At 39.9% G+C, this 72,089-nt stretch overlaps 4 protein-coding genes and 1 long non-coding RNA gene across 5 annotated transcripts; 4 read left to right on the top strand and 1 right to left on the bottom strand.

The window, feature by feature from the left end:
• The first annotated feature begins 2,293 nt into the window (after nt 1-2,293).
• On the top strand, nt 2,294-3,416 carry LOC112194865 (NDR1/HIN1-like protein 10). The gene has a single exon (XM_024335110.2). The coding sequence runs from the start codon at nt 2,394-2,396 to the stop codon at nt 3,075-3,077; it is 684 nt and encodes a 227-aa protein (XP_024190878.1). The 5' UTR covers nt 2,294-2,393; the 3' UTR covers nt 3,078-3,416.
• An 11,231-nt stretch (nt 3,417-14,647) lies between these two features.
• Nucleotides 14,648-15,704, top strand: LOC112192613 (NDR1/HIN1-like protein 10). Its single transcript, XM_024332414.2, has one exon. It carries the CDS (start codon nt 14,745-14,747, stop codon nt 15,426-15,428), a length of 684 nt encoding a protein of 227 aa, XP_024188182.1. The 5' UTR covers nt 14,648-14,744; the 3' UTR covers nt 15,429-15,704.
• An 8,520-nt stretch (nt 15,705-24,224) lies between these two features.
• LOC112192713 (NDR1/HIN1-like protein 10) lies at nt 24,225-25,331 on the top strand. The gene has a single exon (XM_024332569.2). It carries the CDS (start codon nt 24,400-24,402, stop codon nt 25,087-25,089), a length of 690 nt encoding a protein of 229 aa, XP_024188337.1. The 5' UTR covers nt 24,225-24,399; the 3' UTR covers nt 25,090-25,331.
• Nucleotides 25,332-48,656: 23,325 nt separating this feature from the next.
• On the top strand, nt 48,657-49,694 carry LOC112193160 (NDR1/HIN1-like protein 10). The gene has a single exon (XM_024333222.2). The coding sequence runs from the start codon at nt 48,787-48,789 to the stop codon at nt 49,468-49,470; it is 684 nt and encodes a 227-aa protein (XP_024188990.1). The 5' UTR covers nt 48,657-48,786; the 3' UTR covers nt 49,471-49,694.
• A 19,132-nt stretch (nt 49,695-68,826) lies between these two features.
• Nucleotides 68,827-70,880, bottom strand: LOC112191446. Its single transcript, XR_002932949.2, has 4 exons — nt 70,641-70,880; nt 70,364-70,552; nt 69,643-69,722; nt 68,827-69,094 (listed from the first exon to the last, which is right to left on the bottom strand). It is a non-coding gene; the product is annotated as an uncharacterized LOC112191446 (long non-coding RNA).
• Nucleotides 70,881-72,089: the final 1,209 nt, after the last annotated feature.

The raw sequence follows: 72,089 nt of genomic DNA, 5'->3' as shown, positions 1-72,089 counted from the left end.
ATAAGCTCTTATCATGCGATAGCAAGAGGCTCGATCAATATCATGTTGATTGTTTGTTGGAGAACAATATCACTTATATGACACTCATGCTGTCACAAATTTTGACATTTAACACCAAAATGTCAGGGTGTATATGAAAACTTTTTAAGGTAAGAAAAAGAAGAGAGAGAGAGAGAGAGAGAGAGAGAGAGAGAGAGAGAGAGAGATATATATATATATATATATATATATATATATATATAGAGTTAAATACTGCTTACTCCCTATACTTATAGGGTTTCATCGTTTCAGTCCCTAACCTTCGAATTTCACCTAAAAACTCCTTAAACTCTCAATTTCCTCCCAATTGGTCCCTGCAGTCAAGCTTCCGTCAAAGATTCAGTTATCTTGCTGACATGGAGGTCATTTTACGCTGAAATGTCTATTTTACCCTCACTTTAAAAAAAAAAAATTCTATATATTTTTTTTCCTTCCCTTTTTACCTCTTCTTCTTCCATAGCTCTCCTCTCCTCTGTTTATCTCCATCTATTTTTCGGAAGCTCTCATCCTCTTCTCACTGGACCGAGAATATGCATACCCATGACCAGAATCATCCGAAAACATATGCTAACCACCTTATTTACCATGACCTTCATAAAATAATCAGACAAAAAGGTAAGAGAAACATAAAAAAATCAATAAAAACTTATCCAAACTATTTTTCAAAGAATCACAAGAAACCGATTGATGGTGCAAAGTGCCCGGCTCAATTCGAAATCCGGCAGATCCATAAATCGACATGTTGTGTGTCGAATTAATAAAATTTTACCCTACATTCCAAACCAACAGCAAAAAAAAAAGTACTAATCTCAACAAACGTAATTCAATTTGCCTGAAACTTATCTTCCCAAATTCACCAGTCCAATTAAGCGCAGCAACATTGCACAATCCATCACCCCAAAGTAAAAAAGCAATCAATTTCGGCACAAATCATCACCTGCAACAGCAACAAAGCCGACAAATATCCTGTCGAAAGCTGAGGTGGAGGGCCAAACATCGGCAACGACGACAAAATCCTTGTGCGTTCTGGGCAACAATTTCTAGTAGGACTGAATGTAGAGGAACAACCAGATCATGCACATCGACTCCAACCTCATCCATGATGTTGGGCTTGGCCTGGACGAGTGGGTCAGACTCTAAATGAAGAACCGACACTAAGGTATCGAGGACGAGCCTCACGAGATCAATGGAGATCTGCAATGAATAGGAGATCGCTGCGGCATTGACCCGATGACTGAGGGCGAAGAGGGCGGATCAAGTGCAGAGGATGACGACATGGTGACGGTGGCGAATTTGGGGATGCGGGTTTTGGGGAAAGAGAGGAGGTGGTTGTGGTGTTTGGGAGGTGAGAGAGAGCGAGAGAATGGAAGAGGGAGTGGCCTTGAGACACAGAGTCGCTGTCATGTCCAGAGAGAGAAATGAAATTGGGGGTTTTGAGTAGGTAAGGAAGAACATAAATGAAATCTGGGTTTACTGATAGTGATGGAGGGAAGCTCTGGTACTAGATTGGGGCTCCGTTGGAAGAGGAAGTAAAGAGAAAAAAGAAAAATTTTATTTTTTATTTTTTAATTTTTTTAATTTTTAAAAGTGAGGGTAAAATAGACATTTTAGAGTGAAACGACTGCCACATCAGCAAGATAACAGAATCTTTGACGGAGGCTTGACGACAGGGAACAATTGGGAGGAAATTGAGAGTTCGAGAAGTTTTTAGGTGAAATTCGAAGGTCAGGGACTGAAACGACGAAACCCTGTAAGTATAGAGAGTAACTAATATTTATATATATATATTGTTTGAGGTATTGTACCTACCATGGTTGGTATTTGTGGGAAGTAGGTACATGATAAAAGGCTATATCACTTCTGAATGTTCATCACAAAAAAATGACCGCCCTAAATGGCGGTGAACGTTTAGAACTGTGAGTTTAATTATTGAACTGTGAGTTTAATTAGCACACTTCCTACGCTTCTCATAATCCTTGTACACGTGGAAACGTGTGATTAATCTTTGTTCCCACAACTAGCATTGCCAAAGAGAAATAAGAAATTATTCAATTGAAAAAAAAAAAGAGAGAGAAATGAGAAATTAAAGTGAAGCAAATAATGACTCGACGGGGGACAGGGAATCTACCGGGAAAGAAAGAACCCATCCACACGCTGCCTCGATTTCTAACGCGTCAGTTTGCGTTACTCACCGTATTTCGCAGCACAATTATTCCTCGTTTCCCACTCTCTCCCTCTCTACCCCTCTATAAAAGCCTCACTTCATCTCCTTCAAATTTCATTCTTCTTCACCCGATTCAATTCATTCAGCTGTACGTATTAGTCTATATTCTCTTTCCTTCACTTCAGCTTTCATGTCAGAGAAACAAGCCCACTTGAATGGAGCCTATTATGGCCCATCAATCCCGCCGAGAGAGAACTACCACCGCCCCGGCCGCGGCGGAGGTCCCCTCAGCTGCTGCTGTAGCTGCATCTTCGGTCTCGTCTTCAAGCTCATCTTCGCCGCAGTTGTCTTTATGGGGTTAGCCTTCCTCGTCTTCTGGCTCATAGTCCGCCCCACCAGAGTCAAGTTCCACGTAACAGATGCCACTCTCACACAATTCAACTTCTCCACCGATAGCAACCTGCACTACAATCTCGCTCTCAACCTCACCATCCGAAACCCCAACAAGAAAATCGGCGTTTACTATGATCGCATCGAAGCCAGAGCTCTTTACGAGGACCAGAGGTTTAGTACGGTCACTCTGACCCCATTTTACCAAGGCCACCAAACCACAAACGTTTTGAACCCGGTGTTTCAGGGACAGCAATTGATTGTTGGATCCAACTTTCTTGAGGAGTTTAATCAACAGAAGAGTGCTGGGGTTTACGAGATCGAGATGAAGCTTTATCTGAGGATTCGGTTCAAGTTGGGTAGAATCAAGACCGGAAAGTTCAAGCCTAGAATTGAATGTGACTTGAAGGTTCCTTTGAGTCAGAATGGAAATTCAATTAGTACTTTTCAGACTGAGAAATGCTCAATTGATTACTTCAATTGATAATTTCTGGTCATATATGATTCTATGGTGGAGCAGGGGACTTCATTTCTTGTTTATTCAGATGCATTGAGAGGCCAGGGTATCTGTCTTTAGGAGAGTCCTATTAGGTAGTCTTGATTCTTTTATTTATTCTACGTTGTATTTGATTCTCTAGTTTCAGTTTTTCTTGTTTCACTAGGAAGATGGCCGACTTCGGTTTCTTAATTTTATGCACAGGACAACCCGGATTACATGATATTCATACTTTTAATTATCTTTTGGTCGGAATATTGATGATCGTTTTATTTAGATAATATTATTGATGTACCTAATCTTATTTAAACATCACACCCAATTAATTTACAATAGGTGAAGAATTACAAACCCCTATAAGCTCTCTCTTGCAACGTCTCAGTATTTCCAATGTGAGAAGATACTCCAAATTCTCAACATTGCATTTAGTGATATTTAAAGTTGGAGTTGAATATTAATAAATTTGATATTTTCAGTTATATTTAAGAGAATATGAAACTGACAAAAACAAAATGTTGCTCAAAATTGGAAGGATTATGATCCAATACCTTTGGTCTAGTGGTATAAGACACCCCTTTATAAGCGGGAGGTCGTAAGTTCGGCTCACAATAAACTAGTTATTGTATATGAGTTGTTTATTTGATAATAAAAAAAAAAATTGAAAGGATTGAGCTCCTGAAGTGCAACAATGTGTAGTTACTGTGAACTGAGACATACAATTGTACAAGGCTTTATAGGTTATTTCCAATCGAAATTATGGATCAAATGACAAAAATTGCCAATCTAAAAGTGTTCATACCACAAGTGTATCGAGCGCAAATATCGAAAATACATAGCTCAATAGCCACCGAAGACCGCCTCATAGTTTTCCGGAGATACGCCGGAGCTCCCAATAAGGATTGTGACAGATCGCCGGCATCCATGTCGACTAGAGCCACCTCTAGTGGTTAGCAAGACATGGGCGCAAAACAGTCCGTAGGTCGGCTACAAGACCTTCATAGTGCATGTGAGTAGAGGTGGCAAACGGGCCGGCCCGGCCCATTTTAAGCAGGCCTAGTCGTGCTTCGTGCCGTGCTTGGGGCGGCCCATTTATTATCGTGCCGGCCTATTTACTTAAACATTAAGCCCGGTCCGGCCCATGGCTCGAGTCCATATCTTGTCGGGCCGTGCTCGTGCCTACCTACTATAAAGCACGATTTAAAAATTTTAATTTGAATAAATAAAAATTAATTTTATTTAACTATTTAGAAAATTAAAATAAATTAAGTTCTACAATATTTTTCTTAATCTTAGCTTTTTAAGATTAGTTTTCTAATATTTTTTATATTCCACTACAAGAAAGAAAGAAAAAAAAAAGTCAAAATATATTGCTTGTAGTATATTATTGTGAGATTAATCTTTATTAATATAATGAAGATTTAGTATCATATTATTCTTTCCTTCATTCTATAGTTGTATTATTATGAGATTAGAAAAAATACTTTATGTCAAAACAAGGATATAATGTTTTATTTCACTATTTTGACAATATAAAGAAATAGCATTGGTGGAATTGTCATGAGATTTTAAATAAAGAGGTCTAATATTCAAATCTAATCGTTGTGGATTTTAAATATTTTTAAAAATTTCATTTTGTGTTTGTAACGGGCCGGCCCACAATATGTCGTGCTCGGGCAGTGCCGGGCCCATTAAGGGCTCGGGCTGGGCCGGACCAATGGGCCAATATTCCTAGGCCCAACCCAGCCCGTTATTCTAACGTGCTAGGGTCGTGCCGGGCCACTAACGGGTTTGGGCCGTGTCGGGCCTCTTTTAAGCGTGCTGGGCCCGTGCCGTGCTCGTGCTTAACGACCTGTTTGCCACCTCTACATGTGAGGAGGACACACACTCCCACCAATGATTCTCTAGGTAGAGGCTCCCGATACTGACAGAAACAAAAAGCAAATTAAAGATGAAATGAAATCCAAGTAAACCTTACGCGGTTCATAAACATATAAGCATAAGGTTTTTGCGATATCACCAACAAGTGATGATTTTTTTATATTTTTTATGAGTTGATCAGTTTGTCCCCCTTGAGATTTGGAGGTAGCTTCATGTGAGTCCATGTCCTCTCAATTTAATCATTTTACACCCCCCCCCCTCCCCCCGGAGCTCTTCAATTTTCCTCAACCGTGTCCAATGTCTCATGTTAGGTCTGACAAATGAGCCCACTTTAGGGGCTACAATTGTCATTTCCAGAAGGGAAAAAAAAAACACCACGACAAAAATTGACCACATCTTCTTCTTTTTCGACCCGATCTTCTTTTTCTTCTTCTTTGATCTCCAGCTACCAAAATCACCGCCTCCCTCAAATCCAACTTTTCTCCTCGCCTCCACAAACCCATACCTGCTCACCATCTTCTCTCCTCTCCACAGACATTGAACAAAATCAGAACCCAAAAGGCTTTTTTTTTCTTTTTTTCTTTCATGGATCAAAATCAACACAAGAAACACACATACCAACTGTTCTGTGTCACAGATTAGACAAACAACCTGAAACAGCATCACAATCCCCACAATGAGAACATAAAACCATAAATTACAAAACAAAGAGCTCAAGTCATGAAATGAGTTCACATACTTGTTTAACATCGTGGTGAACAAGCTCATGCGGATCAAAGGGGTTGCACAACATGCTCTAAAGAAATCAAATATAACCCAGATAAGAAAACAAAAATTACCAAAAAGCTAAGAATTGAAACAATGGTTCAGTAAATATATCAATTACCATGGCTTCATTGTGACAATGGCGACATGGGTAGATCTCGTTGCAACACGAAGATCAAATCGGGCATCTCCTTCACAGAAAATGTGGACGATGTTACTAGGTAACACCCCACTCACTCATAGAAGCTCTTGAAAAGGGTGAAACGATGACATACCGAGTTCAGGGGCTTCAATCCGAAGTAGGAAATGCCCAAATCCCAATCCCTATTGAGATTCTCAAAGTGGAAGTTGTGGGAACGAGTCGAGCTCCGTGGACATATCTGAGCCGTTGCTAGTGGACGATTCAAGCAAAATCAAGGCCATTGAGGACGACCAAGTGTCGAAATGGAAGAAGCAGATCACGGTCAAAAGGTTAGTGGTCAGCGTCGAGCTGGGGTCCTTATTCTGCATCATCACCCACAAGCTGAATCTGACGGTGGGATCATCCCGTCCTTAAATGTCGTCGCCAATCTGCTCAGCTTGAAGGGGTATTAATTTTAAATCTAAAGTTGGAGACTGGGCTTAGTGTTTAAGTGTTGATTTTGGATTAATGAGGTTATCTGAAGAAGAAGAAGAAGAAGAAGAGGGAGAGGAGAGAGAGAGTCCAATCTAGTTGTGGTTTTTTTTTTTGGGTCTTAAAATGACCATTTTAGCCTTTGAAGTGGGCCCTATTATCGGACTTAACATCTAAATTGGACGAAGAATGAAACATTGGACACGGTTGAGGAAAATTGAAGAGCTCAGGGGGGGGGGGGTAAACTGATTAAATTGAGAGGACATGGACTAACATGAAGTTACCCCTAAACCTCAGGGAGGTAAACTGAATTTAATCCTTTTTTTAAAGGACTGCTGTCAGTCTATTAATATAACGAAAGTGTAGGTAACAACATGAACACGACCCGCCTTCTCGGGCTATGTCAGAAGTGAGTCATGTAAGGCTATCCTAAAATAACCTAAATGTAGGTACCCTACAATGAAACTCCAGTAACCAAGACAATGTTAGGGGTATGGATCAAAGTTCGCCCTAACATATTTGTAAAAATCCAGGATCACCCTACGCAGAGGGGGTATCCCCGGGTTCAAATAAAAGTACAATAAAAACAAAAATAGGAATGACCCAAAACTTGTTAAAAAGCCATAGGCCCAAAGAGAGCAGCTGAAACCCTAAGATCCAACCCTACTCCACATGATGAGTAGGGCTGGGCACGGGCTGGTTACTGACTGATATCGAGCCCGGTACCGAAAATTTTATTCGGGACGGGACAACGTTTTTTCAAAGTTGGTACCGAAGGTACCGAAACCGATCGGGATCGGGTCGGGCCCGGGCCCAATTCGGGATACCCGATTCCTTTTTTTTTTTGTCTCACACTTAAGTACTTTAACAGCTATCCAAAATTTCCAGATTTCAATCATTCTAGGATGCAGTTGTCCTCTTAGCACTACAACTTATAAATCTACACAATCAATTTTGCCTTAAACAGTTAAAGCAAATCAAACAATGTAAAATACTAAAATGAATTGAAGAATTCTTGAAAAGAAGAAATGAACTAGTGAAGATGGACAATAATACAATATGTGCAAAACTGCCTTCTTCGCTCTAGGACAAAAATACAATATGTGCAAAACTGCCTTCTTTACTGGAGGACGAGCTATTTCCCGAGGAGCAGAAGGTGAAGTTGCGGTTGAAGAGTCTTCAAGCCCTGAAGCGGTTGGATGAGGCCGAGCAGCTACCTTCTTCGCTCTTGCCATCGAACGATTTGAATCAAATAACTGTCCTGGAGATGAAGTATGATTCAGCATATATGGTTAGTATTTTTGTTTCATAATAGTTGGAGAAACAAACTAAGAGATTGAGAGCAAAAAGAAAAAAAAGTATGAATCATAGGTCAATATTTCATTAGCTAGTTAGCTACTGCTACATGCTAGACAGTAGACAGCCCAAGTGCCCAACAAGTACTTTTCTCTATATTAGTTACCAATTTAGATCCATATCACAGCAACACGGCCAATCCATTGTCTCATATCAACAATAATATAATTGATAAACATCAAAGTTGATAAATAATATATAGTTCAATCAACAAAGAAAAATATAATTGATAAACATCCATCATAACAAAGAGCACTCGAACCAACCAGTTTTTAAATTTACTAGGCAATTCAACACCATTCAGTAAAATTGTACCCAATATTATTCGATTGTAAACAAAGAGATGAGTAGAACACTATACCAGACTACCAGTGATGCGAACAAGAGTTTCCCTCCCAGACAAATCAGTCACATGCTGCAATTAGAATACACAAAACTCATTTACAACTCCAAACTCTGCAAATTACGAATGATAGTTCAATTCAAGTAGATGCATAACTTACAATGAAGGTATCATTGAATGAGGCAAATATGTGAGCGACACCAAAAACATGCTCTCCATCACGAACAGCAGGTCCAACTGTCCAAGAGTGACATGCTCCTCCTTCAGCTCTCTGACCTTCCTCTTCGGCTATAAACACAATCCAATCAACGGATACATAAGCAAGGGTAATTTACGCAACACCCAAACGATTAAAATACTGAATATATAAGCAGTAAATTCCTCTCAAATTTGGCAAAAGAACATATAAACTACCAAATCTTATTGCACTACCAGTTTGGCGAAGAATCTAAGTGTGTATAAATCCAATTTACCACACAGCACTACCAGTTGGCGAAAAATCTAAGAGTGTATAAATCTGGAACCAACAACCATCGCTCCTACCATTTACATGATATAATAGCAACAACCATCACTCCTACCATATGATTCAAAATAAAATTCGACATAAACAGATGATTAAGAACAGGAAATTTCCGATCTTTTTTTGTGAATTTCAATTTCCAGTAAACCCAACAAGAAACACAACAAAGAAAGGTTGAGGCTACTTACTAAGAGAGTTAGAGTCTTGGATGGTGCTTGAACAAGCTTAAGCTGAAAATAATCCTCACAATAAACTGAATAAAGTAAGGTTGAGGGCTTGAGGCTACTTCCACTCTCATCTCATCATGCTTGTTGTATGAAGGGAAATTGGAAAGAAATTCGAGATCGGGGATTTAGATGAAGAACATAAGAAGATCTGGAGAGTGGAGAAGACTCAAAGAGAGCTTAGAACTAGGGTTAGTGAATTGGGGATCGACTGATCGAGGGGGATCGGGGATTTAGATGATCGAGAACGAGAAGAACTGAAGAAGTTCTGGAGAGTGGAGAAGCAGAAGACTCGAAGAGAGCTTGGGGGTCTTCGTTAGTTAGGCCGTTTAGGACTTAAGGTCAAATTGTTTTGATCAGCTGTGGTCATAAATATGTGTTCTCACATATTTGACTAAACTAACCAATCAAAATCAACCAAGTAATATAAAAAATTAAAGATTTAATTTAATTAATTTAAACGGGACGGGACGGGATCAACCGGGATCAACTAAGCTAGTACCGGTACCGGGCCCGTTTCTACCGGACGGGACGGGACGGGCCCAAATAGTAATTTTCAGATTTTGATCCCGGCCCGTACCGGTGGATTTCGGAACGGTACCGGGATTTCGGTTTTGGATGCCCAGCCCTAATGATGAGCCCTTGATCCAACCTAGCTCAAAAATAGAACCCTTGAACCATGCAATTGCGGCCGCACGAGCATACTTCAGTCCTAGTGAGATATCACCAGCATCACTGCCGCCAACACCTAGCCCCGCCGCACGTGAAGTCCAGAGCCACACAAGCCAGCGTCATGCTACAGAAACACCATGGCCTCCGCCACCATAACCAAACTAGGAAGGCTAGAATAGTGAGCCTCTAACAATACCAGAAGGCATCTCCATCGCAGCTGGAGACTCGCAGTCCTGACTGTGAAGCTGCAAACTAGACCATTATCCTCGCCTCTAAAGACAAGAGAAAAATGAACCAGAAGACCACCAAGTGCAAGAGGACGACCAGAGGCACCTACAGGGACGAATGAGAGATAATGTACACGTTGATGAAATAGACCACATACAGGGAAACCCTAACAGCGGCTTGTGCGACATAGCAAGAGCGAAAACATTTTAATTAATCGAGTACTTAAGAATAAGTCATATCAGTGAGCTATAAGATGATTCCATAATATTGTAGATAACTATTTAAAATTAATCTATGGAGTAATAACATTTAAATATTAGCAATATTATTTTTTGGAATATTAGCAATATTATTAACAACGTGTTAATTATTTTTAATATTATTATTTTTCTTTTTTTAACTTCACAAATTTTTTTTTTTCTGAATGAAAAACTTTTCTGGATAAAAATGAGAATTGTTGGTAATTCTGCATTCACGTGATTGGTATTTTGAGAATAATTTGTTTTTCCACTGTTTTTTTTTTTTTTTTGCAATCCACTTTTTTGAATGAGGATTGGTGCGGCTACCCTTAAGTCTTGATTAATGAAATTGCAGAATATAAGGGGGGACGTGAAGTCTGAACCCCAAATTATAATGAGCAACTAGATAACATCCTGCAATAATACCAAGATTCTCTACAAAATCTATGTATTCTAACAAGCACAAATAGCAAAGAGTGCACGAAAGGGTACTCTATTTACTTTGACATAGCGGTGACATACCGGAAAGATAACTCTATAACGAATAAACATTATTACAAATAGCACAGCTTTACCACTATAATGCCGCACGAAAATGTATCCGGCAACACTTCGTTTCATCCTGCCACTAGAATGTTGCGTCCATTAAATCATGTAAACAGCTTGCCGCCTTGCAAGGTCAGATAAGGCACACTGAGTGCGCAATCTGAGACAAAGCCCATGTTGCCCTACCAAAATATGGTAGAGACTTATTGCCGGCATAAAGCCACGTCCTACTAAATATAAAAAACAACAAAGCAAAAACGAAAAATAATATGGGCCCGAAACTGAAGCCCAGGCCCAAACACCATTGCGCCCAAGCCAAACCTCAAATTTGCAGGAGGCACGACGCCACCATCTTACCGACACCCTTGCCTTCCAACCCCGAAAGCAGCACTGCAACCAGCTTGTCATCGAGAGATCGCATTCCGTCCATGTTCCCCATTACGTCGGCTAGAAAAATCGTTGCATCCAAGATCGATCACCAACCGCCCAAAACAAATAAGATCCAATAGATCCTAGCTCTGCCGCCGCCCAGTTGTCACCGCCAGGTGACTGTGGAACTCACAATACCAACTCGGATCATTTGCGCTCCTCTTTCAGGCAAGGCAACATCGCCTCTAACCGCCGCAATCCTTCCCCATAAGAACCTCCACTCGATCGTGACAATGCCACCATCCCCCCACAGCCCTCACTCCGACTATGCCACTCTCTACTAGATACAAGGTTCCCTCGGGCCCATCCAACGACTATGCCGCGAGGGCAAGCCATCGGACAGAGCATCACTCTTCCAAATGCGATCTAGGTTTTCTGCTTTTTTTTTTTTAGAATGATATTTCAATCTTTTTGACTTTTTTTTTCTTCAAGTTTTTGTGTTATTACTTTATGTTAATTTTTGCAATCCACTTAGGTGTGTTAAGTGTATGGGATTGGAAACTAAGCACAATCCTAATTTAGGATTGAAAATTGATATCAGCATACCAGCAATCCTAGCAAACATACAAGCAATGTAGTGGACCATCAGACAAGATACTCTACCATATCTGAAGCATCAAAACAAACTGAAGCCTGAAGCAATTCTGCATTCTGCTAACAAGCATGCCAATGTTTATCCTTATGCTACGAGCCAAGACAAATCTGGAGCAAATACATCAAGACAAAAATCTTGTCTCCCACGCCTTGTTTGGCATCTCTATGCTAGTAGTAGTTTAAATATATATGTGTTCTCCTTTGTAATAAATAATCCAGTTCAATCAAGCAAATTTCGTTTCTCTTCAATGTATCAGAGCCATTTGCTTAACAACTCTTGATCTTTTGATCTCTAAAACACTCCCTAGGTGTATGGAGAAAACTTCTCATCTCCATACACCCACGGGTCTAAAACCAATTGCAACATCCCTGTATCCTTCCTCTTAGTTCAATTTTCATTTCTACTTTGTTAAGTTTCTTCTTAAATTTCTGTTATGTTCTCAAGCTAAAATCTTTCCTTTTTTCACATTAGTTTTTCATTCTCAATTATCATGGTAGAAGCACCATGTTTCAATTCGATCCCCTCAAATCCCAATATTCCATCTCCTCCATAGCTTCCTTCCATCACGCTTAGATTGTTGTTTGGAGAATGGTAACCACATTCTTCTGTTCATTTGCTCTCTCACTCCCTCTGCTCCTACAAGAAAATTTTCATTTATCTACAAAGAAGAAGAAGGTCATATTCATTTAGAACTCTTACTTAACGGCTGTTTGATTCTCTTCATGGCACCGATTTGGAGCCCTCCCCTTGTGAAACTCTCTCCTCTCAACTCAATCTTCTCTCTCATGGAGCCCTCCCCTTTTGAGGGTCAAGTTCTTCTTTTTCGCGTTTAGGTATACGAGCTTTTCTTCCAGTTTTATACTTCATCTCATGTTGCACAACCGCAACAGCAAGCTTCTTTCACATTTTGATTGCACAGTCTTCTCTTTTAATGTTGCTGCGTCCTTTCCACTTAGTTTTGAGTTTCCTTTATCAGTCCTTGTTCAACAATCTCATATAAATTTTCTTATATTTTAAAATCTTCTTCTCATTCTCCTTTATTCATACTCTCTCTCTCTCTCTCTCTCTCTCTCTCTCTCTCTCTCTCTCTCTCTCTCTCTCTCTCTCTCTCTCTCACTACCTCTTTTTCATTTCTCTGTAAAAGAAAATCATGTTCCTTTGGAGCCTTTGCCTATCGGCTCTGATCCACGGCTAGTTCATTTACCCTCTTACCTTCTCTTCCTCACTCTTTACCCTCCTTTTAAATTCACAAAGTTTCAAACCCTTTTATTCACCTTTTCAATCTTCTTCGTTTTGACCCAGCAATCATTCTTTCGTTTCTTCTCATCAATCTTCATTTTTCATCTCTCTCATGATTGATACACAACTCTATTAATCCCTAAACAACACCCTACCCAATATTTTCTCTCTTTCCCTTCATTTACATTTTCCTCTCCATATGGTTGCAAACCCTCTCTTTCTTACGTGACAGCACCATGCATCATGTTCTCTCTTGTGTTTACTTGTTTAAGTCTCTCTTCTTTGTTTTTGCTTTTTGCTTGAGCTTTGTTTAAATCTCTATCTCTTTTTGTCAGTCTCTTATGGTTTTCTTTGCTAAATATCTATTTCTTCCTCATTTTGTATGTGACTATTGCCTTTTCCTTTCTTTTATTGGTAAACAAACCCAAAACTCCCTCTTTCTCTATTCTTCCGTTTTTCAGTTCGTGTTTTGTACACAAATTAAGTTTCTTTCCAACTTGGGAGAAATGTTTCTCCTCTTCTCGGGAACAGGCAACCATCTCCTCCCCCGGCATCAATCAAGAACCGGTCTCATCCTCTTCTAACAACAGTCTATTTATCTTAGTTTTTGTTTCGAGCTGAGCACTTGTGTACCCAGTGTCGGCTTGCGGGGGGATGTTAAGTGTATGAGATTGAAAACGAAGCACAATCCTAATTTGGGATTGAAAATTGATATCAGCATACCATCAATCCTAGCAAACATACAAGCAATGCAGTGGACCATCAGACAAGATACTCTATCATATCTGAAGTAGGGCCGGCCCTGAGAATTGCCGCCTGAGGCAGCCGCCTCAGTCCATCGGCTCTCGGGGCCTCCGGAGTTTATGTTTATATGTTATAGATAGTGTGTGTGTTTATATATATATATTGATTGTTTGCGTACATAAATAAGAAATGGCAAGTTGCTCCAGCGATAGTGAAATCAGTGCGTGTTCTCCCCACCAGGGTTCACCTTCCTGTTTCAATTCTATATTTCAATTTTTTAATTAGTTAAGTGATTGAGGTGCGCCCTTCGAATCTTGCTTCACCAGTTCACCCTTTCAGGTTATTTTTTTGCTTTTTGTTAATTTTTTCGTGGCCCAGCCGACCTTTTTTATGTTTTTCCTTTTCCTTTTCCATTTGACCTCTTCCTTTCCTTATTCCATTTGAAGAACTTCTCTTTCTTTCTCCAAATGGAACACCTACTCAAAATATATATATATATATATATATATATACACCTACTCAAAATATATATATATATATATATATATATATGGCCACATTTTAATTCTTCGTCTCAGGCCGTTAGAATCTCAAGACCGATCTTGATCTGAAGCACCAAAACAGACTGAAGCTTGGAGCAATTCTGCACTCTGCTCACAAGCATGCCATTGTCTATTCTTATGCTACTAGCCAAGACAAATCTAGAGCAAATACATCAAGACAAAAATCTTGTCTCCCACACCTTATTCAGTTGTTTGGCATCTCTATGCTTCTAGTAGTTTAAATATGTGTTCTCCTTTGTAATAAATTATCCACTTCAATCAAGCAAATTTCATTTATATTCGAGGTGCACTACAATTTGGCTAATTATCAGCAGCAGTGCAGCACCGTGTAATTTCTTCCTAATTGGGACACTTCCTACTCCGTGTGATTAATCCTGCCAAAATTTAAGCATGCAGAAGCTAGTCATTAAAAGTATGACTCGATGGCGCCATGGAAACTGCGAGGAACGAACACTTCTCTTAAAAACACAAACTAACGCGTTAACCCGCCCCACGCGTACGTCCTCGAAGTATTTCCTTATTGTACCAAAATTCACGCGTTCCACCAAATTCTTCATTTCCCACTCCCTCTCTACCCCCTTATATTAACATGGCTTCACCCTCTTCATTTTCCAATCTTCTTCACCCAATTCAATTCTTTCAACACTTTTAAGTATACATTCTATTTACTTCGGCTTCATCTCAGCTAGCCAGCTTCCATGTCAGAGAAACAAGCCCACTTGAATGGAGCCTATTACGGCCCATCAATCCCGCCAACAAAAGACTACCACCACCCCGGCCGCGGCGGAGGTCCCATCGGCTGCTGCTGCAGCTGCATCTTCGGCCTCGTCTTCAAGCTCATCTTCACCGCAGTCGTCTTCATGGGATTAGCCTTCCTTGTCTTCTGGCTCATAGTCAGGCCAACCAGAGTCAAGTTTCACGTCACCGATGCCACGCTCACGCAATTCAACTTCTCCACAGATAGTAACCTGCACTACAACCTTGCCCTCAACCTCACCATCCGAAACCCCAACAAGAAGATCGGTGTCTACTACGATCGCATTGAAGCCAGAGCTCTTTACGAGGGCCAGAGGTTTAGTACGGTGACCCTCACGCCATTTTACCAAGGCCACAAAACCACAAACGTTTTGAACCCGGTGTTTCAGGGACAGCAATTGATTGTTGGATCCAACTTGCTTGAGGAGTTTAATCAACAGAAGAGTGCAGGGGTTTACGAGATTGAGATGAAGCTTTATCTGAGGATTCGGTTCAAGTTGGGTAGAATCAAGACCGGAAAGTTCAAGCCTAGAATTGAGTGTGACTTGAAGGTTCCTTTGAACCAGAATGGGAATTCAGTTGGTACCTTTCAGACTGAGAAGTGCTCCATTGATTACTTCAATTGATAACTCTTGCTCGTTTATGGCGGAGCAGAGACTTCACCCTTGGTAGCATGCTGACTAGCAAGTGCCACATTGATTATTATATTTCTGATCTTGTTCATCCTGATACATTGATATATAGGGAACCCGTCTTTACGAGAATACGAGTAGTACCTACAGTCTTGATTCCTTCATTTATTCTTGTTTCATTACAACCGAGTGTGATATTACGTTTCTTTTTGTACAGTAAAGAAGACTTATTACATGAAATATATATCCAATCATCCATTTATTATGTTACTCTTTTTGTGCTTTTTTTCTTTTCTTCTTCTTTTAATCTGCAAATACCATCTATCGATATGAATCATATCAATAAAAATACAGAAATAGATAACTGACCTAATTAATTAAAACTGTATGCCAGACTGCCAGAGTATGTAGAAGATTGCAATTTGTGATTACAATAGTTCTTTTTAGTGATTTGTTAATTGGGACCATCGATTGGGCAGTGGAGTTCTAAGTTCTAGTAATCTCACCACCAATATCAAAAACAGATAAATCTCTCACTGCTCAAGTTATTTGAAAGAAAAAGAAAAAAAATAGGGAAAAGATAGACAACTAGGTGAGGACGTGAGGTCGATCAAAATAAGAAGTTAAATAGTCAATGAGAGTGAATCAAATCTGTGGATGGTGTGTGAATGGAATTACATCCCTCACTTTTTAGCTTACTTTGATTGTTAATTTTAGTTATTAACTCTTTACTCTCCTTGTTTTTGATTTTCAGAACTAAATACATAAATTAGGACCGTGATTTAGAGTAGCATAGGAGAGCCTCGCGATTCTTTGATAGGTTTAGGTAATCCTAAGCTTGGTACTTAGGTATGCATAATTACTTCCTCTTTTCTTTTGTGTGCTCCATAGTTTTCCTTCTGTCAATTACCTTTGTAATCTCTCACTTACATTGAATTCTAGCGCTATTAAGCCTAAATAAGTTAACCATATGGTTTGGTCTTTATAAGCTAATCACCTTAGTGATTGCTTAAATTATGAAACATCCAACTAATAACCACTTCAGTACATATGACACATGAATAAAATGAAGGAATTCAGAATCATTCTAACAGTGGTAATGGGTCAAGCCTTGTATTGACCTGTGGGCCAATTGCATATGGTTCCTAATTAAGACCAAATTGTGTTCTTGTTTGTAGATGCTTAATACCAACCAAAAATCACTATTCAATAATCTTTGTAATGTTTAATTTCTTCTAATATGTGACTGTATTGTAAGTGTGTTGATATGTAATTTACTTAAAAGATTTGATAAAAGTATCATCGGAAGGAGATTACTGATACCGACCGTAATATAAGACCTTATCACATGATTTTTGTTGAAGACCAATATTCTTATGTAAGAACATCAGCATGTCACATAGTATCACCAACGTTGTTACTGTGTTTCATGTAGTAACACCAACGTTGTTACTGTTGTTGGTGTATTTCATTTGCTGTTATTACTACATTTCATATAATTAATAACAGTGTACGTTGTTGTAACTACATTTAATACTCAATTTCATAAACATAGGCTTGAAAACATATTTCTATTGCATAATCAAATCAAATTTCAATATGCAGTGGAAGAATCGATGAAATCTATGAAAGCATAGTCGAAGATGAAGAATCTGGATATCTTTAATTAACACGATAAAAATGAATCTGAAAATGATATCCTGGCGTTTGTAGAGAAAATCTAGAAATCTCGAAACTAAAGGATTACGCTTGATGTAGTGGAGAGAAGTGAAGGAACTAGTCATGGCACGTTTACTTACTTGGAATGGAAAATAATCATAAATCGGAGACAAGTGGAATGGGAGAAGAAAGGAATCGGTATTGATTCCGGATGAATGATTCCTAAACCCATCTCCTCCCTTCGTAATCGAATTCCTGAGTATTCAGGAATCGATTCCTGAAAATGAGGTGAGACCTACATCCATTCCGATTCCTTCATGTGTTAGTAAACGCAAGAATTCTTTTACCCGGAATCATTCCGATTCCTTTATGTGTTAGTAAACACAGGAATATTTTTACTCCGTAATCATTCCCTTTCCTTCCAAGTAAGTAAACGTGCCCTCAGTGTATTTTGCATTAGTGGAATGAATTGTAAATTTTATATAATTTTATCCTGTTTTTGGTAATTGCTGTATTGAGACAGAATCTTGGGTGTGTGTACGTTTTAATTAGATGAGAAGTGGGGCAAGCTTTGGGTGTCAATTTTTGATATGTTAAAACGTGGTAGTTAATTGAAATTTGATATATGGATGTTATATGCACTACTAGAAATTTCCCCATTCCACACTGATGGGAATTAGTCTCCTTGGTCCTAATACACACTTATAACAGTGGCTAAAGACATTACCCACTATGCAGCCACTAATGAGCGAACAGTCCCCTCTATTAATTACAGGTGCTATTGGGACAATCCACAATGATAAAACATCAGTGGCATCCCAAAACCCGATGCAGCAAGATACCTTTTTCTTTCTCACTGTTACTGAATCAGTGTGTATTCTCAATGCCACAAATATCAGTGGCAAAATTGGGAGTGTATATATATATATATATATATATATATATATATATAAATTTGGTCTAGCTACAACCACGTATTTCTACACGTGGCATGTTAGGTTGTGTTATGGCCTGCAGCTCATCTACACATGGCATTCATCTAGTGATGCTTCCCTAGTATAAATAGATAGCTGCTCTCTGCTCTAGAGTAGTAATGAAGACTATCATTTTTTGCCTCTGCAATATATTTTTATTTTTCATATTTTCCATTTTATCTACAATACTATTATGGTATCAGAGCCAGGTTCGATCGAGATCGGAGTTCGATATTGGAGGCCTAGCTGCTTGAGGTTCACCAAGCTATAGTTCATTTCTATTCGTTTCTCGTTTTTGATTCAGCCATATTAGAGAAAGATTCAAGTTTGAGATAAGTTCCTCTTCTAAATCTGGAATTATGAAATTTGAAATTCGTTGATAAATTTTGGTTTTGAAGCCTCGGATTTGTGTTTGAAGTATTATGCTATAGTTTTTAGTACAAAATTCATAGTGATTGTTGCAAGTTGAAAACCCATAAATCTGGTACAAGAAGTTCAAGACTCAGATTTTCAGATTTATTCTTTTCAGCAAGTGATAATTGCACTTGTTCATACTCCGATTATGTATAGTAGTTTCATAATTGCATCTACCTATATCTGAAGATCTCACTATATACAGCTCTACCTACTGCTTCTACTAGCTGCTCAAACCATTACAAGTTTAGAGATTGATCTTGTTCGTCATATACACATTGGAGTTCATTAGTGGTGAAATGTAAGTGTTGGTCTCTATCTATATTCATATAAGACATCATTTTGTGCTACCTACAATCATGAATAACAACTTAGACTTAAGCAACTGTCTGCTATCCAATTTCTGCAATCTGATCCCAGTCCGCTTGGATGGTATGTCACATGGAAATTCTTGTTAGAAACAATGTTAAAAGGTTGTGGCTTAATGAAATATATCGATGGATCGTGTCCTTGTCCTTCACAATACATGATGACAGAAGAAGGTGGTGTCTCATCTCTGATGGCAATAGAGTATCTTACTTGGAAACAAAATGATTATGTTGTTATGACTTTGCTTACTGCTACTCTATCCAATGATGTCCTCTCTTTTGCTGTTGGAAGTAATACTTCTAGAGAACTTTGGTGTTTGCTCAAGGAGAGGTTTGCTTCTACTTCATGGTTTAACAAAGAGAAATTAAAGACCAATTTTTACAAACTTCAAAAAGGTTCATATTCTATTGACAAGTACTTAGATCGGGTGAAGATAGCTTGTGATCAATTGGGTAATGTAGGAATTCATATGACTGCTGAAGACATAATTTACTCTGTTCTTCTTAGTTTGCCTTCAGACTATACTACTATGAAAACCATAATCAGGGCCATGCATATCCCGATTTCAACATAAGAATTAAGGACTCTTTTGCTCATTGCTGAAGCTGAACTTGAAGAAGCTCACAGGTCTATTTCCTTGCCTTCCTAGAATGAAATTGTAGCATCTGATGATAGTTTCAGAGGGGTTACTCCTGCACCGACTCTTGTTACAAATGTCAAATATGATGCTAATGCTTTAATGTCTACAACTAGTGTTTCTTCTTCTACTGAATACACTGAACAGTCCAAGCCTAATGCAAGGTATATGATGAGGGATGCTCCTATTGCTGTGTCTAATAGAATCTGCTATGTCACCACATCTGTTCCTACAATGAATTCTACATATGCTGCAAATACTGTTATACAATATGCGAGTTCCATTATGCAATCTATGCCCATCAATGATCCCACATTCAAACAATGGTTTGTACAACCACAAGAAGATGCTGGATATGCTTACAATAATGGTGGAATTCAGTTCAACGAAGCATTCAAATCTGGTGCTACTCATCAAAATGAAGGTCTCATGCAACATGGTTTCTCACAACAGAGTGAAGGTTTCTCATAGCAAGGCTACTCAAATTCAATCATGTGTCGGCTATGTAAAAAGACTGGTCATTTTGCATCTAGGTGCTATCATAGAAATTCACAACCTCAAAACACACTCTCCAGCAGCTCTTTCAACGTGAAATGCCAAATTTGCTATTGTTTTGGCCATACTGCTCCGTCATACTCCCAAATATCTGCTCCTCGACAAATTGTTACCTCTGGCACTTTATTAAAATGTCAAATTTGTTTGAAAATAGGTCATAGTGCAGCTGAATGCTTTCATAGGCATCACTATGCTTTCCAACCACCAACTTCTGCAATACCTCAATCTATAGCGGCTTCTTTTTCATCTCATCCAATGCAAATTGTCATTGATGCTCAACCAAGTCTTTGTCATCCCTTGTTTCATGATAATGCTTCTCAGTTACTGCCTCCCTTTCCTCCTGGCTGAAGCACACATGTAGCCTGATAGCTTGCAGATTTATTCATTAAGGGTTTATGCTCAACTCAACACTTGTCCCTGTGTGCAGCTTGATATCAGGGCCCTCCCATCAAGCTGAGGAGGGGTATTAGGATTACATGAGCTAATTATGGTCTTCTTTCTGCCATCTTGCTTAATCTAAGCCTCCTGCTACAGTTAGTTAATTTACGTTTGTTAACTAGCTAATTAGGTTAATGCATGTTAGGTTGTGTTATGGCCTATAGCTCATCTACACGTGGCATTCATCTAGTGATGCTTCCCTAGTATAAATAGATAGCTGTTCTCTGCTCTAGAGTAGTAACGAAGACTATCATTTTTTGCCTCTGCAATATATTTCTATTTTTCATATTTTCCATTTTATCTACAATACTATCAATATTAACAATAAATTTATCAAATTCATTTTACACTAGTTATGTATAACTGAACCAAATTACAACATTGAAACAAATTTGTTCACAAACTAAGGTTGTAAGTGGAGTAAATATCTCTAATAAAATTAAGATTACACACAAAAGAATTCACATTGCCACAACGACAATAAAGTTTTTGTACTTCTGTAAATATGCGTATGATATGCACGTATGTATCCTAAAATTTCTCTAAACGAAAATAATGTAAAAATAAGAAGGGCAATGATATAGGGCCTCAATGAGGCCTAAGATTTATGGCCACAAATCCTAGGTGTCATGCCATGTAAGCAAATACTAATTTTATTTTCAATTTCAATTTCACTAATTTTATTTTCAATTGCAACACCAACTTTACCCTTTTATATTTCCTTTTAGATGTTAGGGGTGGATCAATTACATTAATGAATTTAATTAGGTGACAAAAAAAAATCAGCTATTAATTATGTATTAATTTAAGAGATATGTCTACAAATTCTTTAACCAATATTTTTCTTCATTTATTTAAATTCTTTCCTATAATTTTTCTTTCCAAATAGCATAAATATATTGAATTAGGTGTCAAGAAATAGGCAATAACCTTATTGATTAATTTCATCTAAAAAAATAGCATTAATAAATTGAATTTGGAAAATACATATGTCTAAATTAAGAAGTAAGAAAAAAAATTCCATGTTAGTAGCATTCATTAATTATCATCTACAATCTAAATATAAGGAAAATAAACAAACAGAAAATAATAAACTAAAATATAATGTTTAAACCCTAGCTACATAAAGAGAACAGAATGAACATAAGAACATATATAATGATATAACTATGTATTTTTCACATTATATTTTCAAAATTTACAGAAACGCAACAAAGGTTGAACTCATATACATGTGTTATGCAAATCTATTGATTGAATTACATGAAATATTTTCTATTCTTGACATTGTTATTTAAATCTAAGCATGAGTGTAATGAAAAGAAAAAAAAAAGACAAAATAATTTTTTCTTTTAGAAAAAAATCAAAATAACTTAGAGTCATTAGATTTTGGAAGGCTAAAATGGTATTTTTCTCAAGAATTACATGACATGATTTGACAAATAGGTGATGTATGTAGGTGACATGACATGACACCTAATATTGAGGCCATAAATCTTAGGCCTCATTGAGGCCACAAATCATTTTCCTAATAAGAAATGATGTAATATACAAAAATTAATATATAGACTCTTGTTACATTATAACCGAGAGGTGATTAACACGACAGCATCAAGTTACTTAATTCTATTACAGAAAATTTTAGCTACCGTCCCCAAACTATGCTGCCAAGGCCAATTTGATACCCGAACTCTCAAAAGTATCAATGTGATACCCAAAGACGTATTTTGACAGCAACGTGATACTTCCGTCAAAAATCTCTAACGGCGCCGTTTATTTGCTGAAGTGGCAAGCACGTGGGTCCCATGTGATATTTTTATCAAGAGTAAAATTGTCTTTCTCCACTAATTAATTTTAAAAAATAAAAATAATATATATATATATATATATATCTCTCTCTCTCCATTTCCCAATCTGATCCTCTCTCCTTCCTATCACAATTGGTTATTTTCTGGGAATGGATTTGTGGGTTTATGAAGAACAACCGAAATGGAGAAATTTTTTTTGATCAAAAGTGTTTGTGGCTTATGAAGTTGATTCTGATGGCGAAGTGGCGACGCCGTTTGATCGGTTATTAGCTTTGGGGCTGTGGGGGTGGTTCGCCAGCGGGGAGGGGAATCGGAGGGGTAGTTCGACAGGCGGTGCAAGTTAAGGAGGCAGAGGATCGAGAGCGTCGGCGACAGCGAAAGAAGGATGGGATTGAGGCGGTGAGGGAGAAGGAAGAGGTGGAGGAGGAGGCCTCGCATGGTTTCGGGATCGAAGTCCGGATGTGGTTCATCTGCTTTTGCTTGAGGTGTTTGATTTGCAGGGATGAGAGGTTCTGTGATTTTCGCCATTGTTGTTGAGGCAGTGGAGCTCGTTCTTTAGCTTCAACTCTTCACTCAAATCGAGCAATTGATAGTGTGTGGGAGAAGCTAAAGGTACCAAGTATCAGCTGCCAAGTCTTTTTCTTGGTCTAATTATGCTCAATTGCTATTTAGGTTGGTTTTGCTTTTTTGGTTTATGCTGGGTTTGTTTTTAGTTCTTGTATACATGAATTCATAGTTATATGTTGCTTTGGCCTTGTGATTGTGATTTTGATCGGAGTTTCTGGTATATGTTGTTACCGACATGACGGCGGCGGTGGAGGAGGAGGACGCTAAGGCTGTGGCCGCGGAGGAGGGGGTTTGATGAATGGAGGTGCTATCAGCGAATGAGTGACGGTCTCTGCGAAGAAAGAAGATGGTTGGTGGAGCTAAGGTTCGCCGGAATTTAGTGTGCAGCGAATCGGTTTCCCAGATTTGAATTTTTTTTTTTAATCATGTCACCCAACTTTCATTTTGGTCCGTCCGCCGGGAGTTGAATGCGAAGAACATGGATTTGTAGCAGGAATTGAAGAGAATGATGGCAGCTTGGTGATGGTTTGGGCGGAGGAGAAGGAGATGAGAGAGAGGAGGAGGAGAGGACTGTTGTTGAAGAAGAAGCAGAATCCATTTTTCTTTGATTTTTGGGTAGAGGAGAAGGAGCGGAGCTTGCAGTGGTTTGGCTAGAACAAAATCCCAGAAGAACAAGAACAAGAAGAAGAAGAAAAAGAAGAAAAAGAAATGAAAAAAAAAAAGAATTAACAAAAGAAAGGGTAAATTGGTCATTTTACTTTTTTGTTGGCCCCATGTGCTTACCACGTCAGCAAACAGACGGCCCCGTTAGAGATTTTTGACGGAAGTATCATGTTGATATCAAAATACATCTTTGGGTATCACATTGATATTTTGAGAGTTCGGGTATCAAATTGGCCTTGACAGCATAATTTGGGGACGGTAGCTGAAATTTTCTCATTCTATTATACTTAGCTTCTTAATTGCTTAACATCTATCTTAAAATGTGGTGAAGGCCGGAGTAGAAGATGTTAAGCTTTTGTTCTTTTTGACTTTTCAGGATTTCAGAGTTATTTTTGAATGAGAAACTTCTCTTGAATAAAAATCGAGACTATGTTGTAATTGCGCAATCAGTGTTCCCTTAGTCAGGCACTTCCTATGTACTAAGCTTTTCGTAGTCCTTATACAGTTATACGCGTGGCAACGTGTGAATAATCTTGCCCGATATAATTAACTAAAGAAGCATATATGGAAAAGCTATATAATATACGACCCGATGGCGCCATGGAAGGTACGCCGGGATATTGAATTCTTCTCCTATAAACACTCAACGCGTTATTGATTTTCTCAACCCGCGTCCTTAGTATTTCCTGATTCCTTGGTATACAAAAGCACGCAGCACACCAATTTCTTCATTTCCCACTCCCTCTCTACCCCTTATATAAACCTCGCTTCACCTTCTTCACTTCCAATACTTCTTATCTTCTTCATCCAATTCGATCATTTAGCAGTTTTGATTATACTCTACACCTTCCATATCCTTCGCTCCGTTTCAGCTTCCATATATGGCAGAGACAGAAGAAGCCCACTTAAACGGGGCATACTACGGCCCCTCAGTCCCGGCCAGCAAATCCTACCACCGTCCCAGCCGCGGCGGCGGCCCCCTCGGCTGCTGCTGCAGCTGCATCTTCAGCCTCGTCTTCAAAATCATCTTCGCAGCAGTCGTCTTCATGGGACTAGCCTTCCTCGTCTTCTGGCTCATAGTCCGCCCCACTAAAGTCAAGTTCCACGTCACCGACGCCACGCTCACCCAATTCAACTTCTCCACCGATAGCAACCTGCATTACAACCTAGCCCTCAACCTCACCATTCGAAACCCCAACAAGAAGATCGGTGTCTACTACGATCGCATTGAAGCCAGAGCTCTTTACGAGGGCCAGAGGTTTGGTACGGTCACCCTCACGCCATTTTACCAAGGTCACAAAACCACAAACGTTTTGAACCCAGTGTTTCAGGGACAGCAATTGATTGTTGGATCCAACTTGCTTGAGGAGTTTAATCAACAGAAAAGTGCAGGGGTTTACGAGATTGAGATGAAGCTTTATTTGAGGATTCGGTTCAAGTTGGGTAGAATCAAGACTGGAAAGTTCAAGCCTAGAATTGAATGTGACTTGAAGGTTCCTTTGAACCAGAATGGGAATTCAGTTAGTACTTTTCAGACGGAGAAGTGCTCAGTAGATTACTTTAATTATTGATAACGCACTTCTGTTAGTCTATGGCGGAGCAGAGAGCACTTCATTCTTGTTGATAGTGCAATGAGAGGGATGCGGCTTGTATATACTCCTATATATAGTCTTAGTCTTGGTTCTTTTATTTAATTTTTGGGTGTATTTGATACTTGAGTTAGTATTATATTCTTTTTCCTTCCTTACATGTAAAATTTTACATTTGTGATCCCCTATTTCTAATTTTATTACACTGATCTTTCCCTAATTAATCAATCAGCAATTCATAGGTCATTCCTCGTTTTTTTTTTTTTTTGAAAAGTTCCTCGCTTTTTAAATCATGGTGGTTCTAGTTGGACCTCCAAATTTGATATTTGGACCTCCAATTTTTTCCAATTATTAATTGATTTTGTCAACTTATATGAATAGACAAATGAGAAGAAAGAGAGAAAAATGAATTATATAAATAAGTAAATACTCTTCTTACCTCCTCCAACCAAATATAACATTCAATTAATTTTTTTTCCCGATATTTCCTTATGCCTATATAGTTTTATAATTTACTTAAAACAATTAAGTAAAAATAATAATTTCTATACATAGCCTATCATTTATTACAAATGTAAATTCAAAACAATCTGATTTGGAATTTTTTTAAACTAAATTAATTGAATATTATGATATAGTTATTACTTGATCTTCCAACCCAATACCCTTGAAATTATTCTTTAGTGGGGAGTTCTAACAACATATCAACATCGAGAACCAACCATCTGATTAATTTTAGTAGAGGAGAGACCTACTCATAAGAAAGCAATGTTATGTGATTTTGATTCATTTTTCTTCTCGTGGTTGAAGATAGAGATAAAAAGCAGAATAATAGATAGTTGTATCTCATGTTCAAGAGCATTTTGGTAAAAATAAAGAGGTCTACTTAGCTTTTCAAGTATTCTAAAAGTAAATTAGAGGTGTACTAAGTATGAGAGGTCCAAATAGCAAATTTAGATGTCCAACTAGAACCACCCTTTAAATTAACATGCTTTTGTTACTTTTGTGTCTCTAATAGTAGCGGGGCTATGGTATCACCTAGCTAAATATTGAATTGTATAGTTATTAAGTCTAAATAAGTTAACCATGTAATTTGATAACATGGCAGCCATAGCTAACCTTGAAGAGCTCAAGCACGAAGTAACAGAGGAGAAGGAAGAGAAATGAGAGAGAAAGAGCTTAAGCAAATTTCTGAGTTTCTTCAATTAATGCAACACTCACCAAACTCACATTACAACAGCTATTTATAGTTAGAGAGAATCCCTAACAATTATTACAAAACCGAAATATAGTAATTACTCATAGCAAGGTAAAACCACATTAGCTAAGGCCAGTGCCCACTTCATGGATGACAGCTGTACACCACACACTGGTCAAGACTAAGACCAGCTCATATTTCGTTGACTTGAGTATCGGTTAACACCTCCCCTCAATCTCAGTAGGGGATACCAGACTGAGATTGGAGCAATGAGATTTGAACAGTGGACTATGCAATCCCTTAGTGAAGATATCAGCAGTCTGTTGCTCAGTTGGAACATACTGAAGTAATAAATCCTGCCTCTGAACTCTTTCACGCACAAAATGAAAGTCATTGTCCAAATGCTTAATTCTTGAGTGAAACACAGGATTTGAACAAAGAGCAAGTGCAGAAAGATTATCACATTTTAGTAGAGGTGGTGCAGGAATTCGAATATGCAGATCACATAAGACATGCCTCAGCCAGGAGATTTCTGCAGTCGTATTAGCCAATGCTCTATACTCAGCTTCTGTGGAACTTCTTGACACAGATCCTTGTTTCTTTGATTGCCAAGATATAGGACAGTGAGCGAGATAAACAATAAACCCTGTGGTTGATCTTCTATGGTTAACTTCACCAGCCCAGTCAGCATCACAATAGGCATTAATATATGGAACACCATTGCCATACTTGTAAAACATTCTTTTTGAGAGAGTGCCTTGAATATACCTGAGAATCCTTTTTACAGAAGCAAAATGTACATCAGTTGGTGTTGACATAAACTGACACACAGTATTGACAGCGAATGCAATGTCAGGTCTTGTAAATGTCAAGTATTGGAGTGCTCCAACAATGCTCCTGTAAAGTGTAGGATTAGCCAGTGGATTACCATCATTTTTCAATAACTGAACATGTGGTAAACAAGGAGATACACACTCTCTACATGTTTCTAAGCCAGCTTTTGCAATCAACTCCTTAGCATATTTTTCTTGAGATAGAAGAATTCCAGTAGTCTTGTATTGAACATTGATTCCCAAGAAATAAGACAATGAACCTAAGTCCTTCATATCAAAAGCTTCACTTAACTCAGTAATCACAGCTTCAATACTCTCCTTGTCTGACCCAGTTATGACAATATCGTCTACATACAGAAGTAAGATTATCACACCTTTTTCAGAATGCTTGACAAACAGGCTAGGATCATAATGTGAAAACTGGAATCCTAGAGCTGGCAGGAAATTAGTAAACTTCTCATTCCAAGCTCTAGGAGCTTGTTTTAGACCATAGAGTGATTTCTTCAACAAGCACACATGATCAGGATGTTTAGAGTCAACAAAGCCCTGTGGCTGTACCATGTATACTTCTTCCCTAAGATCACCATGCAGAAAAGCATTTTTAACATCCAATTGTCGCAACTCCCATTTGTTCATTGCAGCAAGAGCAACTACAAGCCTAACAGTACTATGTCTCACCACAGGACTGAAAGTTTCATCATAATCCAATCCTTTTTCTTGACTAAATCCTTGAGCAACAAGTCTGGCTTTATACCTTGAAATTGATCCATCTGGATTTTTCTTGATCTTGTAAATCCATTTGCTCCCAACAATGTTCTTTGCTTTAGGTAAAGGGACAAGTTCCCAAGTACCTTGTTTCAACAAAGCATCAATCTCCTCATACATAGCCTCATCCCATTCAGGTATACTTGCAGCAGCTCTAAACGATTTTGGTTCAATAGGATCTTGTATATCCATGATAGCAGAAAAGCCACTAAAATAGGCAAGTTCATCGATAAGACCTTGTTGAACCACACAGGAATAAGCACAATAGTCTTGAAATGTCTTATGTTTCACAATTCCATTCTTGGCTCTAGTTAACATAGAGTGATTATTGTAAGCCTGAGCTTGATCTTCAACAAACACTAGCTCTTGTGGAAGACCACCATTATCACTATCACTAGGCAGATCATTATTAGATATATCACCATTAGTCATAGAATCAGATGATTCTGATGAGCTAGAACTTGCGTCTCTACTAACACCGCCCCCATCAGCCAAGGCTGGGATAGCAGCAGAAGGCTGAGAAACAGGCTCACAAGGAAGAACAACTTGTAACTGATCAGAAGTGAGAACAGGCAACATGGAGGAATGACCAGAGGAGATAGAAGCAGTAGGAAGAGAAGCAGGTGAAGGTGAAGGTGAGGTAGAAAAAGCAACAGATGATGGTGAAGAAGGAGCAGAAGCACAAGGTGGAGAAGGAGGACACTTAAAAGGAAAAGTAGATTCATCATGAATCACATGTCGACACATCCATAACTTGTGATGTTCAATGTTATAGCAGAAAACACCCTTATAGCCTAGAGCATATCCCAAGAAAACACACATAGTAGTCCTTGGATCAAGTTTATCATGAGAATAAGGTCTAAGATAAGGATAACAAGCAGTACCAAATACCTTGAGAGACTTCAAATCAGGTAGCACACCAAAGAGCTTAAAATATGGAGAGTGGTACAGAAGAGATTTGCATGGCATCCTGTTAATGAGATTGGAAGAATGTGCCACAGCATGGAACCAGAATGGTTTAGGGAACTTAGCAGCAGACATCAAAGAAATGCATGTTTCAACAAGGTGTCTATTTTTGCGTTCTGCAACCCCATTCTGCTGAGGAGTATATGGACATGTAATGAGGTGCAGAATCCCTTTGCTATCAAGAAAAGATTGAAATGCCTTGCTATTGAACTCACCTCCTCCATCAGTTTGAAGAGATTGAATAAGGATATGAAACTGAGTACTCACAAAGTTATAGAACTTAACAAAAGTGGAGAAAGTATCAGATTTATTGATGAGTGGATATATCCATACAAATTTGGTATAGTCATCAATGAAGGTTACATAAAACTTGAAGCCTTCAACAGACAAGCATGGAGCTGGACCCCAGAGATCACTATGAATTTTTTGAAAAGGTGATACAGATTGAGATACAGACTCAGAGAATGGTAACCTATGCATCTTACCACTAAGGCAATCAACACACATATGAGTAGAAGTATCATTATTGTATGTTATCCTAGACTGAGATAGCATCCTTGAAACAATATCAGGAGATCGATGACCAAGTCTTTGATGCCAGATTGTAGACTTGACAGCTGATCCAATAAAGGCAGTGTGAGAATGATTATAAGGTTGTGTGAGATTTGGTGTTTTGAACAAGAAGAGTCCTTCCCCATTACTCTTTCCTTTGTACAGTAGTGCCTTTGATGCCTTGTCCTGCACACATATATCAACATCATCCATGACAATAAAGCAATGATTGTCCTTGCAGAGTTTGTTAAATGATAGTAAATTGACTGCCAAATGAGGAACATGTAACACATTGTTAAGCTTGAATGTATGATCAGCAGGTGTAATAATTGCAGAGCCAATATGTTTGATATGCAAACCTTCACCATTGCCAATGGTAATCGACTTGGAAGACTCAAAAGGATGAGCAATGGTGAGGTTCCTGAGATCAGAAGTCATATGGTGAGTGGCACCAGTATCACCAATCCATACTTCATTAACCTGAGATCCAGATGAACATGCTCCAGAAGATCCAGATGAACATGATCCAGATGAATGAGCACTCATAACTGTAAGAGTAGTGGGTGGTTTTGCACCCTGATAAGCATAATTGCTTCTATGGTGACAGTCAAGAGCAGCATGACCTTTCAATCCACAAATTTGACAGATAATCACTGAGTGTGATGGATGATTGACAGGGATATCATTTCTGTAGAAACAATTGACTGCAGTATGCCCCTTCTTGCCACAGATTTGGCACTCAGGAGAAGGACCAATATTATTCCTGTACTCCAAATTGTTGCCTTTGAAATCAGGTGAAGCAGGATTCTGAAAACATTTACTGGCAATATGACCTTTCTTGTGACAGTAACTGCACTCAGAGTTTTGATAACAGGTAGAAGCAGTGTGCCCTTTCTTATTACAAATCTGACACTCAGTGGCATTGTACCCTTTAAAACCTTGATTATCTCCTTGAGTATACTGTTTATTAGAGCTCCAGTTGGATTGTTTGCCATTTCACACTCCTTTGCCCTTGTCATTGTTGAAGTAGTCTGAAGAACTGTTGTTGTTGGTCCTGAAGTTGGTCCCTCGAGCAGCCATGGCAGTCATAGAATTATGTGGAGTAAACTGTGCCTCAATATCTCTCTCAGCAGCTAAGAGTTGTGCTCTAAAATCCTTGAGAGAAATAGAACTATCTCGAGCACGAATAACAGTCTTGATCATTGAGTACTCCTCCGGAAGGCCATTGAGAGTGACAACAACTATGTCCTCATCAACAATATGAACACCAACTGAGCTTAACTGATCTCCGGCATGCTTAATCCGAAGAAGATACTTATCAATAGAATCAGCACCTTTCTTAATAGTCTGCAGGTCAGTCTTAAGCTGAATGATGTTGGCTCTTGACACAGTTGAGAATCTCTCTTGCAAGGCAAGCCAGGCTTCATGGGAAGACTTGCTGCCAACAATGATTTCCATAATCTCATCATCTAAAGTAGCCATGAGAAGTCCAAGGAGTGCCTTATCAATCTTTTTCCACTGCTTATAGGCCTGAGTAACCTCATTAGTAACATATCCCTCCTCAGTCAGGACAAACCGAGGTGGACAAGGATAGCTACCATAAAAAAGTAGCTGAAGAGATCATTCCCTTCCAACACTGACTAGAATTGAAAGCTCCACTTAACAAAATTGTTCTCACTCAATTTCACAGTAATCATGCTCAGAAGTGAGTTGATATCGGACTGTGTAATAGCCATTTCTTTAACAAACTTGACTTGAATCTACAATTTATCAGGATATTATCAACCTTATGAGATTTAACACAACATTTATGTTATCACGAATTATGTTATCATCACAACTCCTTCAATTATGAACAATTATTACCAACTCAGTAGTAATCTTCACAAGTTTATGACATTCATCATTATTACTCATCAATCACAGTAGATACCACGGTAGCGAACTTCAATAATCACATATTCAACGATGTAGTACAGGCTAGTAGATCTAGCACCTTAGATTCAAAAAACAGAATCAACAGGACTCAAATGTTCATAATCATATATATTCTTCACAATCAAGCACGAGCACACATCAATTTCAAGTAGATCGAGCAAATCGTAACAGATCTACATCTCACATAACCAAACAGTGATTATATAGAGCTTCACAATATAACAGGCAAAGAAATGAGCAGAGGCATAACCTTGTGAGCTTAGATTGAAGAGAAAATCAATGCAGACTGAAAAACTAGGGTTTCTGCTCTCAAAATCTCGAACAGATGCGGAAGCGAGCTGAAAAGCACAATCAGATTAATCATGATTAGCACAGGATCATGAGCCAAAACTTTGATACCATGATAACATGGCAGCCATAGCTAACCTTGAAGAGCTCAAGCACGAAGTAACAGAGGAGAAGGAAGAGAAATGAGAGAGAAAGAGCTGAAGCAAATTTCTGAGTTTCTTCAATTAATGCAACACTCACCAAACTCGCATTACAACAGCTATTTATAGTTAGAGAGAATCCCTAACAATTATTACAAAACCGAAATATAGTAATTACTCATAGCAAGGTAAAACCACATTAGCTAAGGCCAGTGCCCACTTCATGGATGACAGCTGTACACCACACACTGGTCAAGACTAAGACCAGCTCATATTTCGTTGACTTGAGTATCGGTTAACATAATTAAGGCCAACTCAGTTAACCTTTAAAAATAAAAAATAAAAAAATATATATAAAAAGATCAGTGAACCATAAAGTTAAGCCTTGACGAGCAGTTAACCATATTCTTAGGCCTTGAGGAGCAGTTAACCATATAGTTGAGCAATCAGCTTGCAAATAGCTAACCATTTAAGTCATACACACATCTTGGTAATTAAAAGAGTGACCCATTCATGCTGAAGCCAAAACTTGGGACTTTTATGAGCCAATCGGTTGATTTTTTTGGGGGACATTAATCGGTTGAAAGTTAAAAAATTTGCAAATAAAAGAAGATTCGCAATTTCTTATCAAAATGCATAAAGGCCATTTTCCAATATTGTGGAGGTTGTGACCATCATCCAAGATATTCGGTTTCTTGCTTCCAAGCTTTAAAGAGTCTGTTATCATCATACTTATCAGTAGGAAAACTTGTTGGCAGATAACCTAGTTTTTGTGAATTATCAATATATATATATATATATATATATATATATATATATATATATATTAGATAAAGAGATGGTATCATCAGTAGTGAAAAGAAACAATGTATTATTTTCAAAAAAAAAAAAAAAGAACAATGTATTACATCAGCTCCATGACTTTTATCATGTGTCTAGACCAAGTGAATAAGGACTTGAAAAACACCGGTCATTAAGTCTACTAAACTGATTTATTTAAAACGAGCCTACAAGTAAAAAAAAAAAAACTAATAAAATAGGAAGTTGAGATCAACTTGTAGGCATCAGTAGCTACAAACTAAACAAAGATAGACTATTCTCACTGATAAAAGTAATCTGGGGTTCACATCCAAAACCAATTGGCTATGGATGAAGTGGCCCAAACCCTTATAAACCCATAAGCAAGGTCCCATTTTTCCCATGTGGGATGTATATATTCTCAACACGCCCCCGCACGTGTGGCGAATTTTCAAGCCATACACGTGGAAAACTTTTGGATGACGTGGAGCCCGTGTGTGACAGGACCCGACCCAGGAATCGCCCCACTTACCTGGATACGAGCCTGCGGGGCCCACTTTAAGTGAAATCCTACCGAAAATTCGGCAGAACCTCCCCTAAAAATGGGCTACCCATAATTTCACAAACCTGGACATGATTTCAACTATAACTTCTACTCAACCTACTATATCGAATTTACAATCCAAGCACATAAATTACATCCGGAAAGTTCAAATCCCCACATAATCCTCCGTAAGCAACAACAAACCAAACAACAACATTCATCAAACTTAAAAGAAAAGGTTTATCAGAGCAATACTAAACTAAGCCGATATCATACAAGGTAGGTTAAGTAATAACCTACGGACAAAAACGGAAGCGCTGATTTCCAAAGTCCTTGAGCCTGGACGCAATCTCTGCTAATCTGAAATCTGGGCATTTGAAAACGAAGGGCCCAGGGGAAAACATATAAAATCCATTAGAGTGAGTGGACAAAACCGAAACTAGAATCAAAACAATTTATGGTATGCTTCCCCATTTCTCTTTTTAACAAAACCATCATGCAGCTGAACCCTATGAAGTTCCAACTCAATCCTTTTTCCATGAAACTCATTTGATGACTAGGAAGGACTGCTTCCTAGGCATCTCATGCCTTCGGGGAGGGACTGCCACCCGATGACGCATCGGAAGGGACTGCCAACCGGAGTAGGAGGCGGTGATTAGTTGGGACTGCCAACTAGCCACAGGTAGTAGACGGGACTGCCGACTAACTACCTCAAGTCATCTGGAAGGGACTGCCAACCAGATGACGCATCGGATGGGACTGCCAACCGAGCTGTAGTCTGGACGGGACTGCCGACCAGACTATTACCTAGAAGGGACTGCCAACTAGGCAAGATACGCATGCGCCAAAACTGGCCTCCTTGTCAACTGTTTCCTTCTTAAACCTTTTCTTTCCACAAAATCACATTTCAAAACTTAATACCATGCTGCATGCATTATTTAAATAAAAATAAAGGTCCACTCACAAGTGAATCCCGCAGCTAACCCTGCTGCCTGCCTGTGTCCTCCTCGCTCGAGGGCTCAGTACGTCCTGTCACAATTGCATGGATATAATTAACCATAATAAGGAAATACTCTCAAAAACAACTCATTTCCCTCTGAATAAGCATCCGTTATTCACAAATTGTTATAAAACTCTCACACTTTAATTTGGGATTAATTCTATAATTCCTTAAAATCTCAATGCCCTCTAACTCAAACTACTCAACCGATTTTTAATTCGATTCTCAATCAATCAAGGACTTCACTTAATTTAAATCTTCACAAGAACCTTTCGATAACTAAATCAATTTAATCTCACCTCCTTCATCACAAATTACCACCAATCGAAAATATAAATCCTTCCAAAAATTTCCACAATCATTCTTAATTTTTCCCTTTTTCTAATTCACGATTCCAACTCCACCTTCTCAAATTCACTCTACTACCTAACAAATAATTCACAATAGTCCTTTAACAAGAGAATTCACCCAACACTACCAACATGACAAATCCAACAACCATGTTCAACAATCCAAAACCAACAAAACCTCAATATCCAACAATTTCAAATTTAACACAAACTTAAAGATTAAATTCAATTCCAATCAACCCATTTATTCCAAAATCAACTTCATAACCCACACAACTATCTCTAAACCTGCAACAACAACCAAATTCAAGTAGGAATATCCAGAAAAATCAAACAAGAACCCAAGAATTCGAGAGTTACTGTTCACGGTACTGTTCACAGTCTCAAACACCTTCAAAACTTCCTCCACCGATCAAAACGAGCTGCAACAAGGTTAGGAATACATTCAGTACTTCCCCAACAACCAAAACCCAAAGAAATTCGACCGGTAATCGCCGGAAAACTGAGATCAAAGAAAAAATCCATTTTTTTCCATTTCTGCAATTCTCCTCATATCTCCAAAACCAAAGCTACCCAAGGTGAAATACTTACATAGCTAGAAGGAGAAGGAAGAGAGGATCACGCCGTGCCCAACGATGGGTCTTGGGGTGGCCGGACGGCGACGAATTCGCCGGAGGAGTGCGACGGCGAAAAGAAAAGAAAAAAGGGGGAGGGGGGTGACTCGGGTTCTACCCGTGCTCTCTCTCTCTCTCTCTCTTTTTTTTTTTGATTCTTTCCCTTTTCTCTCTCTTCCATCTGTTTTAATAAGCCCTCCTTCCACAATTAGAAGCTCACAAACAAAAAGCCATGCCAAAAATAGAAATTTCTATTTTTGGTCATAACTTTTCCGATATAAATCCAATTTAAACAAACTACGTGTCCACGAACTCGATTTTTCGTATTCTACGACAATCTCAAATAAATTTTCTAATTTACCGGACTAAAGAAAAAGTCACTCCTCGGTCAACCACGGTAAAAAGTAACTAATAAAGACTTTAAGGTACGGGGCATTACAGTGTGGCCGCGAGGCATGCACACGTGGGATAACCTGGCTCTGATACCATGATAAAAGTAATCTGGGGTTCACATCCAAAACCAATTGGCTATGGATGAAGTGGCCCAAACCCTTATAAAGCCATAAGCAAGGTCCCATTTTTCCCATGTGGGATGTATATATTCTCAACACTCACTAGATCAGATCAGGCGTACAGAGCGTATAGACTGAGACAAAACCCACCTAGATCTACCAAAACTTGGTAAGGAATTACTAAAAGGTAAAAATACTAAAACATAAAAAAGGAAGCCAAAGCCCACAAAATGGGTTTAGTCCAAACTCCAGTCCATGCAAAGATGATTCAACAACCCACAAACAAACCAGTAGCTCCTGCACCTTCCAATGGTGTCACACCATCCTTGTTGGACTACCGCTGTCGTTGGACCCACAAGTGTCGCCTCAAAGTCATCATTCCATCAGTCCGAGTCACCCCCTAACCACACAATGTCGAAATTTCAGCCCAGATCTTGTATAGGATTGGAGACCGAAGCCTCAACATCTAGCCTCAAACCTACCCCAGAACAACTTGGATCATCAAGATCCAGCACCTGTGCACTGCTACCACCATGATCCGACTGGATCATCCTTGCCTTCAAACTACCTCCGCATGACTAGTCGAAGGAAAAATGGGAGAAGCCCAAACCATAATCTAGTCTGACCCCCACCATTGCCTATTTGATTAGACCCAACATCTAGTCTACCGCCGGACCGATCAGCAAACCAACCGGTCAAGAACTCAAGCTTTGCCAACTGCTGCGAACACATCTTCTATGAGATCCCACATTGCCCAAGGGAGAAGATGTGATGTGCTTTATATGTTCAGACTCACCTTCTCATAACAAGACGCATTTTGGGTGAGAAGTAACAACAAAACTGTGAGAACAGTGTCCAAAGTGGACAATATCTTGCTATGCGGATTGAGCTGTGACAGAATGGTATCAGAACCACTCCTGGTCGGAAGTGTATCGACGAGAGTGTCGCGTTATACGGACTGATTTGTGACATCTTCCATCCTTGACTAGATAATCTATGTGGTAAAAGGGGTATTTTATATAGAAAATTACATAGTAGCACATGACCAAAGATGTAAACACAGAAAACCTACTTACAAAAATATTTATACAAATAAGGACATGAGCCCAAGCCCAAAAGCCAAATAAATCAAGCCTGATTCCCAATTTTAATGGCAAATGACTAAAATACTTGAGTTTCATAATAATTTACGGCACTACCACTGTCCAATACTCAAACCCTAAACCATGTTTCATCACTTTCCAAACTCACCGATTTGGAAATCCTTCAAATTCTCCTTCCACAGTGAGAATTTTAGCTAGAAGCTTTGAGGGAAGATGATCAGTGACTCAAGGCACTCCTAATAGGACTAGTTTCACTTCCAAAAGTGGCTGGAAATTGGAGAATTTTGCCTGAGAACACAACTACTACAGTGACCGTTTTGGCCAAAATTGATGGCTTTCTGGCCAAATCTCCGTGATCCACGAGTACCAACGTGTAGAGGAGAAAGAGACGGTTATTTTATGGGTGGTGGAGCACCGTTTGGTTGCCGGATGCTGGAGAAATCAAGGAAAAACGGGAGAGGGCCAACGCGGGGGAGAGAGAGGAAGGGAGAGAAAAGTGGCTGGGTAGGTTTCTGACCTACCCACAGTAACTTTTCATGTGTATACTAATTACCATCAACAGTAACTTTCGTATTTCACTTATAACAATATAAATGAATGGGTTAAATACTGTTTAGTCCATGTACTTTGCCTCTCTCATCATTTCAGTTCCTGACATTCTAATTTAATCTAAAAACTCCCTGACCTCACAATTTCCCTCCAATAGGTCCCTTCCGCGTCAAATTAGGAGTTGTGGGTGAAATGTCCAATATACCCCTCTGTTATTTCTTTTTTTTTTCTTTTTCCTTTTTAATTTCTTTTTTTCCTTTTTAATTTCTTTTTTTTTCTTTTTTATTTTCCTTTTAAATTTCTTTTTTGATTTTTCTTCTTTTTTTCTTGTTCCTTTTTAATTTTTTTTTCCTTTTTTTTTTCTTTTCGTTCTGCCTAGTTTCTCCTTCCTCAACCCACCAATCTCATTCTGATCAAACTCCACAACCCATCTGTTTCTCTCCCCAAATTGAAACCAAACCCAGCAAAGACCTAGCTTGGCGGTGTATAGATGGACATCAAGCAAAAGCAAGAGGCTAGGAGCTGATCAATCACTTCTTCACCTTCTCTGAAGCCATCTCCCTCCGTTATCTCTTAACGGATCCGCCCTGGTCTCCATCGTCGCCGACGCCATCTCTCAAACATAAGCAGATCCCAATCAGCTCGGAAATTCGCCGCTCAACCACTCCCCTCTTGTTTTCACAGCCTACTTCTCTCTCTCCCACTCAAATCTCACTTTCTCTCTCCACATCAGGCCTCAATTTGGAAACTTTTCACTAAAAACTACCATTTTTTCAAACTTTGAGGTTTTTGGGTCTTGCTCAAAATGGTGATTTGAATTTTGGGTTTGGTTGAAATGGTGGTTTTTGATGGCCAAGTTGACCAAAACCAGAAGTGAAGAAGAAGAATAGTGATGGAAAAGAAAAATGGCCGTCGGCGTGGAGAACAATAATTGAGGTTTCGGGCCGATTTGGATTGGTTCGCCGACGTGGCGCTACTGCTGCAGCAGGATACGATGGTCATTAAAAAGGAAAATGAAAAATGAAAAATGAAAAAAGAAAAAAAGAAAAAAAAGAAATTAAAAAGGAAAAAAAGAAAAATAAAAAATAAATTAAAAAGGAAAAAGAAAAAAATAAATTAAAAAGGAAAAGGAAAAAAAGAAATTAAAAAGGAAAAAAGAAATAACATAGGGGTATATTTGACATTTAACCCAATGCCAACTCCTAATTTGACGCGGAATGGACCTATTAGAGGGAATTTTTGAGATCAGGGAGTTTTTAGATTAAATTAGAATGTCAGAGATTGAAAAGATGAGAGAGGCAAAGTACAGGGACTAAACAGTATTTAACCCTAAATGAATTATTCTCAGAAAAAAAAAAAAGTAACATAAGAGGATTGGAAGTCAAAAGAAGTAGTCAAGGGTAAAAAAGTAAATTAACTTATGACATGTGGCAAGTGAAGAGCGCATTGTCTTTATTTGTAAAATTTAGTCCTTATATATTTAACTCAATCTTTAGAGGATGTATTTGTTAAGTCATCTTTTATCAATAACTTATATGTAATTTGTTATATTTTATATTTCTTTGTTCTTCACAAAACAAAGGGCGCCTTGAAACTAACTAATAAATGTGACAACATTTAGTTTCTTAACCTTTGTTTGTTAAATTGAAAGAAACTGAAGGGTGCCATTTGTTTTGTGATGACGCAAAATTTGAGTTAGTTTCTTTGTTTTGTCACATTTCTTCTAAACGTTCACTATATAGATGCTGTAGGGGTGACATTTGTTTTGTGAAGAGCATAGAAATACCCTTTTACCAAACATTTATTCCCAGAATACCAACCAAGGTAACTAGCTAACCAGGTAGGTAACGCAAATTTTGATATTTTTTACGGCTTTATTTCTTATGGATGTTGAAAATTGTGACAGGATGTTGGTGACGAAAAATTCCGTAGAGGAGTTTGACTCACCAATGAATGCGGACTGAAGCGGGAGCTGAGCGGGAACGATCGAGAAAATTCCTTGGAGAGTTGACTTGAAGTTTGACCGCGGCTCGAGGAGGAGGGAGGTACCTGCAAAAAACCCTCCGATGCCTAAGTCAGTACATTTCTTAGCCGAGTGGAGTAAAACAAATCGAAATGAGATGGTTTACCTCAACGTCGAGCCACCTTAATATAGGCGATGACTTACTTGGGAGACAAGCCGCCATTATTTCTGCTTTTATGGCTGCATTTATTTCTGCACTTATGATGACAATTATTGCTACACTAATAACGATTAATCATTGCATACTTACAACAGTAATTCATTGCGCACTTATAATTGTAATCATTGGGTGTTTATTTTTATAATAATCGCCGCATTCATGACTGAAATTTAATGTTATATTAACTACAAAGTTAATCGCCTTAATTGCGGGCCCAACAAAAGTTGACCACTCCCACAATGCCCCCAAATATCTCTTTGGACACTCATCCTAAGAGGAAATTTCTATTCTCTGCCTGTTTCGAATCTTGCCTTTAATATTTCCTCAAGCCCTGGCAGTCCTGAATCTTTCCTCGACCCCTGGCTGCCCCGAATCTTTCCTCGGGCCTTGGTTGCCTTGAATCTTTCCTCGAGCCATGGCCACCTCGATTCTTTCCTCAGGCCCTAGCCGCCTTGATTCTTTCCTCAGGCCCTAGCCGCCTCCATTCTTTCCTCGAGGCGAAGATTCATTTTCAACATGAGACATGGAATTACCCCCATTTCCCTTTGAATCTAATAAACAACGTTTTGTTCTTTTTGGTCACCGACCTTGGTTATTTACTTTGGCCACCAGCGTTACACATACATTTCGATAACACCAACCACAAATATACTTTGAATGCAAAGAGAAGCGAAAATCCGAAAAATGATTACTAAAAGAAAAAACGCTAGACAACGTTACCCGGACTCTATATACCACGTTCCGTGCAGTTGTTCCCTTCCTATATCATATCTAAAACAACAAATGTAGCTATTTCATTGCAAAGCATTAGGTACATAAAGAAATGAAAAATTGGAAGCAATTAAAAATTGAACAGATATTTGTTTAATGACTTTTGTTTTGTTTTAAAATCATGTGAACAAGAACATAAAAAACGGTTTTTGAAAGGAATTGACACAAAGTCAACATGAGAACAAAGGTTAATATTGCACCTACAACCACTAAATTGTAAAAGTAAAATGCCAATTGGAATTGGTCTACTCATTTCATTTCATAACCCCTTTATATAGGGAGAGAATTACAATGGAAAGAACAATTACAATGATGACATTAACTACTGATTGGTTCGTAATTCATGTTGATTGATGTTAATCGGTAATTGCTTGATTCCCTTTCCGTCAATCACTTTGACGAAGGCACACAATATGTTTTTCCTTTAACACTCCCCCTTGTGCCAAGTCAAAGACGAAATGGTGCATGAGTTGTTGCCTCACTAAAAACCTTGCCAAGTAACAAAAAAAACCCTGTGGGACAAAAATACACCTTGGTCGAAGGAAAAGAGCACAACGCACCTTTTACATTTGAGTATGACATGTGTGTGTTAGACTCCCCCTGACGTCTACACCTCCCCCTGATACTTGCATTAATCTAGGGAGCTTGGAAAGTCTTCGCATTCCTATGCTTTTCACATGTTTCTCAAATATGTCCTTAGGCAATGATTTGGTGAACAAATCTGCCACATTCTCCTCAGACCTTACTTGATTCATTTGAATCTTGAGGAGAGTCTGTTGTTGCTGATTATAGGACACTTTGGCGATATGTGTTTTGTGTTATCACCCTTAATATAACCTAGCTTCATCTGTTCGATGCAAGCTGCATTGTGTTTGTAAATGCAAGTAGGCTCTTCAGTGGTAGAACTCAAACCACTAGTCCCTCGAATATGTGCAATGATAGTTTTTAACCATACACACTCAAGAACCGCCTCATGTAGAATAATGATCTCTGAGTGGTTCGAGGAGGTAGCCATAAAGGTTTTCTTGGTTGATCTCCAAGATATCGCTGTATTCCCATTGGTAAATACATAACCAGTTTGGGAACGATATGTGGGTCAGATACGTATCCAGCATCAGCAAAACCGACCAAAACGTCATTTGGCGTTTTAGTGTAGTGAGTGGCGTTTTCGCCATCAACATTTCCTTTAGAGATTGCAGTTCCATCTGCGGTCCCTCTTGTCTCTCTGTAGGGAAAAAACAGTCCCAAGTCAATGGTTCCTTTTAGGTATCGAAGATGTTCTTGATACCATTCCAATGACGCTGCGTTGGCGCTGAGCTAAATTTAGCTAACAAGTTCATTGAGAATGCAATGTCTGGTCGAGTACATGCCTAAGTGCAATAATGCGCCTATTGTACTTAGATAGGGAATTTCAGCTCCCAACACCTCTTCGTCATCTTCCTTTGGACGAAATGGATCTTTCCTTGCATCCAAACTTCGACCGATCATGGGAGTGCTAGCAGGATGTGCTTTGTCCATGTTATATCGCCTGACTTTTGGACATATGCAGACTGGTGGATTAATATTCCACAAACTCGGTGTTCTAGTTCAAGGCCTAGATGGAATCGAGTTTTCCCAAGATCCTTCATCTCAAATTCGGATTTCAAGTAGCTCGCGGTTTCTCTTATTTCATCAAGAGTACCAGTTATGACATATACTACTACAATTGCAAATCCGGAACTTGTTTTCTTTATGAATACGCAGGGGCATAATTCATCGTTCTTATATCCCTTCCCAATCAAGTAGTCACTTAGACGGGTATACCACATCCGTCTGGATTGTTTCAATCCGTAAAGTGAGCGTTTCAACTTAATTGCAAACGCACTCTGTGGTTTAGAGTCACTTGACTTGGGTAATGTAAGGCCATTAGGCACTTTTCATATATATCTTTGAATCTAGATCCCCATAGAGATATGCAGTAACCACATCCATGAGCTGCATTTCCAGTCCTTCTGAAATTACTAAGCTAACTAAGTAGCGGAACGTTTTAACGTCCATTACGGGAGAGTATGTCTCCTCGTAGTCAATTCCAGGGCGTTGTGAGAAACCTTGCGCCACAAGGCAAGCCTTGTACCTCAGGACTTCATTCTTCTCATTACGCTTCCTGACAAAGACTCATTTATGTCCTATAGGCTTTACACTTGGTGGGGTTAGCACTACCTGACCAAATACCTGTCTCTTTGTCAGAGAATCTAATTCTACCTGGATTGATTCTTTCCATTTAGGCCAATCTGCTCTTTGTTGACATTTTTCAACAGAGCGTGGTTCGATATCATCGTGCTCTATGATTCCTTGAGCAACAGTATATATCATCAATGTGTATGGAAGATCTTTCTATCAACTCATACGCACTCTCATAATCCTCTGAGATTTCTTTGTTCTCTGGAATCATTTTAAACATCGGAGCGTCCTCCAGTATTGATTCATGGACATAACTATAATCAGAGACAATCTCATGAGAGGGATTCTATACATTGATGATTGGTTTGTGCCTTACTCACCCTCTTCTTCCTTGGGTGAGTGTCAATCGAACCAAGTGACCTCCCCCTCTTCCTTGGGGAGCCACGGCCTCAACCACACCTCCACTAAGTGCGATTGCAGTGCCTCTATCTGCGGCACCATGCCCCTTGTTGGGGACTTCTAACCTTGCAGGCACATTTGCAGCTGGTATATGTGATCTCGTCACTTTTACGATATCAGTAAATGCATCAGGCATCGAATCTGCTACGTTCTGAAGATCGATTATTCTTTTCACTTCACTTTCACTTTATGAAGTGCGGGGATCAAGATGAGACAGAGTGGGGACAAACCACGACAATTCCTGTCGTTTCCTTGGAAAATCCTTTTTCCTATCTCCCCCTAACGACGGGAAGACTGTCTCATCAAAGTGACAATCCGCAAATCTAGCGGTAGAGAGATCGCCTGTCAAGGATTCCAAATAGCAGATAATTGTTGGGGATTCGTATCCAACATAAATACTTAATCGTCTCTGAGGACCCATTGTGGTGCGTTATGGGGGCGCAATAGGCACATATACTGCTCAACCAAATATGCGTAAGTGTGAGGTGTCAGGCTCATATCCAGTTACCAACTGGTATGCAGAAAATGGTTGGCTAGCTGTGGGTCTTAAACGAATAAGTAAAGCTGCGTGCAATATTGCATAACCCCAGGCAAATATAGGCAGGTTGGGGCGCATAACCAATGCCCTAGCCACCATCTGTAGCCTTTCGATGGTGGCTTCTGCGAGACCATTTTGTGTATGCACATGGGGTACACGATGCTCTACATCAATCCCGATAGACATGCAATAATCATCAAATGCTTTTGATGTAAACTCTAGCATTATCAAGCCTTATAGACTTGATAAGGTGATCAGGGTGGTGAGCCCTTAAACTTATAATCTGTGCTAGGAGTTTTACAAATGCAGCATTTCTTGTGGACAATAAAACGACATGTGACCAGTGTGTCGAAGCATCCACCAGAACCATAAAGTGCTTGAATGACCCGTATTCTGGATGGATAGGTCCACAGATATCTCCTTGTATCCTTTGTAAGAATGGAATGTTTTGTTTTGTATCTTTAGCATAGGAAGGTCTCGATCCTGTTTTTGCTAAAGAGCAGGCTTTGCAAAACGAGTGATGTGCCTTTGAGATAGTCAATGAGGCATAATGGGAGGGAGGTAGTGCTTCTGGTACTTCAGAAGGTAATGGCTGCATTTGAGCCATACTAGAACCGACACCTTGCAGTGTGGCGGATTCTTCTCCTATTTTTCACTCGAAAGAAGGGATGTCCGTGTGAGTTCTTTAAAAATACGGATCATCATGTCACGACCTTGGTGCCGTAGGCGGTCATGCAAAAGCCTGTATGAGTCAGGGTCCCACATTTCATTGTTGGTGACAATATAGGATTCAATGATCCAAATCGTAGTAAGGTACAGTCCACTAGATTGACTCATAAGTTTCTCTAAAAATGCGTTTCTTTCCACATTCATTAGAGTTAATATCAAGGTATTCAGTTCCATTCTCACGGTGTGTTGTTACATGATAACCGTTGGCACAAATATCTTTGAAACTTAACAAGGTTCGATCAGCTCTAGGTGCATATAGAGCGTCTGTGACTTGAAATGTTGCGCCATTAGGCAGCAAAAATTTGGCAGTTCCTCGCCCTTTTATTAGTTGTGATAATCCAATCATCGTAGTCACAGAGGAATTATAGGCTATTAGTTCAATGAATAATTGCCTATTTCTTAATATTGTGTGGGTAGTCCCACTATCAATTAAGCACTCAAGTTCTCCTCCATTCATTCCTACAAATAAATGGGAGGTATTTAGAAAATATAACTCATATTCTTTAGAGTATTTCTATTTGCGTAGAATGATATTCTTTTCATTCTAATAATTTTTCTCTAGATGTATTGCTTTACATCTTTATAGTGCTATGTCGAACCATGTAAATATGTGTATAGAAAATAAATTTGAATAAATTCAGTGCTTCAGAATAAAATTCGAAATTTATTAATAAGCCAACGATAATCAAATCAAGGTCTTGTTCAGAAATCTTATTCATCAATCCATGATTGAAAATAAACTTTAAGACCAAACAATAGTCTAATTAAAAATGAGGCATCATGCCTTCACAACTGTTTTTGGAAAATAAAATGAATAAAGCAGATTAGTCAAGATTGAAAGCATCCATTGACTTAGCAAGTTCCTCTTTGCCATTGGAGTCTGCAACTGTAAGGTTGACGTCTAGGTCATGACCTCCTTCTTCCATATAGTGAGCCACTTGTTCTTTAGACTCTCTATACCTCTTGTAATTGGCTGCTACTCTGTTGTTTGCTTGGCAGTTCTTGTACCAATGCCCAATGAATCCACACCTATAGCATGGTTCATTGTCAACTCTTTCCTTTTGCATCTTGTTTCCATGATCCCCATGTCCCTTTCCACGTGGTGCATGGTTGCCACGTGGGTAGGTATCAGCACGTCTAAACCCCCTTACATTGGAGTTATTTCCACCTTTCATTTTTCCATAATTAGCCTCGGGAATTTTCTTTGTCCCAGTGGGCCTGGCATTGTTATTCAAGAGAATCTTATTTTGTTTCTCAGCCACTTGCAGTAGGCTTATCAACTTATTGAAAGTTGTGATTCTTTTGTTGTCATAATCCAACTGATACTGGTTCGCTAGTATAAAAGCTGAATTAGGAAAGGTGGTAAGAGTCTTGTAGATCATATCATCTTCTGTGATTTCCCTTCCACAGAAATTGAGACGTGCCTTTAAGCGCAACATGTCCTTGTTGAAGTCATTGACCTTTTTATAGTCAAGCAAGCGGATTCCATTCCACTGAACAGCCAGTCCTGGGAGCAAAGTATCGTGAATGTTCCCAAAACGTCCTTTAAGGGCATCCCATAGTGCTTTGGGTGTCTTCAACTGAAGGTACTCCCAGCGTAGGCTAGGATCAATATGTCGCCTCAGAAAAATTAAGGCATCTGCTTTCACCTTATTAGATAGTTCATCATCTTTGGGATCAGTAATGGTGGCAGTGTAGGCTTTTGCCACAAAGGCAGTTTCCATATCGGAAACCCAACGATGGTACTCAAGTCCTTCTGAGTCCAAGATGTCAAACTCAGGTCGAGTTGGATCAGCCATCTACATAAAACAAAAGAGAAGATATAAATTACGCAGTCATAAAGACATCCACGTAAATTATTTTCCAAATGTATGAATTAGATTTCAAGACCAAGATTCGTAATGGTCACACATTTTTTTTTTCGATGCTATGTGAAAATACTTTATCACAGTTAGTGTGTCTATAATGCGCATGAATTTTCATTATCATGGCCAAACGGTATTGATATGTTGCATTAAAAAAATAATCATAGCACATTTAAATATAGCATATAAAAATAAACTACATGACATGCTCAAATTTCACAAATATACAACAAATTATATGCTACACATAATAATAACAATAATATAGCATGCGTAAAATAAAATATAAACAATAGCATAATTAAAGACATGCTTAGGGATAACTATATAAGCATAAATAAAATTCACAAAACATGCTCACAATTGCATAAATAATATATAACAAGATATGTATGGCATGTTCAAAAAAATAAAGTATAAACTATAGCATAATTGAAACATGCTTAAACATAATTAATTAAAACATAAATAACAAAGCATGCTGTAAGAGGATTAATATTATCGAATAAAACATGCTTAATAACAAAATATAATAAAAGCATAAACAATAAAGTATAAAGCATGTTTTGTTAAATCATAAAATAAAAATAAGGAAAACATACTTGATTTCGAGAAAATAAAATAATCCTAGCGCACGCGCGTGTTGATGCAAGCGTGCGTAGCGATGTGCTTGAGAAGAAAAACTGGGCCGCTTCCTTTATCTTATCAGCAGTGGGCCTTATTATTTTTTTCGTTTGTTTTTTTTTTTTTTTTTTTGCTGGGCCGGGTCTCTTTGGGCCTTTTTTTCTGTCTTCTTTTCTGGGCCACAGGGCCTGTTTCTTCTTCTTTTTTTTTTTTTTGGGCCGCAGGGGCCTTATTTTTTCTTTTCTGTTCCACTTTTTTCTGGGCCGCAAGGCCTGTTTTTTTTTTTCTTTTTCTGGCTGGGCTGCAGAGCCCCTTTTTTTTTTTTCAATTACCACTTTTTTTCTTGGGCCGGGTCCTGTTCTTTGGACCGGGGTTTTTTTTTCGCTTCTTCTTCTTTGTTTTTTTTTTTTTTTCGTGTCTTCTTCTTTGTTGTTTTTGTTTTTTTCTGTTCCTTTCGTGTACCAGTGGGGGCAGCGCCGACGACTCCGATCTGGGACACCCTGAAGGCGGGGCTGCAAGGTTGAAGGCGAGCTGCGGTGTATGGGCACAGGGATGGGCGAGGGGCCTCGCGGGGATGGGCAGCGATTGGTGAAGGGCTGCTGCAGGCGCTGTGGCAGATGCTGGGCTGCGCAGGTCGTAGGTTGTGTGCGCAGGCGGTGGCTGATGCTTTGCAGCGGGGGCTGTGCAGATGGGTTGCTGCTGATATGGACGGAGCCGGTGTGGGCTTGAGGTCCCCGATCGGACAGAGCCGGTCCAGGGCATGGCGCGGGTGCAGAGCCGCTGCAGGGCATGGCGCGGGTGCAGAAAGGCTGCTGCAAGAGTGCTGGATCTGTGTGCTGCTGTGCGCGGGGATGGGTGCTGCGAGGCCGTGGGGTTCGCTGGCTGTGGAACGAACCGGCTGTGAGGCAGGCCGGTTTTGGGAGGCTGCAAGGCGCACGGCAGAGGCGTTGCCGGCGCTGGGGAATTGAATATTTTTTTTTTTTGTTTGTTGGTGGCGGCAGAAATTTTTTTTTCTAGGTTTTGGTTTATTTTATTTATTTATTTTTTTTCACGGAAGAAGAAAGAAACTAGAAAACTAGATTTTTTTTCTTGGCTCTTGGCTCAGAGCGTGCTGATAACGTGTAAAAGTAAAATGCCAATTGGAATTGGTCTACTCATTTCATTTCATAACCCTTTTATATAGGGAGAGAATTACAATGGAAAGAACAATTACAATGATGACATTAACTACTGATTGGTCCGTAATTCATGTTGATTGATGTTAATCGGTAATTGCTTGATTCCCTTTCCGTCAATCACTTTGACGAAGGCACACAATATGTTTTTCCTTTAACATAAAGAAATGAAAAATTGGAAGCAATTAAAAATTGAACATTTGTTTAATGACTTTTGTTTTGTTTTAAAATCATGTGAACAAGAACATAAAAAACGGTTTTTGAAAGGAATTGACACAAAGTCAACATGAGAACAAAGGTTAATATTGCACCTACAACCACTAAATGAGTTAGTTTCTTTCATCAAAATTTGCGTTCCCTACCTGGCTAGCTAGTTACCTTGGTTGGTATTCTGGGAATAAATGTTTGGTAAAATGGTATTTCTATGCTCTTATTCACAAAACAATGGCACCCTACAGCATCTATATATAGTGAACGTTTAGAAGTGTATGTTTGCCTATTCAAGTGACGTGTTCTCTAATTTGGACACTCCCTACTCGCTTTTCATAGTCCTTTGTCCAAACGGCCAAGCGTGATTAATCTCAACTCCCACAATTGGCATTTGCCCATAATAGACTTACGAAAAGAACCATCACAGAAGTCAAGCAAATAATGACTCGACCTCGATCGATGGGGCACCATGGAAGCTACGAAGAAACATCCCCGCATTCTAATTCTAATGAGTTCACAAACCACATCCACACGCTGCCTCGGATAAGAGCTAGCTATATGTCTTCCGTAAACGTAAACTAGCGCGTTGATTTTTGTTTACCCACCCAACGCGTTCTTGCCGTATTTCCTTCCTTATTATACACACACACAGATATATATACACATATATATCTCAGCCCACCAATTCCTCATTTCCCACTTTCCTATATATATAACTCGCTTCACCTCAGCTTCTTCATATTCCACTCTTCTTTTACCCCCATTTCATTGACCAGCTTTCCATAGTCTTTTCTCTTTTCTCAGTTTCAGCTTCCATGTCGGAGAAACAAGGCTTGAATGGAGCCTACTACGGCCCATCCATCCCGCCCAAGAGGGAGTCATACCAAAGCGTCGGCCGCGGCGGAGGTCCCCTCGGCTGCTGCTGCAGCTGTATCTTCGGCCTCGTCTTCAAGCTCATCGTCACCGCCATCGTCTTCATGGGCCTCGCCTTCTTCGTCTTCTGGCTCATAGTCAAACCTAACCGTGTCAAGTTCCACGTCACCGACGCCGCCCTCACCCAGTTCAACTACTCCTCCGACAACAACCTCCACTACAACCTCGGCCTCAACCTCACCATCCGAAACCCTAACAAAAAGCTCGGCATCTACTACGACCGCATCGAAGCCAGAGCTAACTACGAGGGCCAGAGGTTCAGCACGATCACTCTCACCCCGTTTTACCAAGGACACAAAACCACCAACGTTTTGAACCCCGTGTTCAATGGACAGCAGTTGCTTGTTGGGTCCAATTTGCAGTCGGAGTATCAAAAGCAGACGAGTGAAGGAGTTTACGAGATTGAGATGAAGCTTTACTTGAGGATCCGGTTCAAGTTCGGTCGGATCAAGACCGGAAAGTTCAAGCCCAGAGTTGAATGTGACTTGAAGGTTCCTTTGAGTACGAATGGGAATTCGGCAACTACTTTTGAGACCAAGAGGTGCAAAATTGATTACTTCAATTAGAGTCCTTCTAGCTGATCATCTACGGCGGCCGAGGAAGAGATCCGATCCAGTCTCTTCTTATCTTTTCGCATTTGCTTTTGTCACTATTCTTTTGTTTCTTTTTTTGGCGTTATTATTACTATTATATCTCGTTTATACACAGATTATGAGTATATGATGACGATTTAGTGATCAGATCTTTGGACTATAAATAAATGACGACTTTAGTGGTTAGTGCTTTGCTATCTCCATGACTCTTATTATGATTTTGATGTCTGGTTATACTTTGCAACGTCTCTTTGCTTTCAAAATGGATAAAGTTATAAACGTTAAAGTCTTCGGTAATTTACAATTTTTTAAGAAGTCATTGTCTATTGGGACTTTGGGAACAAATTCAAAACAACAAAAGACCAATTCAAAAGATAAAAAAAAAAAGAAAAAGAAATAACAAACTAAACCCACTAAAACAACCTAATTCATTATTGACGTTGGGACTAAATTCAAATTAGGACATACAGTCGCCGCTTCTGCTATTGGGATCGTTCTCTACCCCTTCCTGCTGGCTAATGCGTTTCTGTCTGACTCTTTAAGTTTAGGCTGTTTTAGTGGGTTTAGTTTGTAATTCATTTTTTATCTTTCGAAAAAAAAACAAAAGACCAATTCAATTGAAAGCCACTAGCCACTTTAAAATCATGGCCTAAAAATATAGCCGTTCATTATTGACGTTGATGGGTGAATGTACATAAAAACTTATTATTAATGCAACGGTTGTATATAGAATAAAGTCAATGAATATAGAGAGACATGGTGAGCAACTCATGTTAGCTTCTCCTTCTTGTGAATTATGTCACATGGGCTAATTGGGCATAATGAGAATTGAGAAGGCATCATATTGAAAAACAAGATGGCCGGTTCTACTTCTTGTCTGTACAAAAAAGATACTCCTCGCTGTCTTCTATAATCCTAATACTCAAATGCATCGCATGGGTTTTTTCCAATACTCCAAACAATATTATCAAAATCAAAGCTAAATTTCGAGACCTTCATGCAGATAATAATGCAGGCCATGCCACAGGGTTTGTTCTTGCAGGGTCATCATAACCAATTCATGCAATTGCCTTCTTACGTTTTCACACTATTATATGCATGTGACTAGGTTGGAGCTAGTCGCTAAAGTATTGTTTTCTAATCAAACATGATTTGGTGGCTAATTATTTGATTCAATTGGCAGGTGGGAGAAAAAAAGAATAGAATTGGCACATTCATTTTATAATAATTGTTTTGCAGGGCAGTTGTTATTTGTGGCTCATTCAATGGTGGATTAGCCAACTAGAGATGGCTGCTATCGACTCCTTCAACCTAAGTTTCATGTATATACAAAATAGAATATATTCAAAACTAGAGCTAGCAGTAAGTATGAAAGAGCATTTGAAATAATCCACGTCCTAATTCAATATTCAGGAACAAATTTTATCTGGTACTATAGCTAGATTCATTCTGGTCAATGGGGTCGTTTGGCTCTTTGTCACATTGCTAGGTTTAGCACCGAAAATTGATGATAAGTAACGAGCATTGGGTGAACAGGTCATAAAATTTTGTGGCTATCATAACTATGGAAAGAAAAAGAAGATGTCAAAACAGTGATAAATTTGGAATTGGTATCTTATAAATGTTGATACGGCCACGAGAGCCCAAAATACTGAGACAACCCACGGCTGGGACCGAACTTCCTAAAAATCCAACAGAAAGCTGAAGTGAGGTGTTTGGGAAACAAACTTAAAAGGCCTCGTTTAGCAACCCAAATATATTGGATTGGATTACTGTAATATTATGTTGTATTTGGTGTTAAGTGTGACATAGGATTCAGGAGCTGGATTACTTAATAAGCAATATCAAACTATCATAAATTAATACACTAAAAAGAACATAAGCAGAGCTACTCTTTCCTCATGGTAGTGACTGAACATACGCAGAACTACTCTATTCTCATGGTAGTGACTACTGACTACTTTGTTTGGGATCGGATCTTTTCTGTCTTTGATATGCTTACTCATGGTGACAATTTGGACCCGGGTAGGCTTAGGCCTCTCAGCCAATACTTGCTTCTTATCTTTTCAATAATGGGGCGCCTCTTGCTCCAAAGGAAGTAACTTGTAAGTCAGTGACTTACTCCTAATTGTACAAGACTTTTTAAAAGTAATCTAACACCTAATATGTAGTGAATTTGAAACAATATCAGTGCAATAGTTGACCATTAACCAAACTTGTCGTTGTTTAATATGACTTGCTAATAAAAAGTTTCTCCTCTATAGCCACGAAGTCAAGAAAGTCGATCATCAAGATAATTGGACCGATGTACGTGGAAGAAGATTGGAGGCTAAACGATGAAGATGATTGCAACACAGTCTATCGTGGTGGAGGTGATGTTTGTGCATGATGATTTCTTGTCCTATTTAGTCTCGTATTTCCAACTAGCTTGGAAAATTAAAAGTCCCGTTAGTTTTTCTACAGTTTCATTTGGTTGCTCAGAATGGAAAGATGGGAAAATTTGAAATGTTTTTCTGTTCCTTCTTACTTGGAATGGATTGAACGTATTTCCATTGCTTCTTGAATTATCTAAATAACAATAAGAAGCAATTTAAGGACGTTCAATACATTTCATCAAAAATACACACGCACAATCCATGCCTTCATTCCTCCCTCCTATCAGTCCTATGAGATGGAGATGGATTATTTGACCAATTGTTCTCATCTATCACTAACCGCCGCAAACTAATTGTTAAGCATCATCACTCTGTTGTTAATCGTTACCAATTCATCGTATACTAATCATCCTAATCCATTGCCAACTACCATCAATCCATCGCCATCTGTCATCAATCCATTGCCAACCATCACCCATCTATTGTCAACTATCGCCACCAATTTTCTTTGCCATCATTCAAACTTCTTGATTCTATCTTCATCTAATTAGAAAACAGAAAACACCTAACCAAAACCGCATTTGAGCTTTTTTTTTTCCTACATCTGTTGGCAACTTTGGAATGATAGAAACCATACTTTACACAATTGCTGCAATCTTAGAAGACCAAATCTTGGGGTTATGAAATCAACAGACTCTAATATTGCTACCCCAAAGGTGAGTAGAAACTGTAGTTGCAACTACTTGAGAGATAGGGATATACAAGCTACTTGAGATAGGGATATAAAAGCTAATATCGATGTAGCATTGATATGGATGATAAAGTAAGAGGTAATTCACGACCAATACTAATTGGCAATGGTTGAAAATATCTAAATCTTTATAAATACATTTGTAACTAAGGTCCCCATATATCAATGTAAAATTTACATTATCAATACCCTTTCGCACATGTAGCAAATATTTAAGCCATACAAATAAATAACTTATTTTGAGTGATATGAAGCCCATGTGGCTGGAAAACATTTGTATGTGGGTTAATTTATTATGATACCATGATAAAGTAATCAGAGATTTATAACAAAAACCAATCGGCAATGTTGATACTAAGTCCTTATAAATACATTTGCAATGTCCTCATTTATTTATTTATGTGAGATTCAGATTCTCAACAAGGAGGAATAACAAAAGAGGTTTGAGAGCTGCAATCCCATGAACTTGCTTCCCTTTAATAACTGAACTCATGGCTTTTTAGGGATTAGGTTGATTTGGATGCATGCATGCATTGTCTCCTTGGAAGTTGAAGATGGTAGGAAAAAGGTAGAGAGCTTGGTCACTTCCGCAGATTATCAATTAGGCGAAAAGGGATTCATTATAGAAGATATCAAGATGCGGTTGAAAGATTGTTACATTTAAAAAGTCTCTTCCACCCTAGAAATTGTAACAAGGTAGCTCTACTAGATGGAAATTGGGAAGACATGGCTCATGAAGTCGATAAAGTCAAGAACAATGATTATAAAATTTTTATTTCTTTTAAAAAGGAATTAAAAAAATAACAAAGAAAATGATTTATTTCTCCTTCCTAAAGTCTCAGTTCTACATACCAAATAAGGCCTAATTATACAACCTTAGTGTAAAAGTAAAATGATAATTGGAATGGTCTACTCATTTCATTTCATAGTCTCTTTATATAGGGATAGAATTACAACGGAAATATCGATTACATTAATGATACTAAATGATGATTGATCAGTAATTGTGCTAATTGATGGTAACAACTGATTCTTTGATTCCCTCTCAGTCAGTTGTTTTGACGAAGACACACAATATGTTTTTTCCTTTAACACTCCCCCTTGTGCCAAGTCAAAGATGAAATGGTGCATGAGTTGTTACCTCATTAAAAACCTTGCCTAGTAACAATAAAAACCCTGTGGGACAAAAATACACCTTGGTGGAAGGAAAAGAGCACAACGCACCTTTTACATTTGAGGATGACATGTGTGTGTTAGACTCCCCCTGACGTCTACACCTCCCCCTGATCTTTACATTAATCAAGCAAGCTTGGAAAGTCTTCGCATTCCTATGCTTTTCACATGTTTCTCAAATGTGGCCTTAGGCAGTGATTTAGTGAACAAATCTGCTGTTAACGTTAGTGACCATGGGGGTCTCTAGTTAGCTTTAGAGAGAGAGAGAGAGTGTGACACGAGATGTATAGTGGTTCGTCTCCCGCCTTAGCGGGAAACTACGTCCACTTGAATGTTACACTAGTGTGTTGAGCCTTGCGGCCCAAAGGGATTACAAAAGATGTAATGGGGATCCTCTTGAAGTGGGAGGAGGCATTCCTTTTATAGGTGAAGGAAGCCATCTCCTTTACATTTTCTTAGATGTGGGATGCAAAACCACTATTCTAGTCTTAGAAAGGCCTATTATGGAGGCAACTTGGCAAGGCCGGGAAGGTGGCTTCCCGGCGATGGATTTACGACTTCCGGATACCGTAGCGTAGCTTGAACATAGAGCTACAAGATATAAGTAGCGGTTGGGCCTCACCATAGCTTGTGGGTGTCCCAAAGAGGGTGTTACTTATGCTTGGTGAGATAGCAAACTAGTCATGCCAGTAGAGGTATCTACAAGTCCCCGAAGTCCCCAAGTAAGAGGAGCTTCTTGGTTGGGGAGTTATAATCATGAAGTCATCAAGCATAAGTAACCGGGCGGTACGGAGCCCCTACAAGTCCCCGAACTCCGTAAGCAATAAGAGACTCGTTAACCTGCAAAACAAAGACAAAAAACAGGCATATGTAGGATGCTCGTTGCATTGGGCAACAAATGTGAGTTGCATTTATATGCGTTGGCATATATGAACGTACGGGGTGCATGATACATGTTGATGTATATATGCGAATGGCGCCGAGTACGATCGATTATGACGTACAAACTCGAGAGTGCGTATGGTCGTGTGAGCACATGGATTGCATATGATAAATGTAAGTTGTATGAGCGCTGCAAAGGTAACGTTTGTAATTCGTGAATGATGAATACGTGAACGATTGTGTTGCCTGGGAGGCATGAGCGGGAAGCTCGTGGGTTGCCTGGGAAGGCATGAGCGGGAAGCTCGTGGGTTGCCAGGAAGGCATGAGCGGGAAGCTCCAAGGTTGCCGAGAAGGCATGAGCGGAAACTCAAGGGTAGCAAGGAAGGCATGAGCGGGAAGCTCAAGGGTTGCTGGGAAGGCATGAGCGGAAACTCAGGGGTTGTCAGGAAGGCAGGAGCGGAAGCTCGTGGGTTGCCGGGAAGGCATGAGTGGGAAGCTCAAGGGTTGCCGGGAAGGCATGAGCGGAAACTCAAGGGTTGCCAGGAAGGCATGAGCGGAAGCTCGTGGGTTGCCGGGAAGGCATAAGCGGAAGCTCGTGGGTTGCCGGGAAGGCATGAGCGGGAAGCTCGTGGGTTGCCGGGAAGGCATGAGCGGGAAGCTCAAGGGTTGCCGGGAAGGCATGAGGGGGAAGCTCAAGGGTTGCCGGGAAGGCATAAATGGGAAGCTCATGGGTTGCGGGGAAGGCATGAGCAGAAACTCAAGGGTTGCCGGGAAGGCATGAGCGAAAACTCAAGGGTTGCTGGGAAGGCATGAGAGGAAGCTCATGAGCGGGAAGCTCGGGGGTGCCGCGAAGGCGTGAGAGGAAGCTAGGGGGAGCTGCGAAGGCGTGAGCGGGAAGCTCGAGGGTGCCGCGAAGGCATGAGCGGTTAGCTCGTGAGCGGAAGCTCGTGGTGCCGGGAAGGCATGAGAGCGGAAGCTTGGGGATGCCGCTGGGGAAAGAGCATGACAGCTCGGCGGTACTGTTGAGGCGAGAGCGTGAAAGCTCGAGGATGCCGCTGAGGCGAGAGCATGACAGCTTGGCGGTGCCGCTGAGGCGAGAGCGTGAGAGCTCGTGGATGCCGCTGAGCAGAGAGCACGACAGCTTGGCAGTACAGCTGCGGCGAGAGCTCGAGGATGCCGCTGAGCCGAGAGCACGACAGCTCGGTGGTACCGCTCTCGCCGAGAGCGTGAGAACTCGAGGATGCCCCTGAGCCGAGAGCACGACAGCTCGGCTGTACCGCTGCGGCGAGAGCATGAGAGCTCGAGGATGCCGCTGAGCCGAGAGCATGACAGCTCGGCGGTGCCGCTGCGGCGAGAGCGTGAGAGCTCGTGGATTCCGCTGAGGCTTTAACGGGTAGCTCGAAGGTGATGCCCTGAGGCATGAGTGTGACCGTTGCTAATTATGTTGGACTGTATGTACAAGTCCCCGAAGTCCCCAGTCAAGGAGGGTGTTCTTGCAGGTTGATACCAAAACGTAGCTTTATGCCATATATCAAGCATAATTAGTGCGAGTGCGTCGTCCATCTAGAATTGGTCGGAGCGAATGCTTTTGCCCATTCGGGTGGGCCTCTGCTAGGCCCGCCAGGGAATCCCCCACTCCCCAGCCACGACGGACCTCCGGATGGTCGGTAAATTGTTTGTTGAGAGGGAGTTGCACGGAGCAGAGGGTGTTGGGTAGCAAGCCCAATCTTTGGTACCCAAGCGTCGGGGTTAACTGCCGGATCAATGGTTGCCGTAGGCTGTGTTAACTATTCCCTTTACTATTTCTCGGAGGAGAAACTTGACTGCAATGCTGCGAAGCGATCATTGTCATTATGAGACGTTGCCTTACCGCTTGGCGGTGACCATAGACTCGCAAAGTTTGTGCTTGTATGAAACATGACAAACAAATAGAGCAAGTAATAAAATTTTGTTTGAGTGTCCCATATTTATTTAATTTTACAATTAAATAGAAACATGACATGTGCAGCATGTACTTGTAATGTGAATGCTAATAACATTTTGTAGGCATGCTTAAGGGTCATGGAGACATGTAGGCTTGTGCTATATTTTGTGATTATATATGCAAACAGCCGATAAAAGTTTGTGATCATGTATGGCTCTTCCTATGTGTAAGGCATCGACACATGTGTAGCATGTGCACATACAAAGCAGTAAAGTGTTTCATGGTATGTGAGATAAATTTGTCATGGCATAGATGCATGAGATAAAGGTGATTACAAGTATTGCATGGCAACAAGTAATCTGTTAAATACTCATGATAATGACGTCTTGACTTTTTGCAGTGTAATAATGAATATTGGCCATATGCCTTGGTTGGGCAGTGGGTCATGTGTGAAGAATATGTTTAAAGCAACCGAGTAGCACGTGTAAAGAAGCAAGTATAATATGTGTGGCTTTGAATTGCTAATCATGCTTCTGCTGAATTGTGTGAAGGCATAGGCACGTGAATAATCAGATAAAGAGATAAGAAGACTTATCTTGTGGCTGGCCTTGCATGTACGACGCTAATGCATGGTTGATTAGCGGTAATTGATGGCTGCTGTTGAAGTTCTAGTGAGTCTAGAGACGAACGATGCCGGCGATGGCGGGAATTGTATTTGTGCGCAGAGAGAAGAAACTGGAAGATTGAAGTTCCTCCATGAGAATTGATGCCATCCAGCGGTGGTGCTAGCCCAACAGAGGTTCATCAGCGGAGAAGCACAGCGGATGATTCGGAGTCAGCAGAGACTTGGTTCTTAGTGGGGGAAGCTCGTCCAGAGGAGCTTTGCCGGTGAGTGAAGGTTCTCAACTGAGGTTTGGAGTTCAGCGGGACTTTGCCGGCGATGGTGGGTCAATGGAAGAAAACTTGTTGTTGAAGTCCGGCGGAGGGTCTCAGTAATGCCCCTGCGGTGAAAGGAGAAGGGTGAAGCTCTGAAGCTGCTCACCTGCTCAGCTTGGCGGTGGAGCCTTTGGCCAGCAAAGCTCAGCGGAGCTTTGGCCAGTGGTGAAAGTAGAGGTGAAGCTCAGCGGTGATAATGGATTCCAGCGGAGGCTTGGTGCTCTTGGAGCTTGGTGGAGGGCGAGCTCAGCGGAGGAGCGACGGACCTGGAGTTCAGCGGAGGACTGGGAGCTGCCGCGACGGAGCTATCCAGCGGAGCTTGCTAGAGTGGTGTACCAGCCTGCTGGCGGTGGTGACCAGCGGCGGTGTGTAGTGGTGTACAGTCTGCTTGACGGAGGCTTGCTGGAGTTAGAGAGGAGTTTTGCCGGCAGAAGTGAAGCTCGGCGGTGAACAGTCCAACGGAGGTGGAAGGCCGGCGGAGGAAGCTCGTCCAACTGAGAAGTCCGGCGGAGAAAACTCGTCAGTGGAGGAAGACGGCCGGTGGAACTCGGAGCTCAGCGGAGCTTCGAAGCAGGCCTGGCGGAAGTCCGAGCTCAGAGGAGGCAGTGCTTGCGGTGGGCGCTGGCATGTCGACGATGGGCTGGGCTGGCAGTCCGGTGGTGACCTGGTCTGGCTGCTCAATGGTGCAGCGAAGCTTGCTAGCGGAGGTGCCTGGGTGCCATGGCAGCGAGCTGTCAATTGGAGCTGGCGGAAGATGATGCTTGGAGGTGGTCGGTGTCCAAAGAAGATCTCTGGGTGTCCAGAGCAATTTGGCACCTGCAAATTTTTTTTTTTTTTTTTGTAGGTCAGCGTTGATCCTTTGAGATGGGCGTTGACCAACCCTGATGGGCGTTGACCGGCCCCTAGTTGGTGTTGACCGGACTTGTTCGGCGGGGGATGACCGCTAAGAATATGTTGAGATGACTTTAACTCAATGCTAAGTGACGAAGCCTTTGTGTTGGCTTCCCACAGACGGCGCCAATGTTAACGTTAGTGACCATGGGGTCTCTAGTTAGCTTTAGAGAGAGAGAGAGAGAGAGAGAGAGAGAGAGTGTGACACGAGATGTATAGTGGTTCGTCTCCCGCCTTAGCAGGAAACTACGTCCACTTGAATGTTACACTAGTGTGTTGAGCCTTGCGGCCCAAGGGGATTACAAAAGATGTAATGGGGATCCTCTTGAAGTGGGAGGAGGCATTCCTTTTATAGATGAAGGAAGCCATCTCCTTTACATTTTCTTAGATGTGGGATGCAAAACCACTATTCTAGTCTTAGAAAGGCCTATTATGGAGGCAAATTGGCAAGGCTGGGAAGGTGGCTTCCCGGTGACGTATTTACGACTTCCGGATACCGTAGCGTAGCTTGAACATAGAGCTACAAGATGCAAGTAGGGGTTGGGCCTCACCATGGCTTGTGGGTGTTCCAAAGAGGGTGTTACTTATGCTTGGTGAGATAGCAAACTAGTCATGCTAGTAGAGGTATCTACATCTGCCACATTCTCCTCAGACCTTACTTGATTCACTTGAATCTTGAGAAGGGCCTGTTGTTGCTGATTGTAGAAAAACTTTGGCAATATGTGTTTTGTATTATCACCCTTGATATATCCTAGCTTCATCTGTTCGATGCAAGCTGCATTATCTTCATAAATGCAAGTAGGCTCTTCAATGGTAGAACTCAAACCACTAGTCCCTCGAATATGTGTGATAATAGCTCTTAACCATACACACTCACGAACCGCCTCATGTAGAGCGACGATCTCTGAGTGGTTCGAGGAGGTAGCCACAAGGGTTTGCATGGTTGATATCCAAGATATCGTCGTGTTCCCAATGGTAAATACATAACCAGTTTGGGAACGACCTTTATGTGGGTCGTAACCAGCATCAGCAAAACCAACCAAAACGTCATTTGCCGTTTCGATGTAGTGAGTGGCGCTTTCGCCATAAATATTTCCTTTAGGGATTGCAGTTCCATCTGCGGTCCCTTTTGTGTCTCTGTAGGGAAAGAACAGTTCCAAGTCAATGATTCCTTTTAGGTATCAAAAAATGTTCTTGATACCATTCCAGTGATGCTGCGTTGGCGCTGAGCTAAATCTAGCTAACAAGTTCACTAAGAATGCAATGTCTGGTCGAGTACATTGGGCTAAGAACAATAATGCACCTATTGCACTTAGATAGGGAATTTCAGCTCCCAACACCTCTTTGTCATCTTCCTTTGGACGAAATGGATCTTTCCTTGCATCCAAACTTCGACCGATCATGGGAGTGCTAGCAGGATGCGCTCTGTCCATGTTAAATCTCCTGAGCATCTTTTGGACATACGCAGACTGGTGGATTAGTATTCCACAAACTCAGTGTTCTAGTTCAAGGCCTAGACAGAATCGAGTTTTCCCAAGATCCTTCATCTCAAATTCGGATTTCAAGTAACTCGCGGTTTCTCTTATTTCATCAAGAATACCTATTATGTTCATATCATCGACATATACTGCTACAATTGCAAATCTGGAACTTGTTTTCTTTATGAATACACAGGGGCACAATTCATCGTTCTTATATCCCTTCCCAATCAAGTAGTCACTTAGACAAGTATACCACATCCGCCCAGATTGTTTCAATCCGTATAGTGAGTGTTTCAACCTAATTGCAAACGCACTCTTTGGTTTAGAGTCAATTGACTTGGGTAATGTAAGGCCATCAGGCACTTTCATATATATCTCTGAATCTAGATCCCCATAGAGATATGCAGTCACCACATCCATGAGCTGCATTTCCAGTCCTTAAGAAACTACTAGGCTAACTAAGTAGCGAAACATTATAACATCCATTACGGGAGAGTATGTCTCCTCGTAGTCAATTCCAGGGTGTTGTGAGAAACCTTGCGCCACAAGGCGAGCCTTGTACCTCAAGACTTCATTCTTCTCATTACGCTTTCTGACAAAGACCCATTTATGTCCTACAGGCTTTACACTTGGTGGGGTCAGCACTACCGGACCAAATACCAGTCTCTTTGTCAGAGAATCTAATTCTGCCTGGATTGCTTCTTTCCATTTAGGCCAGTCTGCTCTTTGTTGACATTCTACAACAGAGCGTGGTTTGATATCATCATGCTTTATGATTTCTTGAGAAACAGTGTATGCAAATACATCATCAATGTGTATGTAAGATCTTTCTATCAACTCATACGCACTCTCATAATCCATTGAGATTTCTTTGTTCTCTGGAATCATTTCAAACATCGGAGCGTCCTCCAGTATTGATGCATGGACATAACTATAATCAGAGACAATCTCATGAAAGGGATTCTCTACATTGATGATTAATGAATCGGTTTGTGCCTTACTCGCCCTTTTCTTCCTTGGGTGAGTGTCAATCGAACCAAGTGGCCTCCCCCTCCTCCTTTGAGGAGCCATGGCCTCAACCACACCTCCACTAAGTGTGGTTGCAGTGCCTCTATCTGCGGCACCGTGCCCCTTGTTAGGGACTTATAACCTTGCAGGCACATTTGCAGCTGGTATATGTGATCTCGTCACTTTTGAGATATCAGTAAACGCATCAGGCATCGAATCTGCTACGTTCTAAAGATCGATTATTTTTTTCACTTCACTTTCACATTGTGAAGTGCGGGGATCAAAATGAGATAGGGTGGGAACAAATCACGATAATTTCTGTAGTTCCCTTGGAAAATCCTTTTTCCTATCTCCCCCTAACGACGGGAACACTGTCTCATCAAAGTGACAATCCGCAAATTTAGCGGTAAAGAGATCGCCTGTCAAGGGTTCCAAACAGCGGATAATCGTTGGAGATTCGTATCTAACATAAATACTTAATCGTCTCTGAGGACCCATTTTTAGTGCGCTATGGGGGCGCAATAGGCACATATACTGCGCAACCAAATATGCGTAAGTGTGAAATGTCAGGCTCATATCCAGTTACCAACTGGTACGCAGAAAATGGTTGGCTAGCAGTGGGTCTGAAACGAATGAGTAAAGCTGCGTGCAATATTGCATAACCCCATGCAGATATAGGCAGGTTGGTGCGCATAACCAATGCCCTAGCCACCATCTGTAGCCTTTTGATGGTGGCTTCTGCGAGACCATTTTGTGTATGCACATAGGGTACAGGATGCTCTACATCGATCCTAATAGATATACAATAATCATCAAATGCTTTTGATGTAAACTCTCTAGCGTTATCAAGCCTTATAGACTTGATAGGGTGATCAGGGTGGTGAGCCCTTAAGCGTATAATCTGTGCTAGGAGTTTTGCAAATGCATCATTTCTTGTGGACAATAAAACGACATGTGACCAGCGTGTCGAGGCATCCACCAGAACAATAAAGTACTTGAATGGTCTGCATTCTGGATGGATAGGTCCACAGATATCTCCTTGTATCATTTGTAAGAATGGAATGTTTTGTTTTGTATCTTTAGCATAGGAAGATCTCGATCCTGTTTTTGCTAAAGAGCAGGCTTTGCAAAACGAGTGATGTGCCTTTGAAATAGTCAATGAGGCATAATGGGAGGGAGGTAGTGCTTCTGGTACTTCAGAAGGTAATGGCTGTATTTGAGCAATACTAGGACCGACACTTTTCAGTGTGGCGGATTTTTCTCCCATTTTATTTTTTACTCAAAAGAAAGGATGTCCGTGTGAGTTCTTTAAAATATGGATCATCATGTCACTACTGGGGTGCCCTAGGCAGTCATGCCAAAGCCTGTATGAGTCAGTGTCTCACATTTCATTGTTGGTGACAGCATATGATTCAATGATCCGAATCGTAGTGAGGTACAGTCCACTAGATTGACTCATAAATTTCTCTAAAATGTGTTTCCTTCCACATTCATTAGAGGTAATATAAAGGTATTCAGTTCCATTCTCACAGTGTGTTTCTACATGATATCAGTTGGCACGAATATCTTTGAAACTTAACAAGGTTTGATTAGCTCTTGGTGTATATAAAGCGTCTGTGACTTTAAATGTTGTGCCATTAGGCAGCAAAAATTTGGTATTTCCTCGCCCTTTTATTACTTGTGATAATCCGGTCATCGTAGTCACAGAGGAATTATTGGCTATTAATTCAATAAATAATTGCCTATTCCTTAATATGGTGTGGGTAGTCCCACTATCAACTAAGCACTCAAGTTCTCCTCGATTCATTCCTACAAATAAATGGGAGGTATTATTAATTTTGAAAATATAACTCATATTCTTTAGAGCATGTCTATTTTAGTAGAATGATAATTTTTTTTCATTCTAATAATTTTTCTCTAGATGTATTGCTTTACATCTTTATAGTGCTTTTTCGAACCATGTGAATATGTGTATTACATAAAAATTGAATAAATTCAATGCTTCAGAATAAAATCCGAAATTTATTAATAAGTCAACGATAATCAAATCAAGGTCTTGTTCAAAAATCTAATTCATCAAACTATTATTGAAATAAACTTTAAGACTACGTAATAGTCTTATTAAAAATGAGGCATTATGCCTTCACAACTGTTTTTGGAAAATAAAATAAATAAATCAGATTAGTCAAAATCTAGAGCATCCATTGACTGAGCAAGTTCCTTGTTGCCATTGAAGTCTGCAATTGTGAGGTTGACGTCTGGGTCATGGCCTCCTTCTTCCATATAGTGAGTCTCTTGTTCTTTAGACTCCTTATACCTCTTGTAAGTGGCTGCAACTAGGTTGCTTGCTTGGCAGTTCTTGTACCAATGCCCCATGACTCCACACCTATAGCATGGTTCATTACCAACTCTACCCTGTTTGACTGAAGGGTTCTTAAGTGCCCTTTGCACCTTGTTTCCATGACCACTAGGGCCAGCACCACCATCTCTGCGCCATACATTGGGAGGGCTTCCACGGCCCATACCACGACCCCCACGTCCCTTGCCACGTGGTGCATTGTTGCCACGTGGGTAGGGATCAGCACGTCCAACCCCCTTTGTATTGGGGTTTTTTCCACCTTTGACTTTGCCATAATTAGCTTCAGGAATTTTCTTTGTCCCAATGGGCCTGGTATTGTTGCTCAAAAGAACCTCATTATGCCTCTCAGCCACTTGCAGTAGGTTGATCAGCTTATTGAAAGTTGTGATTCTTTTGTTATCATACTCCAGCATATACTGGTTCGCTAGTATAATTGCTGAAGTAGGAAAAGTGGAAAGAGTCTTCTGGATCATATCATCTTATGTGAGTTCCTTTCCACAGAAATTTAGATGTTCCTTTAGGCGCAACATGTCCTTGTTGAAGTCATTGACCTTTTTGTAGTCAAGCAAGCGGATTTCATTCCACTGAACGGTTAGTTCTGGGAGCAAGGTGTCATGAATGTTCCCAAAATGTCCCTTAAGGGCATCCCACAGTTCTTTGGGTGTCTTCAACTGACGGTATTCCCAGCGTAAGCTAGGATCAATATGTCGCCTCAGAAACATTAAGGCATTTGCTTTCACCTTATTAGACGGTCCATCGTCTTTGGGGTCAATGGGAGTTTGGATGGTGGTAGTGTAGTCTTTTGCCACAAAGGCAATTTCTACATCGGAAACCCAACGGTGGTACTCAAGTCCTTCTGAGTCCAAAATGTCAAATTCAGGTCGAGTTGGATCAGCCATCTACATAAACAAGAGAGAAGAAATAAATTACGCAGTCATAAAGACATCCACGTTAATTATTTTCCAAAAATATGAATTAGATTTCAAGACCAAGATTCGTAATGGTCACATTTTTTTTCGATGCTACGTGAAAATGCATTATCACTGTAAGTATGTATGTATAATGCTCATGAATTTTCATTATCATGGCAAAGCGGATTATATATGTTGCATTCTAAAAATAAGCATAACACATTTAAGCATAGCATATATAAGAAATAAACTACATGGCATGCTCAAATTTCATAAATATAAAAAAAAATTATATACTACACATAATAATAGCAAATTATATAATAATAGCAAGAATATATCATGCATAAAATAAAATGTAAACTATAGCATAATACAAAACATGCGTAGACATAATTTATATAAGCGTAAATAAAATAAAAACATGCTCAAAATTTCATAATAAAAACATAAGCAATAAAATATAAAGCATGCTTAAACATAATTATAAATCATGCTTAAATACAATCATATAAAACATAAATAATAAGGCATGCTTAAAATGATCAAAATTATCTAATTAAACATGCTTAATAACAAAATAAAAGCATAAACAATAAAGTATAAAGCATGCTGAAAAATAGAAAATAAAAAATAAAATTCACATGCTTGGTTAAAATCATAAAATAAAATAAAGAAAACATACTTGATTTCAAGAAAACAAAACTATCTTAGCGCCCGCGTGTGTTGATGCAGGCGTGCGTAGCGATGTTTCTGTGCTTGAGATTTCTCCCTTTCTCTTTTCAACAGTGGGCCAGGAGGCCTTGTATTTTTTTTTTCTCTGGGTTGTAGGCCTGTTTTTTTTTTTCTTGTCTGGCCGCAAGGCCTGTTTCTGTTTTTTTTTTTTTTGTTTGGGCCGCAGTTTTTCTTTACTGGGCCAGGTCACAGGTTTTTTTTTTTTGTCTTTTCTCCTTTTTTTTTTTGGCTCGGTCTTTTCTTTGGCCAGGTCAGTCCTCTCTTTTTCTTTCTTTCTTTCTTTTTCCTCCTCCACGTTTTCTTCTTTCTTCTGGTTTGTAGGTGGGTTGTGCAGACCGGTCGATGATGCAAGCGCTGGGGCTGGAGGCTGTGGCTCACGGCCTGGTGGGCTGGGCTTCTGGGCAACACGCTGCAGGTGGGTGGTGGCCGCAATGATGCAGCGCTGGGAGGTGGCCTGGCTTGCGGGTGGTCAGCAGAGGTGGGCTGCACGGCTCTGCGTTGCGCTGGTGTGCAGCAAGAGGTGGGAGGCTAGGTGTGCAGCGCCGGATCTGAGCTGGGATGGGCTGCTGGGCGCGGGTCTGCAGCGAGGTCTGCGTGGGCTGCTGGAGGCCAGTCTGGCCTGCGAGATCTGCATGGGCTGTGTTGGAAGTTGCAGCGCGCAGCCTGGTGGGTTGGGATCGGGTGGGAAGGGCCGCCGGGGGAGAAGAGAGATTTTTTTTATTGTTGGTGGCGGCAAAAAAAGAAGAATTTTTTTTTTCTTCTAGGGTTTTTTTTCTTTTCGATAGAAAGAAAACTAGAAAATGAGGATTTTTTTTTTTCTATTGGCTATTTGCTCTGAGCGTGCTGATGACGTATAAAAGTAAAATGATAATTGGAATGGTCTACTCATTTCATTTCATAGTCCCTTTATATATATATAAAATTACAACGGAAATATCGATTACATTAATGATACTAAATACTGATTGATCAGTAATTGTGCTGATTGATGGTAACCACTGATTCCTTGATTCCCTCTCCGTCAGTTGCTTTGACGAAGGCACATAATATGTTTTTCCTTTAATACTTAGAGCATTTTTAGCGGACTCTCTATTTTTGCTCCTCAGCTATTTTGGAGAGCATGTTTTAGTTTTTTATATATTTTAGCTGCTGCACCAGACTCCTAAGTGACTCTCTATAATTTTTAGCTATTTCGCTCCTAAAATATAAAGACCAAGATGAGGCTCTCTATAATCTAAAACATTCCTATTGAGTTATTTTATATAACATATAAATATATTTAAACTATTTAATCTTCATTTAAAAAATAATATAAATCCAAAACTAGCTAGAATATAGAGCACTGATGCAGACGTATTTCTAAATGGCTAGCTAAAATGACTTTTTAGCTACTTTAGCTAAAATGACTTTTTAGCTACTTTAGCTAAAATGACTTTTTAGCTACTTTAGCTAAAATTTAACAAAAAAATAGCTAGCATTGCTAAAGATACTCTGAAGCCTAATAAAGCCAACTTTGGCTAGGGGAGGCCCTGCATTTTTTGTGAATAATAGAGAACAAACTCTAGTCCATCTTCCCGAATAAAAAGTGAAAAACATATATGAGGAGGAAATGTGTGATCTTACTTTTCCCAAACAAAATAATAAATAAATAAATACAGAGATAAGGGTAACGATGACTTCTCCAGTCAAGTGTATCAGAAAAGGAAATTAAGTAGTCACATGCAAAGGGAAACCACAATGTCCAGGAGCAAGTTCCACTAAATCATAGGGAAAAAAATACAAACAGTACCCAAACTATGGGCCACTAATAACTTTCGTACCTCAACTTCAAAAACTATCATTTTGGTACCTGGACTTTTCACTCCGACCCAAGATTCATACCTAGGATCCACTTTGCCGTTAACGGTGTTAAATTTACAAGGGTAAATCTGTCATTTCACTGTTCATCTCTCTTACCATGGGCACTGTTCATATATATATTTTAATTTTTTTCTCTCTCTTCTTGCAAGTGAAAAGACAGATTTACCCTTACAAAGTTAACACCGTTAACGGCAAAGTGGATCCCAAGTATGAATCTTGGGTCGGGGTGAAAAGTCCAGGTACCAAAATGATAGTTTTTTAAGTTTATGTACGAAAGTTATTAGTGGCCTATAGTTCAGGTACTGTTTGTGAGTTTTTCCCCTAAATCATAATAGTTTTTTTTTTTTTTTTTTAAATCTTTGGTTCACTCCACCATTACATATGTCAGTGAGAATCGAACCCGTGACTTTTACAATGTTATAACTATAACTTACCAATATGTCACAACATACCGACAAAAGTTGAAATATGACAAAAGTTTGCAAGAGCATTAATAACTTGTTTTCCATTTGTGGAAAAAAAAAAGAGAGCAACTAAGTTATATTTGAAAAGGGTCATAAACATATATAAACATATGAGAGTTTATGAAGAGTTAATCTCACATATTTTCTCATTCCGCTAACAAAGAAGAAGTCTTTTAAAAAAAATAAACAAAGAAGAAAAGTAATTTTATTGTAATACTATACTATCAAATATTATTCTACATCCCAATAATTAGTAGACCTAGCCTCTCTCTGCTAGGGTTGTCAAACTAGGATTTTCACTATTTCTTGCATACTATCTTTAATCCAAAAATGGCGTAAGATGTGGCCTCTAGATTGGTAGCAGGCAGCTTTGGCTTTAATGGAGAATGCAGTGGTGGATATCAGTTGTGAGCCCCCGAAAATTTTGTTCAATTTTTAGCAGGTAATTTTTCACCAATAAGATTTTTGCAAGGTGATTTAAGTGAAGGAATTGATTTTGGAAATCATTTTGGTATCGAGATCATGATTTGGGCCTTATAATTTAAGTTTGGGCCAGAGTCCTTTGTTTTGGGCCTACTAAAGTTCATTGAAGCAAAAGGTCGTCAAAGCAAATTTGAAAGGAAGGCAAACTGAGTTGTAGTGAAGATTTGAATTTTAGTTTTAACAAAATCGAGTTTGGACTCTAGGCGAAGTCGGGAAATTACTAAGGACTAGAAAAAGGAAAGTTACGAGCCCAAAACCCTAAAGAAATCAGCTAGGAGAGTTCCGTAATTTGTCGCAAGGGCAAGATGGGTATTTCACAGACATAAGCATAAATAGGAATTGGAAACCCTAAAACCTAAACTCTCTCCTTTTCTCCCTCAGCTGCATCCTCCTCTCTCTCTCTCTCTCTCTCTCTCTCTCTCTCTCTCTCTCTCTCTCTCTCTCTTTCCACGACCTCTCGCTCTCTCTCTCCTTCCCTCTGCAACCACAGGAAAATCCCATTTCCGGCTACCGCTTCACGACACCGCCCCCACTAACTCAACCAGAACCCAATTCCGACCCAAACCTAACCAAAATCACGGCCATGCACCACCGTCCTCCTTCGCCCGCAACAACACAAGACTGCCCACCACTGTTCCTCGACCCTCACCGATTTCTGGCAATTTTCTCACCATTCCGCCACCGTCAATCTACTCAGCAAGTAGAGGGGAACAAAACCCAGAAAACCTCTTCGCCCGCCGACACAGGGCAACGCCGTACGAGCATCGCCGGAGTTCTCGACCCTGCATGCCTTCATTCTCCGGTCTCCAGCTCAAATCGAGCTAAACTACTTTCATAAATGGAATCAACGCCTCCCTAACCACCTATTCCTGAGATACCGACTTCCGATTCCGACTAGAGGCTTCACACACTCCGACAAAGTTGTGTGAGCTACCCAGCGCCGCAGTGAGTGTAATGCCCCAAACTGCACCTAACCAACTTGAGCACGACGCAGTGCCGCGAGTCCCTAAAACATAAACCGAATGCTCGATTTACAGTCTAGAGAACCGCAAGGCATTTTTGTTTGATAAAATTTTCTCGTAAAACGCACAGTGGAGATTTGAAATACTTTTGAGGTGAAAACATCTTGAAATTACAAAATCACTTTGTTCGTCTAGAACTTGTCATTTTCGAATAGTCGAGGAATAATACACTTAACAACACAATGAAAATTCAACAAGAAGTTCCGAAATAGCATGGATCAAGAAATAAAGATCGAGAGTAACATCCGGAACTTGATTTTCGTTACGAAGAGTTATTGAATCCTGCACACCCAGCTCCGTCCGCTACAATCCCGTTACCAGTGCACAGCACCTGCAACCACACTATTGTAGGGGTGAGAGTTCGTCCTCGCTGCTTAGTAGGGGCTTCAACCCGGCTAGATTTGTAAACTTTTAATTTTAATGGTGCACCAGTATGAAAACATACTCAAAACCATTTTGTTTAAAGAAAGAAATGACAAACTTTTAGAATATTTTCTGACTCAAAACCGATGCATGATACACAATTAAATACGATACCATATATTACCTGATGGCCGGTCCCATAGACCCACTACACGACCTTACCTCACATCATAATTTAAAACCAGGTAAGTGTAACGAGAGCGTCCACTACCTAATTACACACACGTACTGGGTCTGTTATTACGATCGGAATACCCAAACGACCGGCATGACTAACCCTCCGGAGGTTAAGGGGATCGAACCCAAGGAAGTCCGTGCCACCCTTCTCTCTCAAGCCATCACACATTCTCTCACAGTTTGGTTAATATGCATTGCATTTTAACATAACCAAGCCATTCAACTCATCATGCATCACCAATAAATAAAATACAAAAAACAACTAACCGAGTGAGTCACGAGTCCCCTACCTGGATTTCGAAGCTTTACCATTTTGCGTTGTCCGGAATTCACCAACCTTCCGTTCCTCGGGTAACAGGAGTCCTAATTTCTGACATAATTAATGATTGTTAATAATCCTTCGAACTAATACTAAAGTTTCGACGATTAATAAATCATTAGACCCACTTTTCCTAGTTTGACCAGGAGTTGACCAACATTGACCCATGATTGACCAAATCGTGACAAGTTCGATAACTATCCAAATTATCGCATATTTTACTTGGAACTAGAATATCAATCAACTACAACGGATCATGTCTTTAATGACATTATTTTACTTTCATACTAGGTGCACCCAAATTACTAAAGGCACCCAATATCAACAATAGTCTTAGCAATCCTTCATTACCGAAGTTTCACAACTCTGTCAATATTCCTTGTATATATCAGTATCCACATTTACATGCTTCTCACATTTCCTTCAATTTTAAATTTTCATAGTCAATCAACCAAACTTACAGAAGATCTAACTTACAGAAAATGATCACAGTTCATAAACCAATTCCAGATAATACCACAAGTCCAAAATCATTCTTAATCGAAAACCATAAGCATCAACTCAATTCTAAACTCTTCATTCTAGCTGCTACAGATTGTTCAGCAACCAAATTCACATTCAACTCATGTATCCCATTCAATTCTAAATCCACCCAAACCAAAGAGCAATTCTGTCCAGAATTTCAAGTTTACCTTTGACAGGTTCAATACGATTTGTAGATTGAGCATCGAGCTCCCGAGTTAGTCACTCCCTTCTTTCGAACCACAGGGAAATTTCTCGTCAATTCAAGGTTCCTAATGAATCGAGCTCTAGGAGACATTAATCCATGCCCATAGACGTCGGAGATCAACCCAGAAACGCTAGGAGTGTTGTCGTGAACACTGAAGGCCGAGAACAATCAAAACTCGATTAATGTCAAAACCAAGTACACTAACACGTAGAGTACGACGAGAGGATCGATATCCTTACCTCATGCAGATCATTCCGTTGCCGGAAACAGCCGAAGAATCGCCGGATAACTCAGAGCTTCACGGCGTCGACTCTCTTCCCAGAGCTGCCGGCTGAACGATCTGACCCCAGAAAGACTTCGGCTACCGGGAGAGGAAGCAATAGGTGCCGGTGCGCCGTCGTGAGGTGGCCGGACGAGGAGATTCCGTCGGATCTCCTTTGCAGGTTAGTGGGTCGAGAATCCGGGTCGAAGAGCCCAGAGACCTCTTGATCAATCTGGGCCATTTGATCTGATCCAGCTTTATTTATAGGCTCCCTTAATTGAATTTCAATGGCTACGATGAAGTGGTTGGAATTTTGGACGCCTCAGATTGCACCGTGGATTTTCTTTTTTCTTAAAATGAATTTCCATAATTTCCAAACTTCGGAAATTCATAATAAATAGTTCGGGTGTCCGAAAAATTCCCCGAAAATACCCACGGACTCGTGACATCACGTACTTTAATATCAGACTCTTAAATTGAAGATGTAATCTTGTGAAAAATTTTGAAAAATAATCCCACACATCTTGCTTATTACCGAGATTATAAATTCAATCTCAAATAATTACACTCTACTACCTCAAATATTTCCGGGGCTCACAGTGAGCGCCACCAGGTCATTCCCTTTCGTCTGGTAAGATGGATTTTCGTCAAGTTCATCTTGGTTAAGGCATAATTGGATTAAAGATCATAATTCTGTCGTATATTTGGATTATGTGAGGATTTGGTGGATTTCTACATTTTGGAAAGTTTTGGAGAAGAGAGAAACTGTTGGGTCAATTCGATTGATGTCAAGAAAAGAGTAAGCACCTCGAACTCTATTCTGGATATGAAATTGGTTGGGTGTTGAATATTGATAGTATTGTTTTTTTGCTAAAGGTCTGAATGGGTTGATAGTGGTGGACTGTAGCAACTAGACTTAGCCTTTGGTTGGGGAAAAGAAGAATGGTAAGGGACTGTGTATTTTGGAATCTGTCTGGCCGTGTACTGTTTGTACTGATCAAAGTTATAGTTTTATTGAGTATGCGTGATATAAATTTGGTTGTGATATTTGAGTGATCGGTTATGTTGGAAATGTCATTGTTATAAGGTGAATGACTAAATCAGTGAGCTCTTTAAAGAAGTTGTAAATTGCAAGTTAAATCGTTGTTGTGAAAGAAAATGTTGAGTATGAGTAACTATCAATGTTGAGTGGAAATGGGTAATGAAAATGGTGGATTTTATTTGTTTGAGCTAAATTAGGATATTTGATTAACGTTCATGAAATAAGGTTAAAAATCAGAGTATTCTAGTATCGCCATATCCCAAAGTTATCGTAAGAATGTGATCATTTGGGAATGGTAATTACTATTAATTTGCTAGTATTTAATAATTAAGTAAAAAGGGTCAAACCGGTTGACTTGGAATACATTAAGAAAATAAGTATAAT

The sequence above is a fragment of the Rosa chinensis genome, chromosome 3, assembly GCF_002994745.2.
Source record: "Rosa chinensis cultivar Old Blush chromosome 3, RchiOBHm-V2, whole genome shotgun sequence".
Classification (NCBI taxonomy): domain Eukaryota; kingdom Viridiplantae; phylum Streptophyta; class Magnoliopsida; order Rosales; family Rosaceae; genus Rosa; species Rosa chinensis.
The sequence above is the reverse complement of the archived record's forward strand: the minus strand, read 5'-3'. Positions and strand labels throughout refer to the sequence as shown.

Coding starts and splice junctions, on each gene's coding strand:
- LOC112194865 (XM_024335110.2), top strand. CDS start 2,394: ATGTCAGAGAAACAAGCCCACTTGAATGGAGCCTATTATGGCCCATCA.
- LOC112192613 (XM_024332414.2), top strand. CDS start 14,745: ATGTCAGAGAAACAAGCCCACTTGAATGGAGCCTATTACGGCCCATCA.
- LOC112192713 (XM_024332569.2), top strand. CDS start 24,400: ATGGCAGAGACAGAAGAAGCCCACTTAAACGGGGCATACTACGGCCCC.
- LOC112193160 (XM_024333222.2), top strand. CDS start 48,787: ATGTCGGAGAAACAAGGCTTGAATGGAGCCTACTACGGCCCATCCATC.